This window comes from Brienomyrus brachyistius, chromosome 1, assembly GCF_023856365.1.
Source record: "Brienomyrus brachyistius isolate T26 chromosome 1, BBRACH_0.4, whole genome shotgun sequence".
Classification (NCBI taxonomy): domain Eukaryota; kingdom Metazoa; phylum Chordata; class Actinopteri; order Osteoglossiformes; family Mormyridae; genus Brienomyrus; species Brienomyrus brachyistius.
This window is the reverse complement of record NC_064533.1, coordinates 9810708-9871994: the sequence shown is the minus strand read 5'-3', so window position 1 is coordinate 9871994 and position 61287 is coordinate 9810708. Positions and strand designations below refer to the sequence as shown.

Here is a 61287-nt window from a genome sequence, read left to right as displayed (position 1 = left end):
TCTGACACCCCCAGTCAGAAAAATTTACCAACCCCCCCCCACCCCCCACGTCAACAAAAACAAACCTCCACTACCTCCACCCTCCCCATCCCCACCCCCTTTGTAGTACCTGTCCCTCAAAAAAAAATCTCTGCACAACACAGCTAGCAGGGGTGGGTTTGTGATTTCTGGGGTCCCACTCAAAAAGTAATTTCAGCCCACCTCTGATATTTCAAGAAATAAATAAATAGCTAGCGAGTACAGTCAGAAGCTCATAGCTAGCTAGCTGGTTAGCGGAACATCTCCTGAATAAGTAACGTGTTCACGCATGCATGGTTTCAGTGGCGGCAAACACTGCCCATTGGCAGAAGTCACTAGGTCTTCATGCAGCAGAAGGGGCTCATGGGAATTTTAATACACAGAAGACTGGCGTCACTCCACCGCGGACAGGCTCTGTCTGCGAGGTGATGGAGCAGATTGCTGATGCGGCCGGGCCAACAGACACTCCGTCAGCACAAAGCCAGCCACCACTGGACAGCCTGCTTCTGAGGTCGGGGTTCGATCCGAAATGATCAAACCTCCCTGAGGAGCCTCATTGGATTGACGCTATTGCTCTCTGTCTGACACAGCAGTACTGCACACAGATTCCCCCAAAAGTGTGTCTGCAGCCCTGCGTTTGCCCCCATAAAAAGTAAGCCTTCTCAATCTACAGTCAATCTTCAGGTGCATAACAATGACTCAATTCCCAGGATAGCCCCACACAAAAACCCACTACTGTCAGAAATGTTTAAGAGGGAACCAATCATAGCACAGATATTTTCATATATCCAGAGAGCCAAGACACACCTGACAACCAGGTGTTCTGGCAGAGTCTACTTAGCGGTCATCAAACGCAGATTGTAACTAGCAAGTAAGACATTCTGAAACACACTGGGAATGACTCCAAGCCAGTCCACAACTGGTTCCATGCATGAATTTAGCAGGTCATATGAAGAATAATTAACATAGTGAAACATCTAAAGTCCCTTTGAACTAAGATCAAAATCACAGTGGACATTATTAGACTGCAGACTCTTGATCAGTGCAGGACCACAACCAAAATAATGTTATCCAAGATTACTCCATGAGAAATCATGGTGGTGCTTATAAAAGGAGTATTACTGTAAGCTTGGAATGTGGCCGGCAGGCAGTACGCATGCCTTGGTGTTACAAGGTTTGTGTTGGTCCAGTTTCAAGAGGGAGCGGGGCCGTCCTGCTCAGCCTGAACCGCCGAGAGGCATGAGTGAACCTGTCTGCGGCACAGAAGCTCGGCCGTAAATCTGCCGCCGATCAGGCGGAGTCTGTGTGTTTATCGCATCTGGTGGGGAGCCCTCAAGGCTGTTCCATCCAGTCCGTCAGGCGTCATGATAGATCAGCGATGTTCAGAACGGCATGTCTCGGGGCGGTGCTACTGGGTGTGGAGAAAAAGGCTCCAGCTGAAGAAGGTGGAAGGACCACTAGAACCACCACCCCCCCCCCCCCCCCCCCCCAGGATCACGAGGGTGGATATCGGGGTGACATTTACTCAGGCCTTTAATCCGTACTCAGAGTTCTCCAGGGTGACCTTCTGGCAGGAACCGCGCTGAATTCCTTCCATACCACGCTCGTGACACGTGGCTAAACGCTAAGCGGCCTCGTCCTCGTGCGTGACAGCCTGCCGCCGCGGCGTCTAGCGGGAACGTCTCTGCCAGGGTGTTTGGAGAGAAATGCTATGTCGCCGCTCCAAATGGCAATTTATAATGTCAGTCATAATATTTTGTTTCTGAAATTCAACTCTGGTGAGTGTTGGTAAAGTTTTCAAAGACATCCTTTGTCTCTCTTCCACAGCACTATCACCATGATTAACTTTATCTATATAACCCATCTGCTCCAACTCAAAACCTGAGCCATTACATCAAACCCAAAAACACCTGGGAATGAAAAGGGCCTCTTAAGCTAGTACAAAAAAAGAGCACTTTTGGACAACACATGAAACTGAATGAAGCAGAATGTGGCTAATTTTCATAGACGCTAAATTGATCCTCTACTTGGCCCTGCATCGATAGTCCAGTCATGTTGATGCCAACACTGATAACAGCATTAATGATGAAACGAAATGCCGGACCATTTTAACAAAAATCGCAGTAACTGAAAGCGCACAGACTTTGAAAGAGAATCGATTTTGAAAGTGTCGCGTCTGCACATACTTTTAAACATATATGCAGCTAGATAAGGGCCGCAAGGTTGTTTGATCTCGTGTATTACACAACGGTGTCCTTTACTGCTCTGACCAGCCATAGAAAGGAAATCAAGATAAACCAACACTTTGCTACGGAAGCCGAGGTCACAGGACACACCGGGCGGTAAACAGCGGCTGCTGCGGGAGAACATGCAAATGAAGTATTAAACACAGAATTACCTAAATGTGGCCTAAATGGAAGAAGCCATAGATAAGAATGGGAGGATTAAAGACAAACTCATAACTAATTAATAATAATAATAATACATTTTATTTAAAGGCGCCTTTCCAGCACTCAAGGACACTGTACACCGTAATTAAGTGGTAATTAGCGCTGACTATTTCCTTTCGCATTAAAACTGCTTCATATGTTGCATGTTATTTTGCTCAGGGAGACTTTTAGCACAGTCTGGTTTGACTTTTCACTTGGCTGGGGGGCAGGAATCACCCAATCACCCAGAGCCCATTTATATCCCCCCCCCAAAATCCCTCAGGTGGCGGGTGGCTCACAAAGCTTCAGGGCACGCTTTGCAGTGGCACTCTTTCAGAAAGGCTATGGTATGCACTGGATTCATAAAGCTGCCAGTGAAAGGTTACCTTGCACTTACTGGTCAGAGAAATGTAAAAAAATAAAAATAAAATTTGGGACTTATGCAACCATAACATTGTATATACGTTGTACTTAAAAGCTGGCAAATATTTACTTTACTTTGATAATGGGAACATACAAAAAGGCACAGTGTAACACTTCTTTCTGTCGTTTCTTAAGGGCTTTTTGTATATATTAATTGCTATGTCTGCATTGTGAAGGATAATCTCAGTAATGTACTTTGTCCACGTAGCCCCCTCTATGGGTTACCCTTGGTATTCCGCTCTATACGCAGAGACATTTCGCTGCATTTATAAGCACTGCGGTAGCCTCTGCCTTAAGTGGTATTAAGTCGTTGGAAAGACGTGTCTTTCAAAAATATAAATGATACAACAACACGTGTCCTTATGCAGAGATGTTTTTAAACGTGTACAAGAGCCCACTCGCCAGACCACCGCTGCCAGACTCCCTGCATAGTGCCAGGCCATGTGGTAGACATCCGCAGAGAGCCGCGACGCGGGGGAGGGAATCCCGCCACATGCGCTCGTGTCCTCTCCCATTATGTTAAACGGCGCATCACGATTGGGCGAGAAAGACAAGGCTGTATTTATAAAGCGCAATCCGATTGGCCCGCGCCACACTACCGATGCAAATGAAACGCAACGCGAAGCCTTCAGACAAGAAATCCTTGGGCGTCTCGTACTATCTGATTAACTAGTGCGTATATTTACATATCCACCATCTATAAAAAATGATTTTTGAAAGATATTGAAACATTCATATATTTAATACGGACCCATTTTTCGAATATAAGAACACTTTTGTAAAATTTCAAGGAAACGTCGGCGCATTCTCGATTGTTGTTAAGGATAATTACCATGGCGGAGGGATATGTACCTTTTTCGGACGTTAAATGAGTAGAGCCGAATTCGCGGTCAGTCAGATTGGAGCTGATCAGTGTATGCCGGTATATTGCCTTTAAGTCGTATACTATTTATTTGTATTTATATTTATTTTATTCGGGGCGTTTTTTGTCGTCCGTACGGTCTGAGTACAAGCTGCCCTGGAAGCCTTGCACGCCGTGCCCGTGTTTCTTTCTGAATTCTTTTTGTGCGGAGGGCTCGCTTTAGCTCCGTGTGACGGAGCTGGACTGCGGCGGAGCCGATAGCCGGACGCCGCCGCCCCCCACCGCTGCTGCTGCTTCACTTATTTATAGCTTTTCTATATTATTTTCCGTCGGTGTGTAAACGCGGAGGCGCCTCGACGCGCAGCTCTAACATGCTGCTTTCCAAGCTGGGCTCCCTGTCGCACATGTGCAGCCCCGGCGCGATGGAGCACCTGCCGGTGAAGATCCAGCTGCAGCCAGGTGCGCCGGCGCCGCCTCGCGCTCAGGGTCTTGCTCTCCCTCATCATGGATACTCCGGAGTGTCACGCCGGATTTGTGCTTCTGCTTTAATGTCTCGTTTGTGGAGTATAAGTCCAACCTTTCCGTGCTTTTTTGATCCGCAGTGAAGGTCGAGAAGGAGCCGTTTGACAAGGTCTACCAAGTGGGCTCGGTGCTGGGGAGCGGCGGCTTCGGCACTGTGTACGCCGGGAACCGGGTCTCGGACGGGCTGCCGGTACGCGCCGCCTATTTTTGTTGTTTTTGTTATCGTTATAGTTTTTGCTGATTATCTCTATCGGTTCAGCTTTAAACATCCGAATATCGGTGTTTTAAGATCGTATTAATTGTCATTATGATGAAGTATTAGGGGAACTCCCCGGGACTGTTGCCCTTCCATGAAGATCCCTTTAGATTCCTTCGGGATGTCGCTGTCTAGTTGGTGACCCTGTTCTCTCTCCCTCTCCAGGTCGCTGTCAAGCATGTGGCGAGGGACCGTGTCACAGAGTGGGGCACCATTGTACGTATTTGGTGGCTCCCCTCCCTGCCTGATTGTGCAGCTTTTTGGGTGAGGTGCCTGGTGAGGGACTCTGCTGAACGTGGCTTTTTGTTCGGTTTCCCCCAGAATGGCTCGGTTGTGCCCCTGGAGATTGTCCTGCTGAAGAAGGTGGGCCCCTCCTTCCGGGGGGTTATCAAGCTGCTGGACTGGTACGAGCGACCCGACGGGTGGCTCATCATCATGGAGCGGCCTGAGCACGTCAAGGACCTCTTCGACTTCATCACCGAGAAGGGCGCCCTGGACGAGGCCACGGCCCGTGGCTTCTTTCGGCAGGTTCTTGAGGCAGTTCGCCACTGCTACAGCTGCGGCGTGGTTCACCGGGACATCAAGGATGAGAACCTGCTGGTGGATCTCAGCAGTGGAGACCTCAAGCTCATCGACTTCGGCTCGGGGGCGATCCTCAAGGACACGGTCTACACTGACTTTGACGGTACGGCACTGCCCAGGGCTGCCTCCCCCCTCCCCGAGCAGTATAGCATGAGCTGAGGACGTTGGCGGTCGTGAAACACAAGCGCCCCCTCCCCCCCGGGTGGTGCTGTGGAGGGGCCATTTGGGGACGTGTCCTAGAGTAGCCTTTGAGAGAGCTCTGGCGCCCCGTCTGGCTCTGGTAGCTCAGTGCAGCTGCGATCTGCCGCCACGTCACGTCTGTTTGTTGTGAAACTCGAGCCTACTGGCCATGTGACGGCCACGTCACGGATTCCTGTTTTTGTTTGGTGTCCAGGATACGTGTGCTCTGGGGGGGGCGGGCAGGGGCGGGGCAGGGGGTGTTTGAAGCCTTTCTTTGGCGAGCGCAGTGAGTGGGATTTGTTTTGGTGTAATTTTAGATGACTGCCGTCCTGCCGCAGTGTAGTTGCTCCTAAAATTCCTGTCAGGCTGTATTTCTGGGCTGCAGTCAGCTGCCTGTGTGTGTGTGGTGGGGGGTAGGGGGTGCTGGTCCTTAGAACGACAGTGCAGCTTGCCTCCATATACATGCTCCTAATCTCCCAAGCTGACGCTATGCCTTTTTATTTCTCATATCTCGTGGTTGAAGTTGAAAGAGTCTCTGTTTAAGTGTCGCGTGTGATCCGAGATGATGTCTGTTTTCAGGCACCAGAGTCTACAGTCCACCGGAGTGGATCAGGTACCATAGATACCATGGGCGTTCGGCAACGGTGTGGTCGCTGGGCGTGCTGCTCTATGACATGGTGTGCGGAGACATCCCGTTTGAGCAGGATGAGGAGATATTACGTGGACGTCTCTACTTCAGGAGGAGGTTGTCTGCTGGTGCGTATTTGCCTCTCTCTCTCTCTCTCTCTCTCTCTCTCTCTCTCTCTGTCCCTCCGGATGCTGACTCCGCTTGCCCCCCCCCCCCGCAGAATGCCAGCAGCTAATCCGGTGGTGCCTGTGCCTGCGGCCTTCGGACCGGCCCACACTGGAGCAGATCTTCGATCACCCGTGGATGCGTGTGCCGGAAGAGCTGGAGGCGGCGGGGCGTGGCATCCGGCTGGAGGCCATCAGCAGCGACGGCTCCAGCGACGGCTCTGGCACTAGTTCCGGCGAGGAGGGCCTGTAGAGCCCAAAGTGGACTGTGTGGGCCCCGCCCTGCCCTTTCCTTCTGGGAACTGTAATTTATTATGGTTTGTTCTTCCTTTAGTATTATTATTTTTTTATATAATTTCTGAATGGTTTCCCCATGGGGAACGCTTGCGGGTGGTCTAACCAGCACTTTTAATTTATTAGTTTTTTTAATTTTGTTCCGAGGCTGGTTTATATTTTCTGCAACTTACGGACGCGCTGGCTGCTCTCATAGAGCTCAGCCGACGTTCATCAGACCGTCTCCTTTTGAGTTTTCAGTGCCTTTTTGAAAGCTGCTTTGTGGGGCTTTCGTTGTCAGAGTGTTTGTAAGCTGTACAGACGGGACACCCTCCCCCTACCCGCAACCCCACCCCCCCCCCCAGGCGTGCGTGTTACCGGCCGGCGCTGAGTCGCATGATTAGGGGTGGAACCCTTGCTCACAGCAGAATACTTGAAGCTCACACTCCCAATGCAAACCCGTGGTACCTGCTGCTCACTCACACTTCTACCTGCATCCGGCCAGCCCCCCTTCTCTCGATTTTGTTTATCGACAACACCACCCCCAGCCCTGCTCTCTGACTGCTGACGCTACATGCCTCTGCCCTGCCCCACCCCTATCTGCCAGGCACAACCAATGCAATATTCATTGACTCAGTTAAATACACTGCAATATTGTATCTATGTACATTTTTCCCATATATTTATTTGTAAACATTCCACCCTGGATATTTATTTATTGCCTTTCTTATTAAAATGGACTTTGCCCACAGTCTCACTGCAGCCTTGACCCGCTTCTGCCCCCTTACCCCCCCAAAATGTAATGTTGACCTGCTGTCTCAAAGCAGAACCTGTGCTTTAATTTGAGGAGCAATGGTGGGTGCTTGTGGGGGGGGGGGAGGGACTTCTGTAGTCTGTCCAATAGGTGGCACCTGTTTAACTTAATGGGGCAGGAGGGAACTGTGCTTGCTGTTGTTGAATTGAAGCCCACTGTTGGATTTATTTAATTTTTGTCTTTAAGTTGGTGTGAAATTCAGTGATGGAGCCTATTTTTATACAAAAAAGTTCAATTAAATTTTTTTTGTACTTAACAGTCGTGTGGCCTTTCATTGGTTTCAGACAGTTTAAAAACAGCACAAGAGTTAGTATTGAGAGACACACACATGAACATTTCTGCCGAGATATTGGATAAGGGTTCATTAAGGAGGAGTGCATGGTGAGTCTGACCCCATAGCTGTGCAGGAGGCACAGACCATGGTTCGTGGTGGCATTCCAGCCGACAGGATGATGATCCGCGAGTCGCACGCTGCGGCTGACACCTCAGGAGTGGTCTGGGGCACTGTTGGGTTAGTGCCGTACCCTATGGGGTGCAGGTACTCTCCATGTGCACTATTAAGTCGCACGTGTACGTTTGTAGCGACATCTATTTACGCCTTTGCAGGTTAAAAGTCACAATTTTTATTTCTGAACAGTTGACTAGCTACATGCTGGTGCCAGACTCTAAGTCTGTAGCGGGGTCCCCGCACCCTCCAGGTTGGTGTGGCAAAAAAACATGCTTTTCAGGCAGTCTAATTCCTGCCCCGTCCCCCACTGGCTTTGTTACCATACCGACAGGCTGAGATCGACGCCTCACTTTGGGAAGTGACTTATGACCCTGGCAGCGGCCGCCGGTGTGACTCGGGCTGGTCGAGACGCCGGGGATGTGGCCGGACCCTGCGATCTGAGTCATCATCGCTCAGCGCGGGCTTGACGCTGTCAGCGCGTCATTCATCTTCTGCCTCTGTGCTCGGTGTGATAAATGCTGCTTTGTAGAAGCTGCACTCCATTCATCTAACCTCATTAAACCTGCTACTAATAATCAGTAAATTAAGAGGTGAAAAACAGCAGTCATTTTCCGCAGTAGTATCATTCACTTCTTCTTGCTGCACCCCCTTCCCAGACCTGATTCATCACTCCCTTTGCATTTCTCCTTTGACTTACCAGCCAGCTAGTTTTTTTTTTCTCTTTCAGTTATGCAGTGCTACGCAGTTACAGAAATCTTTCAGGATCACATGCGACCCCATTGCCGCCCTGTTTAAGCTGCAGCTGACATGGTCTGTGCTTGTGCTTGTTGATCACGTCTCTTACAAGAGCAATGAAAGGACAGGATTGCTGAAGCAACCTGAGGCAATTCCAAAGCGTGTCAATTTAACACTCAGAAATGATGTTCAAATTTTCTTCAGGAAATTTTCTAAGCAACCTCAAATGAATTGTTCTGTGGTTGCAGGTAAATATCACTTTCCCGTTCCAAGGAATACTGGTCATGTGTCAGGTGATGAAAAATGCCTATTTTCAAAAACACGCCACTTCCAAAGATTTTTCTGGGGTGGATTTCAGCCTTGCCAAATATCGAGAACAGCATTTTTGGTTGGATCTCCATGTAACCTTGTCTGACTCTCGCCAGGTTACTGAAACGTGGCTGAGAGGTGCAGTGTAGCAGTCAGGAAACTGAACCGAGTCGGATTTATATGCATGCATTTCCAAGTTCTGAATATGTGAAAAGCAGTCTTGGCCTGCTAGCACCGATAACGTCGGTCAAACCATCAACATGCAGAGACTGAATTAACAGGGATCAGATGCTGATAGGTGTATGGCATTTAACAGGGCTTCCCCACCCCCCCACAAAAATGTCTGGGACAGCCCGCTAAGTGCTCTGGGTAATAGACACCATCTCTGTCCCCCAAGGCGATTTGCATGTAAATGGATAACTTAGTTCAATTAAAAGGCCTTCTGCTCTCGGTTGTTAGGATCAGGAATGGACTCTGCATAGTGAAGAGCATCCCAGGCTGAATGGGACCTCAGGGGATGTAGGAAGTCCCCTGTGATGGCAGAAGCTCGGACGGCTGCAGTTAAGCAGGTTTTAATGCTCAAGGTCTCCAGCTCTGCAAGACGCTAAATCTGCGGGCGCTAATGCTGCAAATTGTAATGCTGTGAGACGTTAACTCTGCGGGTGCTAACGCTGCAAATGCTAATATTGTGATATGCTAATTCCATGGGTCGCTAATGCTGCGAGATGCTAACTCTGTGGTGTTGTGCTATGAAGACAGCTCTGGTGTGTATACAGTCTTGTCGTTTCATTATGAAAAGTTAAGCCTTTTATTGTTTTTCTCTGTCTCCCAGGTGAAGGGTAGAGATCCACCAGATAAAAATCCATAAAGTTAATCATTTCAGGTTATTATAATACAAGGAGTAGGACCTGATCTCCAGAGATCTGGCCATTCTCTTTCTGTACTCTGACTGTTCTCTTTCTGTACTCAGACTGTTCTCTTTCTGTACTCTGTTCTCTTTCTGTTTTCTGGCTGTTCTCTGGTCGCTCTTTGGTCATTCTCTGACTGCTTTCTGGCTGCTCCCTAGCAATTCTCTGGCTGCTCCCTGGCAATTCTCCGGCTGCTCCCTCGCAATTCTCTGGCTGCTCCCTGGTCATTTTCTGGCTGCTCCCTGGCCATTCTCCGGCTGCTCCCTGGCTATTCTCTGGCTGCTCTCTGGCTGTTCTCCGGCTGCTCCCTGGCTGTTCTCTGGCTGTTCTCTGGCTGCTCCCTGGCCATTCCCCGGCTGCTCCCTGGCCATTCTCCGGCTGCTCCCTGGCTATTCTCTGGCTGTTCTCCGGCTGCTCCCTGGCTGTTCTCTGATTGCTCTGTGGTCATTCTCTAGCTGTTCTATGGTCACTACCTGGTCATTCTCTGTCTGCTCCCTGGCTGTTCGGTGGCAATTCTCTTGCAGCTCTTTGTTAGAATTTCAAAGTAGACACACAGACTGAGCCTCTGCTATTAGCCATCAGCTCCCTCTGTTCTACCAGGAAACCTCAAACAGTACAGTCTAGTTTAGGGTTAACCCTAACTGACAGGGAGAGAGTTGGGGGTTGGTTAGGAAAACTAGCCAGATAAGGGTTAATTGTTTTGTATGAGGCTATATCTGGTATTTTCATTGAATTTATTGTATCTTTGTGTCTTTGCTGCACCGGTCATAGCATATCCATAGTGAAAGTTAATTTTTTAACAATTACTTTATCTTCAGGGTGGTGCAGCGGTTACCACCGTTGCCTCACACCTCTGGGACCCGGGTTCGAGTCTCCACCTGGGTCACATGTGTGCGGAGTTTGCATGTTCTCCCCATGTCGTCATGGGGTTTCCTCCGGGTACTCCGGTTTCCCCCCACAGTCCAAAGACATGCTGAGGCTAATTGGAGTTGCTAAATTGCCCGTAGGAATGCGTGTGTGAGTGACTGGTGTGTGAGTGTGCCCTGCGATGGGCTGGCCCCCCATCCTCGGTTGTTCCCTGGCTCGTGCCCATTGCTTGCGGGATAGGCTCCGGACCCCCCGCGACCCAGTAGGATAAGTGGTTTGGAAAATGAATGGATGGATGGATTTTATCTCCATAAGCTTTAAATCACAGCTTTGTGGTCAGAGGCCTTCTTGCTCACATATTGACTGTGGGTAGAGGAATCCCAAAAGAGGTGGAAACAACCACTAAGGGGTTAATGGTGTGATTGGCCATCACTGGTAAAAGTGAAAAGCTTACATATAATTCCGTTCAGGCTGTTATGTTCTGTGAACAGACTGACTCTCACTCAGGGCAGCTTGTGTTTAATGAGGGAACAGCTTGATCCCAAAATGTAAATGACTCGCGCACAGAGTCGTTTCTGAATGTTCTGGAAAGTGCCGCGACATTGTGGCTGCGTAGTCGCTCAGAAACTCGAGAATGCTCACATCAAGCCGAGCTGCCAGCTGCCCCTTTGTGCCAGGAAAGGACTGGTTACTTTGTAGGCTGCGTTTACGAGGCTGTGCTAGCTTTAGCATGAGGCCTGGTACGGGATGTTTGCATCTTATAAGAATGTATCAATCTGACTAAATTACAGAAAACACTTTGATCATTCACGGCAGCTATCTAGCTATCTGGCTAACAATTCATCACAAAATCAATTGGGTTAATGCATTAACTTTAACACTGGATACATTCTAAATGAAATGAATCCGTATAAGGCTTAATGGATTGCCAGTTTTAATGTGTTTTCCTGATGGCCTGCTCTGATGACCTGTCTGAGGGTTCAACAGCAAGACCTCGTTATGAAGGCAAAGTTGACAGCCTGACAGACAAGGTAGAAAAAGGCAGATGGGTGAGGGGACCCCCTGCAGATAGAGCTGTAGGGGGGCGAGGAGCCAGATTTAGCCCAGAGGAGAAGAAGGAGTCAGGGTGGGGGGGAGGGGTACTGTTTATGTTGGCTTGACTTTTCACCTGTTTCATGCCAGCAGTCAGAAGGTCGAGACCTTCATTGTCCACATGAGCTCTTATAATACCCCATCTGAACCAAACAGACGTGGGGAAGTCGTGCGTGTCACACAGGAGGTCTGTGTTGGTCACTCTGCACTCTGTGTCCATTCCTGTCATCTTGCTGTCAGCCACGCATCATTTACACCAAGGGCAGGGAACCTGTTCCATGGAGGGCCGGGGTGGGTGCGGGTTTTTGGGATGACCTCTCAGTCAGTAAAGCAGTGGTCCTCAACTCCAGTCCTGGGGACCCACTGTTATTGGCTGATCCAGAGGCCATCCCAAAAAACCCGCACCCACACCAGCCCTCCATGGAACAGGTTCCCCAACCCTGATTTACACAACAGCCAATGAAATCAAGCTGATGTCACCGGACCCTCTGCAGATAAGGCTGAGATCATTGGCGTCCTGGTGTTTGTCAGCAGTGAGGCATGTGGCCGGGGTCAAAGATCGTGAGTGTCACTGCTCAAGGTGTGCATATCGGACGCAATCCCTTAAAACCAGCATAATCAAATCCACCCCGTAATTGTTCAGGTATGAGCTCCTGTGTTCATCCTGATACAGGGTCTTTCAATGGCAACTGAAGCGATTACTTGATCGAAACAAACAGATAAATGAAGTGTCTGTAAGTGAGGTGCAGCGCAGCCGTCCAGCGATGCCAGGAGAGGAATCACGCACACCTGGGCGTAGAACCACCACACTGCATGTGATGCTATGTCACTGTGCTGTGGAAGGACACGCTGGCCCACTCACTGCCCCTGCTGAAAGGGGTCCTTTTAGAGCTGCTCATCTGCAGGAGGAAGGGGCCTCTGAACCAGGCACTATTTACTCGTTAATTAGTGCGATGTTCTACTTCGTTGTGCTACAGGAGTCTCATATAATTCCGTGGAAAAAAGCAAAGAAACATCAGCACAATTTCTTGTTTCACTTATTTCTCAATTTATGGGTGTTCGTCTGTGAATAATGTATATTTTGTAAACACAGCCTGCTCTGTGTTTGTCATTAATGAAGGGCTTCTTCCTTGCTTTATGGGACTACAGTCCTGCTTCTAGGAGCCTGTTACTGCAGTGCACTTCATACCGGCACTTACTGTGATGCTTTCCCATTCTTTTTGAAGGTCACTGTGCGTCATCCTCCGATTCATCTAGATAAGTTGACGGTCATCTCTGGCATTGGGCTGGTTTATGGTCATTACCAGTGTCTCCTGCTTTATCTTGTTCTTGTGTACTGCTCTCTTAGAGATTTTTTAACCTGGAAGCAGCCTGCTGCTCAGCGTAGCCTTCAGTCAGCAGAACCACGGTTAAACCAGGATGTAAAAATGCATAATTGCTTAAAAATATACAGTGGTCTCTTAATTTTTTCCAAGGCTGTATATGTATCTGTGCATGTGTTTTAAATATCAGATATCCCACATGTCCTAGAAGTACTGGGAGTCTCTCTTAAATTGACAGTAGCTCCTGGGCATCTGTGAATGATGCACAATGTCCCGGAAATCTGTCCTTCCGGAATTCAGCGACGGTAAAATTAGCCAGCAGCAAGTTTTACCACCAAAACCCCTCCCCATCATGGTTGTAATTGGATATCACCAGTTTGGGTGCCGCCAGGAAATCATCACATCAGGCTGAATTATGCTCCTCTCCACTATGTCGGAAAACATGATTCTGATTCCGTTACACATTTTGTCCTGCCTCCTGTTCCTGCCCTTGTGTGATTGACTCCAGCCGCCTCTCATTTTGCTCCCTCGTTACTCCTTATATAAAAGCGCTCCCTAGTCCTGGCATTAGCGTTGATTCTGCTTGTGGCTTCTTTGTAGGGTTCCATGCTCTACAAATGGGATCCCTCTACCCCGTAATCCAGAGTTGCCAACTCTCATACATTCGCCGTGACACTCAGGTTGGTGACTGTGATTCTGTTCCTTTCTGTTTTAGTCTATCAGTTGAATAAAACCCATTTCGTTTGTTCCAGCTCCTGTGTCCTTTGTCCCTTTTTGCATGCCAGCGTGATACTTGATAGCGTTTTTGAGAGAGGACACTTGAGTTTTTATCTATCTATCGATCTATCTATCAATCTATCTGTCTATTTTATAATATGAATGAAGATTTGTTAATATAAGCAAGTATTTTGTTTGAGACTAAAATTTGGTTTTATTTACATTATATATAATGATAAATAAAGTTCATATAAAACCATTTAAGAATTGAAATGGTCCACATTGCAGTAGTTAAATCTATGTACTTAAAGGCTATGCTCAAACCTAATGGCCTGCTATGATAGCTTTAGACATGTATCCAGAGAGGATAGAGGCAGACCAATCTGCGGGGTGCCTGTGTACATGTATGTGTTACTACTTCGAGTAAACCTGTTAGTTTCATTGACTGCATGCACTGTAGATATAGTCAACTAAATATCCTGTAATTTTCTAAAGTTGGACTATAAAACAATCAGGTGTCTAAAATATAAATAAATCTAATTGCATTTTCATCAAAGCACTAAAACTAAATCAAAATATGCTGTCAAAATTAACACTGGTTTCACAGTAGTTAAAAAACAATGCTATTTCGGTATAGAATATTAGGTATTGAATGTTCATTATCGCGAATGTTTGTTACATCTGTGCAGTATCTAGTGCACATATGCAATTTGTATAATTGTGTACATGAATTTTTATCATTTTCATTATTATTTCTATAGTTGTAAGTTTTTGTTTTTTATTGTTATTTAATTCTATTGGCTGTTGTAACAAGTAAATTTCACCGGTATGGGATTAATAAATGATTTTCCTATCCTACTTCCCAAAATAATTTCCCAGTATGGGGGTGGGGGGTAGTTTTAACATAGTACCCGCCCAAGCCAAGCAAGCACCCCTCCCCAACCCGCCGGCTGTCTCTCATCTGCCTCGCTGAAATCGGTATGCCTATGGTGGGTCTGATATGTTCAGTTTTATATATAGAATCTTTATAATATCGTTTCAAACACATGTATGTGTTGTTGTCACATTCAGTTCTTGAGCACTTTCCTGTTTATCTCACAGTTGGTCCTCTTTACACGGCTCACATACTGCAGACCAGTGTGAATCAGGACCCACACGAAGCATGACACTGAGCTCCTGCGGGAATCCTCCGCCAGATGTGTTCAGTGGGCCTGAGGCTGCTATTGTCCTCGCATGAGCTGGATTGCAGATGTGACGTGTTCGGGGCCTCTTCCTCCTTGCTGGAACGACGCATGCCGTCATCCACTGATGAAGGGGCTCGCTGTTCTCACACACATCGCATGGGCGTCCGAGCCGTCGATACATGCGGAGACAGCCTCACCCGCGGGAGCCACGGGGGCAGGACGTACAGGAATAAACAGACAGATAGACGTGACCTTTGCAGTCTCTTCCCTCTCATGGACGTCTCTCTCTGTTATCGCAAGAGTCTGTCTGTCAGTCTGGGTTATTACAGCACTGAGAAGCTTTTTATCTTAAAACGGCCGGCAGACTTCTCAGGAAGTCAGTCTTTCCTCTTAATCACCAATTTTATCACTCCTACTTTGTACCATCCGTACTTTTCCAGGGAAACACTTAATTTGATTCGCACTATCCATGCTTTTATGAAACTTTCAGTTTAATACATACCATTCACAATTTCCCAGTGAAACTCTTAATTCAATGCACACCCTCTATTCTTTTGCAGTGTAACTCTTAATTTGATATGTGATTTCTGCTCTGCTCCAGTGACCTTCACTCACCCTGTCTGTTAGAGGCCTGTGTGTTGCTTGCTAAAGAGTAAATGCAGTTGTGAGGATATGTGCTTCTTCATTGCTGACATGCGTTTTCTCTTGCTTAGCATGCATCGACATGCTACAGGGTATAAACGGTCATTATCAAATTGTGAGGTACAAACATGATCTCAGAAGCTGAATATTCACCTCGACACATTCGGTCGATAGGATGATCACACGTAGCATCCATTTCAGTCAGATGAGACAAACAAACAAGTCATGTTCCCATGTTACCGTTTCCAAAATAACGCGATAAGCTAAACTTGAGCTAACTTTTATCAGTCAAAATGGACTTCGATAAGGTCACCTGTGGGTTTGAATGAGTATGTAGGGAGGAATCTGGAGAGAATGTGGAAATCAATTTCAGTAAGTCACTTACGAGTCACAGCAGGATTGAGTCACACCTGAACTTTGACACAAGAGACTGACAAGCAGACTTTCTGGAAATGGTGAGCACCGTGAAGCCAGTGTGAGTCTTTGCAGTGCTTTCTGACCTCATATGCTTAGAAAATGTTTCGAATGTGCTTCCCTGAGAGTCAGTTCAGAGCCGAGGTCTGTCTGAGCAAAGAGAGCGTCTGTATATCTGCTGTCCTTCTGTGGCATCCTGATCCAAATCCCACACATTAATGAATGAAATCGACAAGGATGGGACAGGGTAGGCGTTGTAGACATTAATATAGAGATATGAGTATGAGCCCTTGCCTGTGTACAGAGTGTTTCATGTGTAGGAGGTTAGCCCAGCCCCGGAACATTCTCCAGCAGCTTTTGGCCTCTCGTGCAGTACGTTGTGTGTTGCCATTACAAGGTGCTGCCTGAGGAACTGTTTATATAACAATCCGCACAACTCCTTGATTATCTTCCGCCATACAGCACAGACCACACAATGGCCAGTCTCTCTGCAGCCTGCTCCAGGTTCTCTCCTTCACCCTAAAGCCTCGCTGTAAATATTTTCAATCTTGCCCATTAATTCTGCGAGAGTTCACGATACGCTGAAAGAATGAGTCACTTGGACTCCATTTAACACCGAAAGGTAAACACCGTGCCGCTTTTACCCCGCTAAGCTTATCCTGCGAGCTTTCTAGCGAAGTCACCAGACGTCGGGTACATTTTGATCACAGCTCCGCCAGCTCGAGCTGTTCCCGTAGTATAATTAATCTGAAGAATAAATTCTTCTTGGTGTGAAAGATCCTCCCATTCCGCCACTTACTGGGAGCAGACGCCAGCTGGGTCCACAGCAATCTCTGAAACGATGTGAGCATTAATGTACACTGGGAGACATTCTCTTAGGAGATGGCTTTACGTATTAGCAGTATGAGTACGGGCTGCTGTGGTAAGGAGCACTAATATGTTTGCCATATTATTCATGCATTTCAGCATGAATTATTAGCTGAGTTTGTTCATACAATGAAGCTGCCCGATCAGGAGGATCGCCTGTTGCACTCGGGTCAAACATCTTTGCGGGTGGCCGGCGTTACCTTTGGCACAAAGAGGGGGCCCTCGCGTTTTGTGTACTCGTGATATTGACTCATCTTTGTGCAGGGCACTCAGGAAAGAGGGGAAAGGAGATGGAGGGAGACAGAGAGGGGAAGCAGAGTGCAGCAAGGACACACCGAGGCCGCGATCCTCCGCCGTCACACTGCTGAAGCGACCTGCCGTGTCATCACACTCGATGTGGAGGCCCGCGCCCTCCGATCTGCAGAATCACATTGGCCTCATGACTAGTTTTCTGCCGAATATTACATCCGTTCAGCTTTGGGGACTGAAAACAGAGACAGAAATAGAGCAGTGTCCTTATTTAAAATAACAGCGAAAGGAGCGCTGGGTTTGCGTGAAGCTTGGATGAAGGGATCGCACTGGCGTGCCACTGCGGTCTGTGAACAGAAAGCCCCAGGTCCCATACCGCTGAGCTGTCTGGTCGGGTGTGTTTTTGCGGTACGTGGAATGATCCCTGTCGATCATGTAAAGGCATAGGGATGCTGCGAGACAGTCAACAACGTCACAGCTTTGTGACAGTGCCTCACACAGTCCGGTTCACCAGGAACTCAGCTTGGACCTCCGTTAAGGTTGATGTCAAAACTGGAAGATTCCTCTTCTAGAAAGCCATTGTTTTAGCCCCCTGGGCGTGCCACTGTTTTTACAACCGATCCACAGCGATCGCTCCAAAATGCTCGTTCTGATACCAGTGTTTCAAATCCTCTATTTCTAACAACAGGAGTCATATTCCAATGGGTGGAAAACAGGCCTGAATGGGAGGGATTACAGTCTGTCTGCCTGAGGATGACTTCATACCGTCCAGGGGGCTTCCCAGCAATGCCTGTCCTCCACGATTACTCAACACTGCCTCATGTGAGCTTTGTTCCAGAAGCTGCTGGATAAGCTGCTGCTCTAACCCTTCCATTTAAGGGGGCAATCACTGTGGAAAAAAGGCTGAAAATGGAATATTCGTCTGTTTTTCCATGTTGCCATTGTTTCTGGTGTGACCCAGATGCCTCCGGTACAATGATCCAAACGGCGCATAAACAAGCCCCTTTAATTAAAAGCGTGGGTGGGGAATCAATATGACGTTGATTAATCCCTTGGCAAAAATATCCTATTTAGTTATAAAACAAATAACAAAGTCCCTGGGCTCTTGACTGCACTAATTCACAAGGTCGCATCTCGTTAATGCGCCGCACGTGTGGTCATGTGACCGCGTCCTACATGCTTTCTCATTCCACACTGTGGAGAAAAACAGCATGTCCTGCTTGGACGGCTCCTGGCCAGCAGAGGTGCCGTGTTGTCATCCCACGGGGCATCAACATCCCACTCGAAACCTCGCTCCCCTCCGTCGCCATGGCGGCAGCTATACCAGCCAGGTGTTTACCGCACACGGCTCATTTAAAATGACTTCATCGCTCGCCCTCCCGGTTACACGTTCATATGGTTACCAGCACTTTATGATGATGTCACTGAGCTGTGGTTCGGACAGCAGAGATAAACATTCTGGCAGGAGTGATTGTCACAGGATGGAGTGGCCGTGGGTGAAGGGGTGCCTTGTTTTCATTACCGTGTCGCTCCCATTGCGCTTGGACTGCTACGTCATGACCCGGCTGAAGCTGCTGTCTGCTAGGGCTCTCCTGCAGAACCCCGTTTGCAGTGACAATGCTGCATGGCTACAGATCATCTGCAGGTCACAGCTGGATAAGCTTCTGTAGGTAGTCCATGCTAAAGAAGGAGTTTTTGAATGTTCACGTGTTTGTAAATACCAGTTGATTTGTGGATAGAAAGGCATTGTAGACGATAATTATAAACAAAGAGATTGTAAACCCAAATTATGGATAGTGAGATTTTGAACCCTGATTATGGATCAGGAGATTATGAACACTGATTACGGATGAAGAGATTATGAACCCTGATTATGAATCAGGAGATTATGAACCCTGATTATGAATCAGGAGATTATGAACCCTGATTATGAATCAGGAGATTATGAACCCTTATTACGGATGAGGAGACTACGAACCCTCATTACAGGTGAAGAGATTATGAACCTTGATTACCGATTACGGATGACGGATGACAAGATTATGAATCCTGATTGTAGATGAGGAAATTATAAACCCTGAATAAGGACATTATGAGCCTTAATTATTATTATGTTGTTGTCAGCCATATAACATACGATATATTTTATATACACTGATCAGTCATGACAGTAAAACTGCCACCAAAACTGCTCTGTCCTGAAGTATCTGGCATTAAGACGTTAGCAGCAGATCCTTTAAGTTCTGTTAGTCGTGAGATGGGGCCTTCATCGATCAGACTTATTTGTCCAGCACATCCCTTAGATGTCCAATCAGATTGAGACCTGGGGAATTTGAAGGCCAAGTCAACACCTATTTTTCACGTTCATCAAAGTATTCCTGAACAATTTTTGCAGTGTGGCAGGACATATTATCCCGCTGAAAACAACCACTGCCATCAGGGAATGCCATTGCTACAAAGGGGTGTACTTAGTCCATAACAATGTTTAGGTAGGTTATGCGCGTCAAAAGGACATCTCAAGGCTTCTCAGCAGAACATTGCCCATCTTGCCTTCTTCTCATAGTGCGTTCTGTTGCCATCTCTTCCTCAGGTAAACAACTCACAGACACCCAGCCTTCTGTATGATGTAAGAGAAAACATGACAGACCAGACCCGGCTACCTTCTTCCATTGCTCCATGGTCCAGTTCTGACGTGCAGGTGCCCAGTGTAGGTGCTTTTGGTGGTGGACAGGGATCAGCATGGACACTCTCATCTGACCAGATGGGCTAGTCTTTGCTACCCACGTGCATCAATGAGCTTTGGGTGCCCTGGACCCCATCGATGGACTACTTTTGGTAGTTACTGACCACTGAATACCGGGAACACCCCACAAGATGCTCAGATCCAGTCATCTAGCTGTCACAAATTGGCCCTTATCAGAATTGCTCACATCCTAACGCTTCCCCGTTATTCCTGCATCCAGCACACCCGCTTCAAGCATTGTCACCAGATAACCAGTGATTTTCACTTCACCTGTCAGTGGTTTTAATGTTTTGGCTGATCGGTGTATCAGGTACATATGATGGCACAAATAGGACTGGCTGGGAATTGGAGCCTGGAGAAGGCTATCATCATCCCTGCTGCCTGGGCCTGGGCATTAGTCATCGCCATGGTGCGCTCTCCGCCGTAACTCTGTAAGCGTGAGTCATTAGCATGCGCTGTTCCCTCTGATCTAAATAAAACTGTGTGTCTATTCGCCTGCTGGACTGCTCGGAAATGCTTAATTATTTAATGCAGGAGAGGAAGCGAAGGCTGCGGGGAGCGAGCGAGCGGGAACGGCCTGCGTGGGGCGCAAGCATGCGCATGGCAAGCCTGCGACCGTCATCCGGGCCACCTTGGGGGATATGGGGCATCTAGGGAGAGTTGGGGGGGAGGGGCTGGTACAAGCAAGCAGTGGCTCCAGAGAGAAAGAGAGACTTAAGATTGGGTCATTAGGGGTATATAGCTTTCTAGTGCACCCCATAACCCCCACCCCTTGGCCTTTAACCAATGAGGAGCAAATCAGGGCCCTGGTGCAAGTGCATGTCAGACCTGCAGGTGTCACTCACATGTGACAGATTAAGTGAACGCAGATCGAGCTGGAGACAGCAGGCTGACATGCTCACGTATGCCGATACAGCAGACTCTACGACAGGAAGGGCCATCAGCAACCCTTGCCCCCACCCCCCGAAAGATGCATCACTGAAAGCTCTGTCCTACACTGGGGGTCTCTGAGCTGCTTATTCAGTCATGTGACCATGGAGGCTGCAGGTGGTCTGTAGGTCGGGGGCCCTCACAGCGAGTGGGGCCGCCTCACTCTTGGGCTCTGGCTCTTTTTGTGGGAACAGGCAGCAGGGGTCCTGCATGGTGCTACCGTGCCTCCTGGCCGTGGGGGGGGGGGGGGGGGACGTCACTCTGCCCAGTCTTCCGCTGCATCTTTCCTACTCCCTCTCTCCTCATCCCCTCATGCTCCCATCATCTCCCAGATCCCATCATCAGCTCCCTCTGTCTTCTGGTAAAACTCCAGTTCAGAGCATTATTCTTCTGGTTGTGTGTGATCTGTGCTCCTGTTTCTGCTCCTGCAGGTTCCCTCCATCCCTGTCCTGACAGGCAGCAGTCCCATCCCGAGCCCCTGTCCCACACACTCCGCCCCCTCACCCTCCCAGCTCCATCTCCTGCCGCCACCCCGTACACCACCCCCTCCTCACCCGTCCCACTCCATCCCCCCCACTCTCCTCATCTGTCCCCCATGACACCAGCCTGACGCAGCGCATACCCCATGAAATATGCATGAGCTTCCTGAACTCACGGCCCGAAAGAACCGCTCTCTGCAGCATGGAGACGCTGACAGCAGCTGCCCACCCCCCCCCCCCCCCACCCCGCTGAAACTCCTGCTGAAAATTCTGAAATGAATTTATAATGCAACCTTCTAAGGCGGAGCAAGAACGACACCTAGACTTGTCACCGTCTCCACATAGCACATCTGAAAGCCGTCGTGTCCAGAGAGAGCAGTCAGGTGTGCAAGTGGGACTGGGGGGTTAAGGGTTAGGGGCTGGCGGGCTGGGAGGGGAGGCAATGCCCAGCACTGGGGATCGGGGACTGAGTGACGAAGGGTTAATGTACAGAGAACGACAGGGTGACATGTGACAGTGATGTGACAGGAGACACCTGGCTGACTGGCTACTGCTGGATGCTGCAGTTATTTATAAAAGCCTCTGTGTTATTAATGTGACTCGGCCGCCAGATGTGTGTGGTCTGTTCAGCCACTGTCCTTGTACAGAATGTTTCCAGAAAACAAATCAATGCCACACAGCATCACCAGCCAGTCACCACCACCTGGGAAGACGGGGAACGCCACTCTATACCGCTGGTCATATGTTGATTTTCTCTCTAGCCATCCTGCATTTGTTCACCAACCAGGTAAAGGAAATCCAGAGTATATTGTTTTTATGAGAGTTCTGCAATACTGAGATGGTGTAGTCACGTCAACAGGAACATCATGGCAGATTAGTCTTCAAGCTGACCTGACAAGATGAGGACCTGACCTTCTACTCTCACTGCACCATGGGGACCTGATGTTCTGCTCTCACTGCACCCTGAGCACTTGACCCAGCTCACACTGCACCATCAGGACCTGACCCTCTACTCTCACTGCACCATGGGGACCTGATGTTCTGCTTTCACTTCATCACGAGGACTTGACCTTCTGCTCTCACTGCGCCATGAGGACCTGACCCAGCTCACACTGTAGCATTAGGACCTGACCTTCTACTCTCATTGCACCTTGGAAACCTGTCGTTCTGCTCTCACTGTACTATGATGACTTGACCGTCTGCTCTTGCTGCATCGTGAAGACTTGACCTTCTGCACTCACTGCACCATGAAGACCTGACCTTCTGCCTGTCCTCACTGCACCATGGAGTCATGACCTTCTGCTCTCACTGCACCATGAAGACCTGACCTTCTGCTCACACTGCACCATGAGCACCTGATCTTCTTCTAACTTCTAATACTCCTTCAGTTGCAGTATGAGCTCCTGACCTTCTGCCCTTTGTTCAAGGATCCAGCATCAGGGCAAAGAGCCTTCGAACACAATCACTTCAACTACCAACTGATGGTGAACCTGGTCAGTAATTACACACACCGCAAAATTCAGCTCCAGCAACAGCAAGCCGGGATGTAAACCCACCAACACAGCTGGGGCTTTTCTGAGAAGGACAGTGTCCCTGTTTGACCGGCCCAGGTGGGGGGGAGGGGAGCTATACCACACAAAGCATAAAAGGTCGTCCCACAAAACGTACACTGTGCTCATTCTCTAGATGGCAGGACCAACCGGCCGTGTTTCCTACTGCGAGTGACCTGGTAGCCATGGAAACAGGCGAGCTGGCCACTACGGGATGTAACTTGTGTTTTTGTTTCCCTGGGAGCAGGTCTGGAGTAACGTGTGGAAACTGGGTACCCCCCCCCCCCCCCACACAACTCCCCGGGCCCCCATCACAATGTCCCAGTGTGTGCCGGCGAGCGCGGTGACGCCAGCCGCCACAGAGAGGTGCTTGTTTGGGCAGCGGGCACTGACCGTGCTCTGTGTGTGGCACAAACCCTCATCTGCTCCCAGTTAGGCTCTCCAAGGGCCGTGTTCCCTTTCAAAACAAACCGCCTCAGCCTTTCTCTCACACCCTCCCCCTTTTCCCTCCTTCTCTCTCTCATCCCTCTCTCTCCTTCCTCCATCTCTCTCCATCCTCTATCCCTCTCTCCATCCCTCCCTTCCCGCTCCCCCCCCCCCTCCATTCGGAGATTGCTAGCTGTCTATTTGAGGGCATGCTGGCCATCCAGGATGATGTAAAAGCATGTCAGCTTGGTGGGAATGTGCAATAGACAGAAGGAGCCCCCCCTTGCCCCCCCCTGCTGTTTTCTATCATTTCAGCTGAACTGAATACAAATAAAAAACCCTGCGCTACGTCTGCTGGATCTGTCACTATGGTTCTCATTATGAACTCCTGGGCTCATTACTGTCACAACCCATCCCTTTGGCCCTGGGTTCGAGCCGGCCTGATCTGATTGGCTATCATTTGTTGCATAGCAGTGGCTTTTAATAGGAGCTTACTCTGCTTCCTCGGCCTTGAGCCGCACGTGTGTGGGTGCGAGCAGGCGGACCGCGTGGCATCCAGACGCAGAGCCCCGCGCCGCCCACACCGCCCGCGCCGCCTGCTCCGCCACAGGATGAGCGTGGGCTGGGGAACTGGCAGCACTGAAAAGCCTCGATCTGCGCCTTGCTCCGGAGCCGCTTTCAGCAAGAGGTTGAATGGCTGGGAGCTTCATTCATGCTGCTCTCAAAGCAGGTGGAGAGGAAGACACTGCCACTCGTGGAGGCGGGGTGAGTTCTCTCCCTGCAGGGCCCCACCGTGGAGGCGGGGTGAGTTCTCTCCCTGCAGGGCCCCACCGTGGAGGCGGGGTGAGTTCTCTCCCTGCAGGGCCCCACCGTGGAGGCAGCGGCCTGAAGGTGGCGCCTAGGAAAGCAAAATATTTGACATTCCAATTATTCCTTTCATAAGAGGCCAATTAGCAAGTTATTTTGAAGCTTCCATCAAAAGGTCACCCCCTCCTTGCTTGTTTTTCTGCCCCTATACATGCAGCATTTTGGCGCATCCCCATACTGGCAGTGAGTTGGCCCCGCCTCCATACACACAAAATGCAGGCTCCGCCCCATAAATGTACTGTCTTGGCCCCGCCTCCATACACACAAAATGCAGGCTCCGCCCCATAAATGTACTGTCTTGGCCCCACCCCCATACACACACCATGCATGATCCGCCTCATAAATGTAGTGTCTTGGCCCCACCCTCATACACACACCATGCAGGCTCCGCCTCATAAATGTAGTGTCTTGGCCCCACCCCCATACACACACCATGCAGGATCCGCCTCATAAATGTAGTGTCTTGGCCCCACCCTCATACACACACCATGCAGGCTCCGCCTCATAAATGTAGTGTCTTGGCCCCACCCTCATACACACACCATGCAGGCTCCGCCTCATAAATGTAGTGTCTTGGCCCCACCTTCATACACACACCATGCAGGCTCCGCCCCATAAATGTAGCGTTGGCCCCATCCCCATACACACACCATGTAGGCTCCGCCCCATAAATGTAGTGTTGGCCCCACCCCCATACACACACCATGTAGGCTCCGCCCCATAAATGTAGCGTTGGCCCCACTCCCATACACACACCATGCAGGCTCCGCCCCATAAATGTAGTGTGTTAGATCCACTCCCATACACACACCATGCAGGCTCCGCCCCATAAATGTAGTGTGTTAGATCCACTCCCATACACATCGGAATTTGGTCCCCCCACCCTCTTCCAAGCAATATGTTGTCCTCACCAACATGTACAGTGTATTGGTCCGACCTCCATGCATGCAGCTTGTTGGTCCCGCCCCACATGCCAGGCTGGGGATGGCTGCAGATACTTTCCTGGATCTGGGTACCCACTTGTGTACCACTGGACACATACCCTGGTGGGCCAGCGATGCCCATCCAGCTTCCTTATAGACGGCACAGGCGTGGGGTACAACAGGCTTTACCATTAGGGATTAAACATGCTTTATATGTCCATGTATGGTAATCACATACACTCCTAATCAGACAAGGGTGCTGTCTGCAGCTCTGTTCAGGGTAGGCTGTGGATTTTTCCCATCTGGTGTCTGCATTTTCTTGTTGCGACTGCGCCACCTGGTGGAAAGTGAGAACAAAGCTGTGAGCGCTGTCACAGTGAGCCTGTGTCCCAAATTCATCACCCTGGTGAAAGGATCCCGGACCAAAGAGCAGCCCAGGTGTGTTTCCCGGTGTGTTTTGTGGTGTTCTGACCCATTTCTCAGTCTTCGTGATCCGAGAGCAGAGGGTCCAGGCCAGCAGTGGGGGCTGCGGCCGGCGATTCACTGCCAAACTAAAGCTTCTGCCAAAGCTGAGAAGTGCGTGAATGGGAATCCGTGACAGATTCTCGGCCCGCCGCTCGTGAATGAGGCCCACAGGAGGCAGCGTCGGCTGTCAACAGCCTGGACAACTGATGTACAGCCCAAACTGCTGACCTGTCAGAACCTGCCAGGAAGCATCGCTGACCCAGCATGGCCTGATCCGGGTGGGACTCAGCTGTGTAGTCATCAGAATCTGCACAGGCTTCTGCTTCATACACACACAGACACACACATGCACAGAGCATTGTAATTATATCTTTTTGGGGACTATCCATTCATTTATATTCATTTCTGCATTGTAATCCCAGCATGATGACCTTAACCCTAACCCTAACCCTAACCCTAACCCTAACCTTAACCTTAACCATAATTAAAGACTACATTACATTGGTCCCCACAATATAATTCCACACGCACACACACACACACACACACACACACACACACACACACACACACACGTAGGGTATACCTATCCTTATGGGGCCCACTCATTCACTTCTATGGGAAAAATGCTAATGCTAACTATGACAACCTTAACCCCCACCCTGCCCTAAGCATAACCATAAGTAACAAAGCAAAATACAAGAGTTTTAGCATTTTTAGTTTTTTCATAGCAGTCACCGATTTTTATAAAATTGAGTTTTCCCTTATGGGGACCTGAAACCGACCCCCATAAGGGAAAAAAACGGATATGTATTACATTATGGGGACATTGTGTCCCCATAAGGATAGGTATACCCACTCACACACACACACACACACACACACACACACTCACACACACACACACACACACACACACACATATATATATATATATATTACTGTTACATGGTGGATGAACACCTCAGCTTTAGCTGGAAATTAGAGACAAAGCCAGGCTGCCTTCTGTGTGATCTTTACCAAACATAAAGTCATTTCAAAGTGCAATGGAAAGATGTCCTCTGCTCCAGGTAGGAGCGCTTCTGGGGGAAGAGGGGCCAGCAACCCCTAACATGCATGCCCCCCTCCCCATGGCCCCCCTAAATATGTATGCTACTTGTGTCCGATATAAATGTATTATTATCACTGTTACTTACATATATATTTGTGGGCACATTATCATGGGAGCGCTGGGTGGTCGAGCTGCTTCAGCTGGTGAAAAATATTCAAGCTTGTGGAAGAAAGACAGACCAAGCAAGAAATCAGACTCAGTTACATGTTTGTAAAAACTGTGACTGCCAAGCATTGCATAACATCGATTTCCAAAACTGTCTTTTGCTTCTTAATGCTGCCAATCTAGTGTAAGTAATACTTGGAGGACATTAAGGTCAAATGCATCTGCCCCCCCCCCCAACAGAACAACTGGCCCCAGTTTGCCCCCCCCCCCCCCTAGTTAAAATGGTCTAGAAATGCCACTGGCTCCAGGTGCTCAGGACGCCATGAATCTGCAGCGCTTCCCTGATCTTTCAATAGGAACAGATTTACCTTTGATCCTCACAAGGTTTCTGCTCCAGATAAACCGAACTGCAGGAATTAATATCGCCCTGGAAATGAAATGACACTGATTGCAGAGGAGATGCTTGATTCAGATTTGTCATTTTGGAATGAGTCTCATGAAAAGCAGCTTATTTCTGGTGACGGCCCTGCTGGACGTTCGACTCCTTGTGGTTGCTGACAGGCATCCTGACAGTAGCTCACAGTAAGATCATGTCACAGATTTTCTACATTTTCAGGCTTCACCTTCAGATCAATTTTTCGTTCCCATCTCGATTCGTCATTGGTGTTGACACACCTGTGGGAGATTATCGGTGGAATCCACGACCGCTGTGCGGGGTGAGTGTGATCGTGTATGTCACTGGTGACGGCGGGGGGGGGGAGACAGGGTGGGGCTTGGGGGGCAGATCAGTATGTTGCTACACAGAGGAAGTAGACAGAGGTGTCTTATAAGTAGAGGTTAGCTGAGCTGAATCTGTTTAGTCTCGAGACTAAGGGGGACATGATCCAGGTGTATAAGATTCTAACAGGTCGGGATGCTGTTCAGCCAAATATCTATTTCAATATAAGTTTAAATACTAGAACTTGTGGCCATAGGTGGAAATTAGAAGGAGAACATTTTAAAATGAATTTGAGGAAGTACTTCTTTACACAGCGTGTAGTTAGAGTATGGAATAGTCTTCCTGCTAGTGTAGCACAAGCTAAAACTCTGAGCTATTAGTTAAGTTCTCCCCAAATGAGCTTGATAGGCCGAATGACCTCCTCTCGTTTGTAAACTTCTTATGTTCTTATGTGTGCGGAACATTCAGCTCAATTCAATTTATTTTCATATAGCGCCTTTCAAAATGGAGTCACCCCAAGGTGCTTTACATGAGTGTGTGATACATTACAACATCATTAAGACAGAATAATACAGAAATGGGGAAAATGGAAGACAAAGAAATGAAAGAAAGAAAGTTAGATGACAAGGGAGGAGAGGAACCAAAAACTCCCAAGTAGGGAGAAAAAAAACCTCTGGGGGGTGGGGGTCCTGGATCAACTGGTTGCCCTGCCCACCCACACAGCATGTTAGCATTATTGAAAAAAAAAGTGTGTGCTTGCTTGCTAAAAGCCAGGTGTAAGCTGTGATTAAGGTCAAAGCCAAAGTCCATCAATGAGTCTGTTCTCCACGCTGGCCTGTGCAGGGTGGCAGATTGAAGGCTGCACCCACGACGTTACAGTTCGAAAGTCACATCCACATCAAAGACGTGCTCATTTATGCATGAAATGAGGGCGAGTCCAGAACAGACAAGTCTCTTGGAGATCAAAGGGGCACCAAAGCAACATCTGCACCATTTTCAATGCCTGCTGGAGCCACACAAAGCTGCCCATGCTTCTGGCACTTTCCGGAAGAAAAACATGTTTTGAGACCCATGGGGAGTCCCTGCTTTGCCGCACAGACTGCCCCCCTCCCCCAACGGGATCATCTTGGAGCAACACAGTGAATGTCACTGAGGATGAATGTTCGTAGAAGCGGTCTGCAAGCCTAGATGCTTGATTTTATACACCTTTATGCCCATGGGAGTGATTGGATCACCTGAACTCAATGATTTGGAAGGATGTCGCAATACTTTTGGCAATATAGAATTTTTTATTTTAGAATATAGTGATTAATTGTCATTGTTGACACACCACAGGACACGACAATGAAATGTGTTCTCTGCATTTAACCCATATGTGACATAGCAGGGGGCAGCTAATTCAGCGCCCGGGGAGCAGTGCTTGGGGCGGTACATTACTCAGGGTACCTCAGTGGTGCCCTGCTGGTCGGGGATTCGAACCTTTCAATTACGAGTGTGCTTCCCTAACCATTAAGCCACCACTGCCCATTAAGTATGTTAATCATGAAAAACTCTAGATTTATGCAGATTGTGTGCATTGTGCTTTGGAGCTGTGCATCCAGGATTTAAGTGAAGGCTGTGATTGTCATCCTACAGGAATCCACCTGAATATATTCTGTCCCTATAGATTTACCGACTTGGATGCTTATATGGCCTGGATGGGAGGGGATGATAAGCGCAAGAGCTCCAAGATTCTGATGTTTACTGGGCTGGCATTTTTGTGTCTGTGAAAACTACATGTGCAAATAAATCCAGATGTGGACTGTTGGAAACGGTGTGGCTGTGATTTCCCCTTCACTTTTCCAGGGATCATTGTACTGGGAAATCTGAAAGCTTCTGAAGCCATGGTGACCCCGGGCCAGGGTGTGGTGACCCCGGGAGAGCCGCCCACACAGCTCATGGAGACACGCCATCAGCACTTTGGCTCGTATTTCACTCCTATCCAGTTCTCTAGTACAACTACTCCTTTTACAAGTAATGAACATGGACTGTATCTCACTGTCACACTTACGGTGTTTTGGCGCCATCGTGTGGCCATAATAATTGTTTTCATTAGACAAGCCTTTAAACACCAGTATATTGGAACTTGGGGGCAGCATGGTGGTGCAGTGGTTAGCACTGTTGCCTCACGCCTCTGGGACCCGGGTTCGAGTCTCCGCCTGGGTCACATGTGTGTGGAGTTTGCATGTTCTCCCCATGTCATCGCGCTGGGTCTGGTTTCCCCCTACAGTCCAAAAACATACTGAGGCTAATTGGACTTGCTTAATTGACTGTAGGAATGCATGTGAGAGTGAATGGTGTGCGAGTGTGCCCTGCGATGGGCTGGCCCCCCCATCCTGGGTTGTTCCCTGCCTCATGCCCATTGCTTCCGGGATAGGCTCCGGACCCCCCGTGATCCAGTAGGATAAGCAAATGGATGGATGGATATTGGAACTCATTATGCTGCCCAGTTTGACCAATCATAAGAGCTTTCATGAAGACATGGAACTCAGGGAACATCTGTTGAGTGTAGGGACATCCATCAACTGTAAAATATCTTTCAATAATAAAACAAAGTCAGACTTTTCTCAGTTCCACTTTAATTACATCAACTTTTACAAAAATAAGTGCACCCCAGAGTTAAGTCCGCCACCTCATATCCAGAAGCCGGTACTTGGGGTACAGCACATGGGACATCCAAGTGCCAAGATGTGTGGGACTGGTGGAGTGCTCTGCGGTGACGTCTGGGAGGGCTGGGCCCTCCCCGGGTCCTTGGCAGCTCCACATGCCAGGCTCACAGGTCCTCCCGCTCCTCTGGAAGCTTCGACTCTCGAGGAGGTTCGGTGGATTCAGAAATGTCAGAGGGTCCAGAATCGGACTCATCCTGGCTGCCCTCTGCTGGGGCAAAAACAAACAAAAAAAAAACAACCCAACAGCAAATGATGTCATCGTAGACACACAAGGTTGGCCGATTTACGGCATCACATGGCACGGTCACTCACCCAAGGACGCCGCCTCGACACACGCGCCACCCTGGTCCTGGAAGCCGCTGGTGCAGATGCACCTGAAACTGCCTGCCATGTTGACACACTCGCGATGCTCCCCAGGACACGCTGACTCGGGCAACTCGCACTCGTTGATATCTGACCGGGGAACAGAATCAGGCTGCTAGCACTAAAATAACCAGCAGCTTCTTTTCAAATAACACCTGGGTTCGGGCCACTCACCTGCACATACTCCTTCTTCGTCCCTGTACCCATCTGCACAGGCCAGGCAGTACTCAGGCCCCGCCCCTCTGCAGCCCAAGCACGGCTTGTCACAGGCTTGGTCACATGGGTAAGGGTTTCAGGTAGGCGGAGCCAAAAGAGTTAGGAGGGTGGAGGAAGGGCATGATTTGTTTTAGGACTCAGAAACAGCCAGACACTGATTCTGCTCCCAGCAAAGTATCTCAGCAATTAACTTTCACAAGGGGCTGAATTGATTTCATCGCAAACGTAATGTAATTCTACCTAATCCTGTGCTTCTGTGGGCACTTTAAGCAGTCAAATATTCCCCAGCTGTTTCAATGAGTCTGTGGTGAAAGACTTGTAGGATTTTCCAGATGCATCTGGCCAATTAAAATATTTAGATTCATATTAAAATGACCTACAATGAAAAAGCATTATACTTTCTACATCTAAAGTAAAAAAATGTTGGCTCCTGGGGGTGTCAGACAAAATGCTGAGGGCAGAAGGAAAAATGATTGGTTCAAAAAGAGAACCAATCACATTGTAGAGGAGGTGGGTCCAAGCAACTAAAGGAGGCGGGACCAAGACACCCGATTGCTTGTTCCTGCCTCCTCTAGCTACTTCTGCGCTCAGAACATTTTTGTTTAAGTAAAAGTATACGTAATCTGTATTTGAAAATTTACTCTGAATGATATGGACTGCAGAACATGCATTTGGTTACACAATCGACATGTCTCCAGGGGCCTGGCCTATCAGAGCTGCTGAAGGTAGCTCTGAAAGAGGAAAAGCCGGACCAGCTTGATAAGATGCTACTTTATATATCTAAATGAGGCAGTAGTCATACTGTGCTTTTATACCTGAGATTTTAACCTTTATTACTTGAGAAAGGTTAAGTCACTAGCAAGGTACCTGCTAGCCTGATAACCAGAAGTCTGGTCCAGGAAAACCATGATAAGACTCTTGATGGAGAAATCATACCTTTACAGGAAAATGAGCCCTCTGTGTTCAGGCAGTACTGGTCCTCTTTGCAAGGTGGAGATTCCCCTGAACACTCATCCATATCTGTACCAAAGCCAAGAGCCCTAGGTCATCAGCTGAAAAGGCTTGGCTCTCCGAGATGATGGAACCTCCAAGAAACTTCTAATTACATTCCATGGCCTTCTCACCGTTACAGGTGCCCTCCTGGTCCTTCTCCCAGCCAGGCTTACAGTCGTCGCACTCCCGATTGGTGGAGCCAGTGCACGTCTTGCAGGAAACGTGACACTCTTCAGGACAGGAAAAGGCCCCGTTAACCAAGCCAGTGCTTCTTCACAGCCTTTCGTGGCCTGTCAGAAGGCGTTTACCTGTGCAGATGGAATGAGTGTCGTTGCGTTCCTCATTAAAGAACCCAGCGATGCAGTCCAGGCAAAACTCTCCCTCATATCCATGGCTACAGCTGCACTGGCCGTGACCAGCCCTGGTTCCGTCTCCGCTGCAGGCCCCGTTGCCATGGCATGGTCTCTCAGAACCTCCCACACAGGCTGTCGGAGAAACGGGTGGGTGCCCACGGGTGAAACGGTAACGGCACATGTGGCTGCCATCGACCACGGCGACGGCGGAGATCCTGGACAGGCCTTACCATTGCAGTCTGGACCAAAGGTTCCTTTTGGACAGCAAACTTTGATGGTATCGATGCAGAACCATTTAAAAAGATCCGGGTGCTTTGTTTTTCTGCAATCCAAAGATGAAGAAGTTAACCAGGTACCACATTTTACCAGCCATAAAAATATCCTTTATACCTTAAAATCAATAAGGAAGTCATGAGGAGATCAAGTCAAAAGGGAAAAAGGAAACTTCAGAGGCACGTTACAGAACAGGGTGAAGCACTACTGCGTACAGTATGAGATGGGCTCTCCTCTCCTCACCTCTTGAACCACCAGGTCTCAAATTGCTCCTCGTGCTCCTCCACCATCTGGTTGCACTCGAAGCTGCTGCTGTCGCAGACGTTCTCCAGGATTTCCACAAGGCGGATCTCGCTGCGGAGAGACAACACGAAGCACACGAAGTGGATGGGCTTGCAGATGTGGGCAGTGTAGGGGAATGTGGGCAGTGTGTGAGGCAGGAATCTGTAACCCTGATCAGATGGTCACCAGGTTAAATCCCAGAGTTGGCAGAATGATTTCACAGATGGGCCCCTGAACGAGGCCCTTAAGCCCCAATTGCTCCAGAGATTGTCTAACCCTGCTTTCTCAAAAACATATATTGCTTTATATAAAAGTACCTGCTAAATAAATGTATATGTGATGTATATGAAAAAACAAGGTCAACAATCCTTTAGGGTTAGTCTGAGGCCAGCTGACAGAACAAGACAGTTTCTAGAGTAGGGTTCCCCAGTTCTGGTCCAGTCTGTAGCACTGTACGCAGATTTTCCTGCTCAAAAGACCTTAATCAGCCAATTGCCGGGTTTAGTAAGAGTAATTGAATTCTGTGAACTGTGTGGCAAACTGGCCCAACCGGCACTTTAATTGGGGAAACCTGCTCTAGACAAGTGGTGGGAAGGTTGGAAAAAGTCCTACTACTCACACCCGAAATCACTCAACAGAAACATCTAGAAAGATGAAACACGTCACCTTCCTCAGCTGTGTAGAACTGAATTATCTTTATGGTACATTTGTTCCTGCTAAAATCTCAGCATCTGAATAGATACAGAAATGTCTGAGGGTCATAAGGTGTAGTTCTACATTTTAGTCTGAAAGTTTAGCTTGTTCACAATCACCAAATCACAAATGACTCGTGTACAAAATTCTCTGCCTCACCTGGTCTCATATTTTGACAGTTTTCTCTCTTCCCAGGCTGTGTTCCCTCCACCAAAGTTCTTCTTCGCTGTTCTGTCAAACTCCTGACAATGACACACACATACAGCACACCACACCACACACACGGACAATAAGATGTGTTAGTAGAGGGTGTTGTATGTGGTTCAGGTTAGGATGCTGTACCTATCACAGGAAATTGGCTCTTACGTCTCCTAGATGAAACGGGAGGAAAGACTCCCACGGCCAAAAATAACGAATTCTGAACCATTTATATGGATGGAAACTGAATTTATCAGACACAAACATAAGAACGGGCACCGCAGTGCAACCTTACCTTACTGAAGTTGTCAGTGATCTGTCTGCAAGTTGAGCAGGAATCTTTCAGTTTGGCTGCGTCAGTGCATCCAATGTGCAGAGCAAACATGACCGCAGTGAGCAGAGCCACAAATGATGCTATGGATTGCATCTTCCCTTAAAAATGCACAACGCAACCCAGCAAATGATGAGTTAATAATCATATCAAACAGTCGGCCCGTGCCCCTGACCCTTGGTCAGCACATCACAGCTGTCACCAGATGTAGAGTCTTAACGAGCGGCACGCTACTTTTCAAATTCATATTTACACCCGGCTTCACAGGGAAAAAACACTCATTCAGAGATTCCGGTTACACTTGTGGCTTTAACTGATTGGCTATCAACGCCCGTCCGTCAAGATAGCAGCCAATGAGATGGCGACACGCGCGAGCTAAACGACCACAGCCAGGCGTGACGGTGTGAGACGCGCCGGTTTCGACGCAGTGAGTTTTGTGTCTGAAGTCCATTTCTACTAAGGAGTCCCCAAAATAAACTAGAGAGAGCGCAGCACTGTGCGGATCTATTGAAACGACCCTATGTGATGAGCACATGGTTCCTGTAGATTTTTAAATAAAGTAAAGAAATAATGTGGAATAGTAAAAGCACACAGGCAGTTTAACAGGCAGCCTTGCTGCTCCTGCGACCAGTTCCTTCAAACAGAATCATAAGAGCCGGTGGATGTTTATTTTTTGTTTTGTTATAGCTCGCTACTGTTGGAAATAAACAAATGCAATGTATGGTATATACAACAGACTAGATACTGCACATTTTAGTACATAAGAAACACGTAGTGTCTGTGGTAGTGTAAATCCTGCTCCCTCAATATGATTTTTTATAGAATCACCAATTTGTACATTTGAAAGTTAACTGAACCCCGTCTCTGTTTTCGTTGCAGGTGGTAGCCTGCGAGCTAAGAGTGTCGCGGCTTAGTGACGTTGTGATCCCCACAACATGGCAGAGAGGGCTCGGGAAGGCGCTGGGCGCTATGGCGCTCTGTTGCTGCTGATTTTCGTGGGGTCTGTTCATTTGTGCGTATGCCCGTTCACGAAGGTGGAGGAGAGCTTTAACCTGCAGGCAATGCACGACCTTCTGTACCACAGACTGGACTTGGACAAGGTGATGCCCGCCGGTGAATTTCACTGCAGTGTAATAATAAGTCTACATGTTAATTTTGTTAATTTTAACTTAAATTCACTAAACAGTCGGTTTTAGCTGTCAGTTCATACCAAAGTAATCCATGGGCAGCGTAGTTCCTAGCTACATTAATTTTTCTCTGTTCGGTTAATAATGTTACATGTGACAAGGTGCTTATTTGAAGGAGACGTTTTTTTTTTTGCAGTATGACCACCTAGAATTCTCCGGTGTGGTCCCGCGGACGTTTCTTGGACCCCTTTTTGTATCTGCGCTTAGTTCTCCGCTGGTTTACGTGCTATCGCTCCTGGACGCCCCCAAATTCTACACCCAGATATTAGGTAAAGTGGGAGGTTGAGGCTGGGATCAGGGTTGGGAATGGCGCTGGGATGATTCATGCACCTAAGTGGAACCTTCTGCATTTTACAGTGCGTGCCTGCCTGGGGATATGTGTGATCCGTGCACTTTGGAGCCTACGGTGTGAAGTTCTGACCCGGTTCGGATCTCGGGTGGCGTCACTCTTCTGCATCATTAGTGCTTCGCAGTTCCACCTCATGTTTTACTGCACGAGGCCCCTGCCCAATGTGTTTGCCCTGCCCATAGGTATCAGACATAGCGTGCTGCTGCGTGTGTGATGATTTGAGTATGGTTTATATATAAGTATATATTAATACATCACATCTTTGTCATGCTCTGATTCCTGCCTGTTTCCTGCCAGTCCTACAGGCCTTCACATCCTGGATGCAGGAGAAATATGGCACCTTCGTCTGTCTGTCCGCCATAGCCATCATCGTTTTCCGCTCAGAGCTCTGCCTCTTCTTGGGTCTCATGCTGCTGATGACACTGATGAGCAGGAGATTCACGGTCCTTCAGCTCTTTAGCTACGCCATTCCGGCTGGCATAGTGTCTTTAGGTAGGAGCCGCCATCCCGCACCCCTTGTACAATGTGTGAAAGCATCTTCCTTGGGAAAGTCAGGGTTGGGTCTGATTTCTCAAAGTTCTTGTGACTGTCCTTCAGGTCTCACCGTCTCTGTTGACTCTTTGTTCTGGAGGCAGCTGATGTGGCCTGAAGGCCAGGTGCTGTGGTACAACACCATCCTCAACAAGAGCTCCAGCTGGGGAATATCCTTCACGTCAATCTTTCGGATGACGGAATGTGTCATGTCGATGTTTGCCACCATCTTCCCCAACTTGGCGTTCCATCCTTGACTGTTTCTTCTCAGTAGACTGCCCCCTTCCTGTGGTACTTCTACTCCGCGCTGCCGCGTGCGCTGGGTGGCACCATCCTGCTCGTGCCGCTTGGCCTGCTGGACAGACGGACACGAGTCCTGCTGCTCCCGGCACTGGGCTTCATCCTTCTCTACTCCTTCCTGCCGCATAAGGAGCTGCGCTTCATTCTGTACACCTTCCCTGTCTTCAACATCCTGGCGGCCTGCGGCAGCTCTCATGTGTATGCAGCCTGCTACGCACTGACCCTCTGTTACAGTGCTGTTTAAGGACTCCATTGTCTGCATCTAATATCGAAAGTTTTTGCTACTAGTCTTGCATGTTTGGAAAGGGTTCTACTTATTAATTTAGAAAAGTATCCCATGCTTTATAGGCTGAACAACTTCCATAAATCCTGGATGTATAAGATTGGGTCTTTGATGGTGTTCGGCCATCTCTTCTTCAACTCCATGTACACGGGGTTGTCTCTGTACGCCTCCCATCACAACTACCCAGGAGGACGAGCCATGCTAGATCTGCACAGCATGGTTCCGGCATCTTCAGGTTGGTCACGCTCATTCCGAGTCGCATTTACTGGGCTGTTGTTCATACCAGGTAAATATCTTCTCACTTTGTCGTCTTTTTCCTTTTCAGATGTGTCTGTTCATATTGACGTATTTGCTGCTCAGACTGGAGTATCTCGATTCTTAGAACTAAATGGTGATTGGAGGTGAGTTCCATCCCATTAGTTTGGCATAGATCTGTGGGACCCCTGTTAAGACCCAAACCTCTCTGCCCATCTGTCAGGTATGACAAAAGGGAGGACCTGGAGCCTGGAGACCTCAGAATGAGGAACTACTCTCATGTTCTCATGGAGGCGGACAAGACACGTGTAGTGATGCTAAGGGACTCTCACCGTCCCCTTGCCTTTGTCCAAGGCTTCAGTAAACTGGTCTTCCATGTGTTCCAGTTTCCCCCATTCAGTGTTAATCTGAAGGATAAAGTGGTTCTTTTGGAGAGAATTCCTCAATTAACTAGAACTATGGATTATTAAATATGAGTGAAGAATGGTTTCATACTGAGATGATTTTGTAAATGACATTGACAAAACTCTTGCTGTCAGAAGCTGGTTCCTTGCTTTGCTATAAAACTTAGTTTGACCATTGGCATATACAGATTTTGTATTTGTTACACTACCCACAAATTAATGTATTTCTTTGTAGCTGAATTGGTTTTGAGGTTTCTGAAGTTTAAAAAAAATTGGTTATTATATTTCAGTGCTACTTTGCATCGTATGGGAAATTAAGGATTATCATGACACAACAGTCATTGCTTGTTGAAATGAATGTAACAAGAGGTTAATTCCAGGGTTCATGCTGGAATATTAATTCACTGCCTGTCTGGGCAGTGTCTGACCTGGGTGAGACTAGGAACTATAACACAAATGTTAATATTAACGCATGTAGTCGCTAAATTACTGTTGAGCAGAATTTAAAAAGAGCCAATAAATGCATTGTCACTATCACAGTTGTCCCTTGCTTCCCGCGCAGAAGGAATGTGGGCGAGCTGCTCTCGGCTGGTAGGCGAAGACACACAGGGGTTGTGAAACTGGATCTCTGAGCTCTTCCTGTCTGAACATGGCAGAAAGATCCGCTTTTGCCCTCAAATGACCTCAATGATTTTGTTTTATTTACTAAGAGTGGCAGACTGCTCTAATAGTCTGTACCTGACTGGTGAATGACACAGTTTGGGAGGATGCATCTAACGCAGTCTGGATGGTTCACTTAAGTGAACTGTATTGAATGGGAACACCACTGAGAAACATTGGTTCCCCGTAGTGTGGCGTGACAGACCTGGCACCAAGACACTATGTCGTTTTATCTGCTACACTCAGAGGAAACGAGGGCCTGCTAACCTCATGTGTCACTTCCTTGACAACAGGAAGAAAAACTATTTATACCCCTTCGACACGCAAAATGGGTTTTGAATCACAAATGACAGAGAACCCTTCTTTCTCTGGGCAAGGTTTTATTTAAAAAATTACCAGAAAACGTGTTTAAATCCAATCTAAATGCTTATACAGTTATCAAAATCCTTATGGAAATTAATATTTAAAGATGTACAGTAATTTATTCAACAGTGAACCCATAATTCCCTCAACTAATTGTGCTTAAAGTATTTGAAACAGATTGCTTATTGTGAATACAGAACTATTTTATAATGTTCATGTAGAAAAAGTGAGTTTAAAAAAAGCTAATTCTAATAGACTGTACCCTCAGCCACAATTTCACAAAGAAAATTAAATATGAATATTTTTAAATATTCTCCATTCACAGTATTTTTGGGCCTGGTTTTTAGAGTAAAATGTCATTCAGCATCTAGTCTATAATACATAATCACCTAAATTCAAAGACTACAAATTGGTATAACACCACTTAAATATTTACAGCATCTTTGACCTGAAGTAGTTTGCATAAGGCACAAGCAGAGAAGAAAAAAGAACAAGAAGTTATACATAACAATATCACAACAAAATATTTAATCCTGCAACTGACAGTCAAAGCCTTTTGCTCTGCCAGTTTTCACTAGGCTACAGACTTGCTGCAGTTGTCAAATGTTAACAGTAGTTCACACAAATAATTGTTTTCAATTAATAGCTGTGATTGGTCCAAATGTTCCATATACCATTTTCTGAGCCAGAATGGAAAAGCATTCTTAGTAGTGAAAAATAAATAAGTAAAATAATGTATTGTCTATTTTCACAGATCCTGTGTCTAGTAAGAGTGTGATTTAGACCCACAAGGTTAAAACCTTATCAGTACTGAAAATATATTAAAGGGAGATTGACCTTTAAAAAGACAAGGCCCTCAAGATTTTCCAACAATGGCCTGGACTGGTTCATGGCATAGCTGGAACTTGCTGTGCTGAACAATGTCTCTGCTGGGACAATGCTAGGAGGGCAACTAACATAACGAACAGCCACTTTGGCAAGGTCTGGCCACAGAAACTTTTTCAGGTTCCAGTAGTCCAGGGGATCACAGCTTTGATCAAGTATATCCTCTTCTAAATACTCCAGCACTATTAGCTCTGAGGACTTAGGTTGCTCTTCCTGCTTGATCTTTTTCTTGATGTCATCCATTAGGGCCCAGAGGTTGTCCTCATCAGACTGAGTACTATTGGATGAAACTGGGAAAACGCTGCATCCATTGGACGGTAAAAGCTTGGTATCAGTTGAGGTAGATAATGATGCCTCAAGTTCTCTGATGAGGTCTTGCTTGCACTGTTCAGCCACTTCCTCTGTGAACAGAGAAGTCTTGTATCGAGGATCCAGCATCGTTGCCCAAATGTATTTTGGGTCACGAAGTGTGGAGGACAATTGACTTACCATTGCGTCCTTCAGAGACTTCAGCATGTTATCGATGCCCATAGTCTCATCAAAGAGCATATCTATCTTTCGGTTGAGGATATGAATTAGCGGTATGACTTGGCCTAGTGTGGCAGTCCGGTCGCTCATTTCCCTGCATGTTACTTCAAAAGGCTTTAAAGCGTTACACACAGACTGCATTACCTCCCATTGGTCACAGCTTATCAGTTCCCTAAAATTGCACTCTATTGACATTTCATCAATTGCTTTCTTTTGCTCCACTAAACGTTCAAGCATGTAAAATGATGTTTTCCACTTGGAAGGAACATCTTGAACGAGCTGGTTTTCAGGCAAGTGGTATGTCTTTTGAAGCTCAGCTAACTTCTCCTTTGCTTTAGCAGAACGGTGAACACGCTCGCAGATTTTCCTGCCTGTACTTAGCAGGTTTTGAACCATCCTTTGGCTCTTTATGGCTTCAGTAACAATGAGGTCAATTGTGTGTCTGAAACATTTTAAGGTAGCGTGATCATTACTGTCCAGTGTATTTACAATGCTCAGGTTATCAGTCACAGTAAACCCAATTTTCAGACCTGCTGAATTAATCCAAGTATCCCAGAGATACTCCAGCTGCTTCTGGATACTGAGCATATTGTAATCACAGTCAATCTGAGTAACGCTGAGAAGGGCGGAGCAGTGAAAGTCCTGGCCCTGAGGTCTCACGCACGACTCGTAGGTTACCCAGTGGGCTGTCAGAGTCAAGTACTCTTTACTTTGGCTGCTGACCCAAATGCTTGTTGTGAAATGAATGATTCCACTCTCAGCCTCTTTCAGGTGTGTAACAATGACTTCTTTCACCCTTTCATACATTTCTGGAATGGCAGTGCTTGTGAAGTAAGAAGGCGAAGGTAATGAGTACTGTGGCTGCAGGTATTCCAGTAATCGGCTGAGACCGACGTTCTCTACAAGTGCTGAGGGTTGCAGATCCAGCGCAAGCATTTCAGCGACAAGCCTGGTGACCTTTTTGGATACAGGGTGATACTGGGTAATTTCTTTGCCATTTTCTTCATATAAGGAAGTGGCCATGGGTTCTTCTTTTACTTGAACGCCAGCAGAAGACACAATACCTGAGACACTGCTGTTATTTTCAAGAACATGTCCATGAAATCTCTGCATGTGTCTAAATAAGCAACTGGTGCCGAGGTTTGTCGTCTTTTTACCTCGGCTCATCGTGCGGTTACAGTGCAAACAAACAACCTTTGTGGGGTCAGTGGCACTAATAGAAAAGTGATTCCATAACTTAGACGTCTTCTTGCTGACAGTGCGCAATTTCTTTTCAGTGCCATTTGGATCTTCTGAGGATAAAGCTTGAGCTGCTGCTGAGGTGGTGTGGGCTGAACCAGGCAAGGACACTGTATCACACGTGGTTTTCTGGTTGTGAAGGACATCAGGGTGACGTCTCATGAGATGCCTCATTAGACAGCTTGTTCCAAAGTCCCCACGTTTCCCTCGGCTGATGGCACAAGGACAGTATCTGCACAACGCCTTGAGTTGGTCACCTGGGGACACAAGGAAATGATGCCAGACCTCTGACTTTACTCTCTTCATGATCTTTTTGTTTTCTTGGAATATCGAAGTAAGATTTTGGTGTAGGTATAAGCCCTCAGACAGCTCATCTATCAGGGGTGGATCTGGATCTTTGTCTCCTTTATGTTCTAATGAAATATCAGCTGAAGACTCTTGCCCTGAATTATACAACTCATCATTTGAGTCCTCTTTAACATCCATATTCTCACTAAAACTTTGCAGTGCTTCGTCAGACACCGTTTCAGGGGAGGATGGGACATGAGAAGATTCCTTTTTAATCTCGCTTGTCTCTTGAAGCTGAAACCGTGACAAAAGGGTAGGCGGGCTTGTATAAGGCGGCGGAATAGTACAACCCTGTCCGTTTTCCTCTACAACTATGTCTCTGTGGGCTCGCCACATGTGACGAATCAAGCAGCTTGTCCCCAAGTCTTTACCATTCTTTCCTCGGCTGAACTCATTCATGCAGTGTATACACACTGCCTTGGAGTTATCTACTGGGGACAGGTAAAAATGCTTCCACACTGCCGACCGTCTCCGAGAGTTTGCATTTTTATGAGTTGTTAGGATGGGTTCAGACGTGCTGTCTGTAGCTTCTTCGGTGTGGTGGTTGGTGGAATGTGGAGAGGAAGCCTTGCCGGTTTCCTTTTTGGCACACTGCTCTGATTTTTGCGTAACAGGGAACGCTTCTTTGGGCAAAGCCTCACCCTCATCTGCCGACAGCCCCAACATCCAGCTGCTTTTCTGAGAAGCAGATGTGTTAGCTGGCAAGTCCCCATTATTCGGTGAATTTTTAGGATGTATTAAGGAAGACGAGACAGGGGTACTCGGGTGAAACTCACTTTCTTGCAGCAGCGCAGTGGGATGAGCCCTTCTCACATGCCTCATCAGACAGCTGGTACTGAGGTCCTTCTCATTCTTTCCTCGACTGAATTCTTTCATACAGTACATACAGATTGCTTTGGTGTTATTACGGGGTGATATGAAGAAGTGGTTCCAAGCAGGTGATTTCTTTCGTGGGCTTACAGGGTTTCTTATTGACGACAGAAGACTTTGTGTGACAGCATCCATAGCCACATCATAAAGAGTACTATTATAATTGAGTAAGTCATCATCTCTGCTAACAAAAGGCTCTACCGAACTATCAAAGGTAAAATTTTCATCCTCCTGGTCATCCTTCTTCATAGCATTTGGTTCTTCCTGTTTGATATGTATGTGTGTTTCATCTTCTGACTGCTCGAGAGTCCTTTCATTTTTACATGAGGTTGCAGCATTTGGGCACTGATTAGAAATGGCTGCCTCTTCAAGAAAAGCCTTTTCATCTGATAACTGAGGTTCTGACAGTTGTGCACCAACCTGAGAAGACTGGTCCTCTGACATCCTTTCAGAAGAGACCGAGAGGGCTTCACTAGCCAGTGTCTCTGAGGACAAGGAAGAAATTTCTCCATTCTTAGACTTATGGGCAATTCTGTACGACTTGAACACATAACCATCTTCACCCTCTATTTTAAGACAGGTCCCTTTTGCCTCTCTTTTTTTGTCACTGTGGATTAAGTCGGTATGTGTTGAGCCTCCATCATCGCTACTATGAGAGAGGTCGTCCTCACTGTCCATGTTGGCAGATTAAAATTCTGCCTTGATTCCAATGTCGAGAGGGAAAAAATGGAGGGGAAAAAGTATGTCAAGTGGTGAGAATCATAGGAGTGGGCTTTGATTTCTTCTTATTATCCCCTGTATTCCAGTCACATGCAACTTCTGAATGAACTCATTTCCATGTTATCGCCATTTAAATGCATGATTTAAGAATTACGAAGTCCATTTCTTTCCTGGGCATCCTGGAAAAATGGAAGGAGAAAGTAAACATGATTAGTCATTCACATGAGCGATATATTGGTTTCATAAGCCCTCAAACACCCCCAAACACATGGTCTGCTGCAGCTGCTTGGGAATGTAATGAGCCATCTAAACCCCCACACAGAATTTAGCCAGGATGTAAACTTGGTGAAACATGCTTTCTCAAACTTCCAACATAGAAAACTGTCAGCGTTCACTTCCTTAACACATGTTTGCTACATGACAATGTATTTTACACATTTTCTATTATGGGAGCTCTGTCACATCATACTCGGGAAGAAAGTTTCAGTTTTTACCTGCAATATCTTTATTAATAAATACATCTACCTTCCATAACCACATACCCAGCAAGGGATATCTCACTCAGGATGAACCTCCATCACAGGGCACATAGTAACATTCTATAAGCAATTTAGACATGCCAATTCACCTGCACATGTTTTTAGTCCTTGGGAGGAAATCCAGGTATACACAAGGAAAACTTCCAAATTCCCCATACAAAGTTGTGGGTGGGATTTGAACCCACATCCGAGGAGGTGTGATGCTGCAGGTCTACCTACTGAGCTGCTGTGGCATACTGATAATTAATGATCCATTTATTTCCACTCTGATGTTGGGGGTTTGGCCAAAAGATTCACATCAAGGAATGAACATTAAATCAGCATTACCATACTGTATTTTTTTACAGTAATTAGGAAGTTGAAATAGGGAGGATTATTTACATTTAAATTATTAAACTGTCACATGATTATACATATATTCTCTTGTAATACTAGTTGCCACACTAGTTTCAAATATGTTAAACCACATTACCTAAAACTGAATTAGCACTCAATACTATAACAACCAAATTCTTACTAATATTGTCATGTTGGAGTTCTACATCGACTTTCACTGGTGTTTATTATGAACATAGTTCAACAGAACTTTAAAGGAAAACATTTACAGTAAGCAGCACTGTAACTGAAAGCAAGCATTACAATAATAGAGAGAAGGGTATAACTACCCCCCCCCCCCCACACACACACACACACACACACACACACACAATGACACACTACACTGTGTAAGTGTATGGGGGCCAATCAGTGCAGCCTGCTGTGTGCCCGCATCACAACCACGTAGAAGAGAAAGAAAATCATATCTGTTCTGGACCAGAACCAGCACACCTCCCTCCAGAACCACCATACAATTAGGGATCTTAAAACCACTTCCCTTTAAAAACGAATACTCACTTCTCAGCACACTGCAACACCCAGAACCCATAGCACCTCTATTAACCTTACTTAACAAACTAGATGGGCAGCATTTACGGCCTGCCACAACACCCCCCCCCCTGCTACATCCGTAGGCACAAACAGCAAATGTCCTAAAAATGAACTAAAAAGGTAAATTGACTATAGAGATCTTAGGCACGGCTTGTTCAATGGGGAAAATGACAACGTTAGACAGTGGACAGGCACAGCTCAAGGACCGTGTGACAGGGGATGGGGACAGCAGTGCCCAGTCACTTCAGAGCAGGTAGGGCCTACGGATGTCACGCTGGTGCCTCTTACCCCTGCGACGCTTCAGTCCCCGAAGAAAAACGCGGACAAACCTCGTTTTCCAAGCCTTCATACAATGACAGCGGTTAATGGCGCTGTGTTTAATGTCCGTGTTTGGAAACCCGGGGCGTCGGGTGAGCTGGCCCGGGCCAGGCCGCCCCGGTAAGAGCGGCGGTGAAGCGGAGTCGGATCCCAGCAGGGGACCGTGGGAGTCCCGGATCAGACCGACACCTGCCAGACTCACGTCGATGCGGAACTGCGCATTATAGGTACGTACCTGAAAACCCCGGGGAGTCCGCCTCAGTCAATTTTGGTACTTAAACGGTTAAATAAAAGCACACTGAGTTGATCCACCGGGGCATTATTCCGCCGCTTTGTCTTCTTGGTGGTTAACGTTCAGCGGGGGGGTTACGCAAGGAGCGCGCAGCGTAGCCGCTCTGACGTCACCTGGATTTGGTGGCCCCAAGATGGCGGTCTAAAAACAAACCGCCGCCGGAAATCTGCCGCGCTCCAGGTTGCCGTAGCAACGCGCCAGTCCTTTGACGGGCGTTTCGCTAAAGGATATGGCTGCAAGACACGAATTTGCCAATGTAACTCTAAAATGGTTTATTCCTAATTAGATATGCTTGTTTCATCTTTGTAATGTGCACTCAAAGAAAATAGCCTATAATTGTAATAAACTGGTTGTCGATGTACATCGTTTGGACTAAGCGCATGTGTCGCGTCCCCACTGCTGTAATTTAAAGATAATAGTTCCTGTACTTTGACACATTATCCATGCGTTCTTTTTTACTATAATTGGAATCATTAGAAAACATCATAAACAAGAAGATAACATGTGTCGCAGATTTTGTAAATAAACACAAAATCAACAAACAAAACCCACAGTTTAAGATAAGCAAACCAAATGGGTCTCTTATAAGCAATGTTGATCTGGGGTGCAATTAAAATAACAATGTCTTTGCATGGAGGAATACAAAAAAATACGTGTAGACTGATTAATAAAAGAAAACAAGTATCCTCTTTGTCTCACGCACGCCCGCGTGACGTCGACAGGGTTAGGGGTCACCAAAATGGCCAGGAAAAGGGAAAACAAACACTTATAGTGCCAGATAACTGTATTTCTTTTTCAGAAGAGCGTTTTCACTGGACTTATATTAACAGCATACTGGATTCTTGGGACCACTAGGATCCATTACAATAGCCCACGGTGGTGCGTCCGTTTATTGCGGTAACACGTGGTTCCTCGGCTTTGGGGGGAGGGGATTCTCACAGGGGCGCCATTATAAGTGGAGTACAACAATGAATTCATACTGTTTAAATTGAAAGGGACATAAGGAGAGATATAATAAAGAACAAGTCACTATTGTGTAAATTTGGATGTTCGTCTCAAACGTGTAGTGGTTATTCATTTAATAGCTACATCATTTTAAATTGAAGGGGTTCCGTGTTCAGAAACACGGCATTTTCCCTTAATTTAATACACTATCACATCGTTTAAAAGGTGTTTAGGTTTCTTAGAGTACATAAATGATTAGCCGATAATAATCCACGAGGACGTTACACATTGCCATTGTTTGCCAGTGGGCAATTTAACGAATGCTGGCTTTTCTACATTGTTTTTGTTTTATTGAACAAGCATTAGAAAGTACAAAAAATAAGCTTGAAACAGGCCCGCAGTGCTGTGCTGCAATAAAAGAAGTAAATACAGAAACACCGACTAAAAGGTTTACCTAGTTTACAGTGGTCGAATATTGAACGGTCCCGTGTCGCCCACTGCTACACTGTGCCTACACTTCAGCCACATCACTCCGTGTTAATACAACAAAAATAAAATGCAACATAAAGATTTAGGGGACAAGCTATTAAAAATAAATCATTTGTGTACTGGTAACATATAATGAGCAGGATGACAGGCTCACACAGTAAAGCGGTAAGGAAGGGGTCCCGGCCTCTCCCTCGGCTACGCAAAGGCGTTGCGCGTAGCGGGCGGGACCTGCGCGGCGGTCGCATTGTTGCTGCGTGACATAGGAGCGTGGAGCTGCCGTGGGTTTGTTGCCGGAGGTCGAGCGCGTCGCGAGGCCAATGCTTGGTTTCTGCGCGCGGTCGTAGGAGCGGGGGGTCACACCGGGCTCCGGAAGCCGCGCGCTCATCCTGGATACCGCCTCCTGAGCCTCGCGCGCCGCCGTCGGGTGAGAAGCGCGAGAGAAGCCGCCGCCAGTCCGTGGGCCTCAACGCAATCGGCTGGACCCTCTCTGTCAACACGGCCGCGGTTAGCGGCGTAGCAGTTCGGCGTCGTCAGGTAAGGCCTCCGTCTACCCTTCCTCCGGTTCGCACGGACGCTTCCGTTGCAGCAGAGGGCGTGCAGGCTCTGGAAAGCGGAGTGTGGGCGTCGGGACGCGGCCCAGTCCGCCGCGGTTTCGGCCTCTTGTGTCGGCGGCCATGTTTGCTAAATCTGGTTTTGTTGTAGCCAACTAGCCACCCGGTTGTCTCAGCGCTCTGGTTCGGTGCTGCGCTTTTACCTCCCCCGTTTCTAAATAAGCCATGTTAAACCTAGAGCGGTTCTGTATAGTGACATGGTAACTAACGTTGTATATGCGGTTAGTTTCATTTTGAAAAGGAGTTTGAATGTGTACTGCGTACGGAACTGTCTTATGTCTCGATTGATAATCGTGTTGCCTTTGTGGACCTATATGTGACCGGGAAAGCTAGTCTTGGGTTTTTCAATGTGTTGTATATGAGGGCTGATCGATGCATTCGTGCTTAATTGTGTAACTAGCGTATGCTAGCCTGAGTGCCTCTCGGGAAGGTTATTCCGGGCCTTAAATACCCAGGCCCCTGTGCCCTGCACCCCCGCAATGTCCGTCCGTTTATGTCTGTGGCTGAATGGTAATATGTAGCTGAATGGTAGCAGGGCTGTATTAACCCACGCGCATTAATTAGATAACACATACCCCGCAGCTCTATACAATCCGGCTCATGTTTGTGCCTCACTTTAGTCTATCCTGACAGCTCTCCATGACTGTTTAGCATTCCCAGTACATGAGTCCCGTTCTTCATTGTGTGGTATTCAGTTATTTAAAGTCCTGGGTCTCCTCGTTTCAGCCCACACGCGGCACATGTGGATGAGATTTGCAACATGATTGAAATTGATATGACTTGATTGCGCTTTACGTGACGGCAGATTGAAGAAATGTCTATGCTGCAGGAATGTTTCTGTTAATGAGGGAATCGGGGCACTTTGCAATAACCTGAATACCGTGCCAATGAAGGTTGCCAGGTAGAGGGAGGTTTATGTGTCACATGATTAAACAGCATGGAGGTTTCACTTGTCTTGTTTCTCATCATTTGCAAGGTTATTCCTTATTTTGTATCTGAAGTTATGCACATTCATTGAAAATTGCAGTATAAGAATGTATGTATGGGGGGTGTCTGTGAAATATTCTTTCGCTAATCTCACTGTTTTACTATGGGCCTCCCAGTTGCTTCACCTTTGGACGATCAGACGACACATGCTTGCTTTTCGCACAGGTTTTACCACTGTTCGAGATGAAGAGGAAAGGGCGGCAGCAGCGAGGGCCGACGCAGCCGCCACGGCCCGCCTCGCCCATCCGGCCCTCGCCCAATCGCGAGACCCTGACGTATGCGCAGGCGCAGCGCATGGTGGAGCTGGAGATGGAGGGCCGCGTGCACCGCATCAGCATCTACGACAAGCTGGAGGTCATCTCGGAGGATGACCCCACGGCTCAGGAGATCATCGAGTGCAACAGTAATAAGGAGAACAGTGAGAAGCCGCAGCAGGCGGTGGTGCGCTCCGCGCGGCTTAAGAGCAACCAGCAGAAGAGGAATACGGCACTGGCCAGTGTGCCGGCTCCACAGGCCCCAGGGGGCACGCTACCCGAGCCTAAGATCCGTACGGTGGAGTACAACCTGCCTGTAGTGCCTCGCCGGCCAGCTGGCTACTACACCTATGTAGAGAAGACCCCGGAGGAGCTGGATGAGGAGGTGGAGTATGACATGGACGAGGAGGACTATGCCTGGTTGGATCTGATCAATGAGAAGAGACGCTGTGAGGGTTTCAGTCCGGTGTCGCACAACGTCTTTGAGTTCCTCATGGACCGCCTAGAGAAGGAGTCGTTCCTGGAGAACCAGGGCCATGGGGAGCCACAGTCACTGATAGACGAGGACGCCGTGTGCTGTATCTGCATGGACGGCGAGTGCCAGAACAGCAACGTCATCCTCTTCTGTGACATGTGCAACATGGCCGTGCACCAGGAGTGCTACGGCGTGCCCTACGTACCCGAGGGCCAGTGGCTGTGCCGCCTCTGCCTGCAGTCGCCCTCGCAGCCCGTCGACTGCATCCTGTGCCCCAACAAGGGCGGCGCGCTCAAAAAGACGGAGGACGACCGCTGGGGTCATGTGGTCTGTGCCCTGTGGGTGCCCGAAGTGGGCTTCGCCAACACGGTCTTCATCGAGCCCATCGATGGCGTGAAGAACATCCCTCCCGCACGCTGGAAGCTCACCTGCTACCTCTGCAAGGAGAAGGGGGTGGGGGCCTGTATACAGTGCCACAGGGCAAACTGCTACACCGCCTTCCATGTCAGCTGTGCGCAGAAGGCTGGCCTCTATATGAAGATGGAGCCCATCAAAGAAATGACAGATTCAGGCACGCCGACATTCTCAGTGAAGAAGACGGCCTACTGTGGTTCCCATACGCCCCCCGGCTGCGTCCGGAGGCCCCTCACCATTTACGAAGATGCCAAAGACCGGAGCCAAAGAGGGGACCGGGCCAGTGGGAGGTCGCGGTCGAAAGGCAGCCACAAGAAGAAGAACAAGAAGGAGGAGTGTGAGCCCCTGGCAGCAGTCCCAGCAATTTCTGTGCCTAGCATCCCCCCCCAGAGGTGCGTTTCCACACCGTCACCTGTATGCAGAGGTGCCAGAGAAACAAGAAAATTCAGTACATTAAATTTTTAGCTGCTTTTTTTCCAATTCCAGAATACAGGTTATTGGAACCCAGTGGAATCGCATGCTTGGAATGGCATGCGGAACATGTCCAGTCTGATGGTCTTTGTTTTCCCTCTGTCTCTCCAGGTTGAACACAATCCTTAATCAGGTCTCTGTCCAAAAGAAGAAGGCGGTCATGGAGCTAGTTCTGAACTACTGGGTGCTGAAGAGGCAGTCCAGGAACGGCCTGCCTCTGCTCAGGCGGCTCCAGTCCGGCATGCAGTCCCAGAGGACCGTGCAGCCGGTCAGTTTGAGCGGGTTCAGCCATGGCAGATTTCATTGGTTGTATTTTGAATTATGTCATTTATAAAGCCTGCTTTTTGTAAATCAGTAACAGTCGGCCAGCTTTGGGCTCTGCAGGGACAAGCATCAACTATATAATGGGCCAGTGTTTGAGAAGCTGAGCTAGGAATATGCTCCCTTGCTTTGCATTGGACATTAAGTTCAGGTGGCTTCTCCTTCCAGAAGGAGAGCGAGGAGGAGAGCCGGGCGCTGAAGGAGCAGTTGAAGGAGTGGCACCGCCTGCGCCATGACCTGGAGCGGGCTCGACTGCTGCTAGAACTGATCCGGAAGCGGGAGAAGCTCAAGCGAGAAGAGGCACGCCAGTCACACTCGTCACATGGCAATCATGTGCCATGCAGTCCCTGAGAGAGCAACACTTTTAATTGGCTCTTGCTTCTTCTCCCCCCAGGTGAAGCTGCAGCAGTCCATTTTGGAGGTCCAGCTCACTCCATTTACCATTTTGCTACGTTCCATATTGGACCAACTTCAGCAGAAGGACCAAGCCAAGATCTTTGCCCATCCTGTTAACCTAAAAGAGGTGAGTGGTCAACCCTGAGTGTCTATTGCAAAGCAGAGATTTTACTGAGTCTCAAAGGATGCGTGACTTTGTGCCTGACGCTGTGTGTGCCATTGAGGATTTTTTCTCTTTGTGTGGTGGCCTGTAAGAAGAATGTCATGCATTTCACATATCAGCGTTTAGATTATTTCTGAACTGTAACATTAGGGGAGGTGATGACACATGTCGATGACGTTAATGGGGAGAATGGCGAGTCCAAGTGACTCTGTGTTGGCTTGCTGTCAGGTACCGGACTACTTGGACCACATCAAGCACCCGATGGACTTCTCCACCATGAGGAAGAGGGTTGAGGCTCAGGGCTATCGGAATCTGGATGAGTTTGAGGATGACTTCAACCTCATTGTGTCCAACTGCATGAAATACAATTCCAAGGACACCATCTTCTACCGGGCAGCTCTGCGTCTCCGGGACCAAGGCGGGGTCGTGCTTAGGAAGGCACTACGGCATGCAGAAAACATCGGGTTTGACTATGGTAGCGGGATGCATCTTCCAGAACCTCCCAAGCTGGAGCCGTCGCTGCCTTTCTCCTGGGAAGATGGTTAGTGAGATGTTTGGCACACGTGCTTTCAGGTGTAACGGGGGGGGGGGATGTGTTGTCTTATGTCACTCTAATTATATTTCCGGATTTGGATGCCGCCTCTTGTTGGATACCCAGACTTTGGCGTTCCGTGTCAGGCTGTGAGCTCTCTGCCTGCTTCCTCCCGCCCCACAGTAGACCGGCTGCTGAACCCGGGCAGTCGGCAGCACATGTGCCTGGAGCTGCAGCTGAAGGAGCTGCTGGAGAAGCTGGACCTCACATGTGCCATGAAGTCAAGCCCTTCACGCAGCAAGCGGCTAAAGCTACTGAAGAAGGTCATCGCCGACGTGCGGCACGAGATGAGCCTTCGGGCCGATGTCCTCCCGTGCATCCCAGAACCGGCGTCCGGGGGCCAGGGAGTGGAGGAGGACGGTACGTGTCCCCTGTGCCTGCACCTCAGGGCGTTCCTACCTTAAAGGTGGCTGCCCTTCACGGACAGCTTACTCTACATAGAGCAAGTTGAGGGAGGCATAAAAAAGAATTTCCATATGGGGATCAATAAAAGTATCAATTATTATTAATTATTAGTCTGCTGCCCAGGGGATTTGAACCCATGACTTACTGAACAGGAACACAGATCACCAAGTCATTTCTGTCACTTTGTTTTATCTGAATTATAAATTTGCAGGTGTTTTTCTTTACCGCCAAGCAGGGCTTCTCCCACAGAGCCTCAGCGCTGGTGTTTCTGGTCCAATCTTTTTCTTCACCATATACATACATCTGGATTCTCTTCTAGGGGACAAGTCTTTACCACCTAAGCTGGAGCCGTCCGACCTGCTGCCACCCCAGAACTTGGATGGGGACTCGGAGCCGCCTACTCTTAAGCCTGTTCACCCCAACCCCGAGGGCCGGTGCAGTCGGCGCGTGAAGTTCGACAGCCAACAGGACTGCGTGCCTGGGGGCAGGGAGGTGTCCAACGGGCCGACCCTAGACCCCCCGGCGCTCTCTCCTGATGGCGACGTGTCCGCTGCCTCCATGCCAGCCGAGCCCTCCGGCAACGTCAACCGCCGCACCTCGGTTCTCTTCCGCAAGTCGAAGAGCATGAGCCCCCAGAAGCTGGTGAAAGCGGGTGAGAGCCCCACCAGCGGCCCCCAGTTGGGCACCAAAACATTCCTCTCCGTGGTCCTTCCCCGACTGGAGACACTGCTGCACCCCAGGAAGAGGTCTCGCAGCGCCAGTGGGGAGAGCGAGCCCGAGGAGGAGTCCCCGGTCAAGCGCTTGGATACTGGTACGACTGGGAGTCAGCAGGAGGTTCTGGGACATGATCTTCTAAACCTAACCCTGACCCTCTCTGTTAATTTGGGATGTGATTGATGGCAGTAATGAATTTGACCGGGATATTGTGAAGTTTACTTCGCTGCCACCTTAAGGAGGCTCAGTCTGACTGCACCTCCCTATTTCCAGGATTGTCCAATGGCTTTGTCGTGGAGCAGGACGAGGAGTCCAGTCCCAGCGGGCAGGCGGAGCCGCGACAGAGGTGTGCCTCCGAGTCCAGCATCTCTTCCAGCGGCAGCCTCCTGTGCAACACCAGGTACCGCCCCTCATCCTCCGAGTCCTCCAAGGTCACACCGCTCACGTGACGTGGGATCCGTCCTGTCGGCGACTGCGTCACTGAAGGCCCGCTGGTTTCTTTGCGTCAGTTTCAGCCTCCCGAAGTGTGGCAAAGGCAAGCCAGCACTTGTGCGGAGGAACCCCATTGACGACAAGAGCGAGCTCATCGCCTGCATCGAGACGGGCAACTTCGCCAAGGCCGCCCGGCTCGCTGCTGGTGGGTGGCCCGATATCCTCCCTCCTCCGCTGCCTCCTGCCCTGGGAGACAGACTTGTCAGCTGCGTAGGCTGTGGGGTGGGTGGGCCTTCACCATGGACGCAGTCAGTAATATGCCGTGATTTTAGGCGCGTGTGCTGTGTGGCCCCTTGGTGGAAGCTGCCTTCTGATCTCCCCGGCTGCTCGTCCCCCCTAACCTGACCTAGTCCTCATCCCTGCTTTTGTAGAAGTGGGTAACAGCAGCATCTGGATGCCGGCTAACGCCTCCACTGTAATGCTGGAGCCGCTAAAACTCGTCTGGGCGAAGTGCAGCGGCTATCCCTCCTACCCAGCCCTGGTGAGTGCGCGTGTGTGTATGCGTGTACGCCTGTGCCCCCCCCCCGGGGGCCTGGCCTGCATCGCTTCATGTTTGGCCAGCTTCAGACTGTCTGGCTGCCTTTGTGCTGTAAAGGTTGCGTATTTTGACTGAAGAGGGACACAGTCTGGTCCGTAAGTGATTCTGGGAAGGATGGCGGGACACCTGCATGTGAGTGTGGGCATGTCAGTGCCATGTGATCATTTCTCGCTGACCCCTGGCTCCATCGCTCCCACCTACAGATAATAGACCCCAAGATGCCGAGGGTGGGCTGTCACCATAATGGCGTCTCCATCCCCATGCCCCCCATGGACGTACTCAGGATCGGCGAGCAGATGCAGTACAAATCGGGCGAGAAGCTCTTCCTAGTGCTCTTCTTCGACAACAAGCGTAGCTGGTGAGTCGTCCTGTGAGACGCGCTTCCGGCGTGCCGGTATTCTGCGTGCACATGTGACTTAAGGGGTCCGGTTTTTCCCTTTAGCTGTCGCTTACCTGTCAGGAGGTCCTGCTTTTCTTACTTGGTCACTGTCGGCGCGTGTGGATGATAAGCGAAGGCTGTCTCACCCGGGGTTCGAAGCTGAAACCGGGGGCCGGGGCGAGCGAGTCTGACTCGCGCTTATTCCCGTAATGTCCCCATAAAACCCTCAGTCTCCCAGATAACGGGTCGATCGGCGTCGGGACCCGAGCCACCAGTTTAACTTGAGGTTTTCATTTCGCCAGGCAATGGCTTCCTAAATCAAAGATGGTTCCCCTGGGAATCGACAAAACCATCGACAAGATAAAGATGATGGAGGGCCGCACTTCCAGCATCCGCAAGGCCGTGCAGACAGCATTCAAGCGAGCCATGAATCACCTGAGCCGTGTGCAGGACGAGCCGGTCAGTGATCTCAGCGACATCGACTGAGCCCTCCCGCCCCCCCCCCAATCCCCAACCCCCAACCCCCAACCCTGGATGTACCCAGTGTTACCCCCAGCAGAGGCCTGACCTGTCACTCTCCCCTATGGTCTGCGCCCGGTGGTCTGCGCCCGCTGCTCCCTCACCCTGCCTTTTCTGGACTGAGGTTGTCACTCCGCAAACACGTCCGATTTTCCTTCTCCATTCACGGTCTGCCTCCTTCCTCACTGTCGCTGTACAATTGGCCCTTTTTTTTGGTCATTCACTCCAACTGGTAAATAAGTTTGTATTTAATAAACTTTGTAAATATTTGTACATTTTCCCGACACTAACTTATTCTGTAGATTTTAAACTGGTACTGTACATTATTTTTTATTAATATTTATACTGATTTATGTTAGCACAATGGTGTGTCTCTTAATGGTGCTATAAACTAAAGTAAAAATGAGATTCATATAGGGCTAAGATGCTGTTCCTGAAGGGTTTCAACTCATTTTTCAGTTCATTCTCAGTTAAGTTATTGAAGCTACATGAACTTCTTGGCATAAAAGTTTTATTTTTTTTAAGCAGAATGTTTTTGGAAAATGTCAGTATGTTTCGCTTGTATATATTTATATAAATATATATCTGTATACTTCAGATGATTCATGGGAAATCGGTGGTATCTATGGAAACCGCAAGTGCGTCATTCTCACGAAACCAAAAATGCTGCCCGGCCTTGCCTCTTTCCCTCCGTTTTCCCCCTCGTGTTTTTTCGTTACCGTGTTGTGTAACAGGCATCGCTCTGAAATGTACCTTTTATGTTCCTGTGCCTGGTGGTTCGGGCTGCCGCGGAGACCGGCGGTGACAGCGTATCGGGCGTGCCCCTGTGCTTTAACCCCCGCCGCGCGTCACGCCTTCGATGGGAGGGAAGCGGATGCTGAAACGGCAGCACGTGTGGAGAGATCCTGCTTTGTTCATTTCATACTGTCAGTGGACTGTGTGTGGTCCTGTCCCTTTAACGGTTGAGCTGTGATTACTTGTGTTTGTTCATTCAGTAGGGTCCTGGGTAGCAGTGGGGGATGTTTTGGAGAGTTCTCCTATGGTATGTTACGTACATAGACTTGGTACTTTTTTTATTTTATTTTTTGTTTTTGTTGGAAAACCACGTTAGATACTGGAGTCGGCCCTGGAATGGCCAAAAGATTCATTTTTTTATGAATATGCTGATAATAAAAAAAAGATGTGGATTTGAATCACTAACAATATCTTCTTGCCATATCAATTTTTAGTTATTTTTTTGGTTAAAATGTCTGTTATACTATAATTAAGCCACTATACATTGATTTAACAGTTGATACAAATGTCAAAAGTGCACATTACATTTTATTATCGAGAAGTAAATATAGGTGTTGGTATGCAGAACAAATTATCTTGGACGTTTTCGCTTCTGAACGCATGCCGTTTTCGGCCACACGGGGGCACTGTGACCCTGACCAAAAGACTTGAAGCTTCCCGCGGTGGATCCTGCGAGTCCCGCTGGATTTCCTCCTCGAGATGGTTTCCTCATTCCTGTTCACTTTGCTCTCTGAGCTGCTGGGCCATGGTGTCTTGGTTTCAGCTTCAGTTGACCTATCTATCCCCCTTACACACACACCGTGGTGTCCAAGAAAATCCCAAAGCAGCGAAGGAAAAAGATGCACGTCTTTGATACTGTGCCAAGGATGCGGACAAGACCATTCCAGGACGTGGTCATCGTTATCAGTCACAATATACTGTTAATGTCACTACGGTTTTCTTTCTAAAGGTGGGATACCTTTTTGAGAGTGTAGTGAATAAATCCACAGGTTGGTTACTTTGGTCAGCTGGCTGGCGTGAGATTTTCGATTCGAGACAAGTCTGCGCGCGCCTCAACCTACGTAACGGTTTTAATACCTTGTAAATAGTCTGTAGAGTTTACAAACCACCCCAACGCCTTTGATATCGCTTATTTTAGGTTTATAATATATATTTGCTATAAAATGTCTTGCGTGAGTGTCACGTTAGATGCGTGTGAGTTTGCAACCCAAAATCCAGAATTGTTGTATTTTATCTTGCAACATTGGGTCCTTGTGTGTGTGTCCGTCAAGCTGTTTCTCCAGTCCGCAGTTTTCAGGCTACGGCGGTTCCCCAGTCCTCTGTCTCCTCAATCAGATGCTAATTGCTGGGGGAGGTAAACACTACGCACAGCCGGGGACCGAGTCAAGCGTGAAGATCAATCTCCCGCATCAGCGTCGGGGAGACGCGCCCTAATTAGGCGGCTGTTCGCTGCCGGCCTCCCATGTGCCAGGCGGCTGATAGGTGGCAGCAGGTAAGTCCCGACGGCGGTCGGGGGGTAAATGCACTATTTCTGCGAAGCAAAGCGCCCTGTTTTGCGGGGAAATACGTCCGTTGAAGGGCACCGCAATGACAGGCTTAGGAGTGCGCGCGCCCGCACAAACGCGCGCACACTTCATTCATATGGATTATGTGTCATGTCACTTAAGCGCCATTTGACTTTGTCCGACGTTTTCGTGTTAGACTGTGCAGCTCAGCAAATAGGCTGCTGCAGATGAATGTGCGCCTACGGTTATTACCGTCACCAAACATTCATTTCTTTAGTAAATATTAAATTTAAAGCGCGTGTCGAATGAAACACAAGAGGCTCGCCGGCTTCCGCACCATTCTCTGAATCACCCCAATCGCCAGACTTCTGCCCCTCGGCTTAATGGCTTTAATTTGATTTCTTTGTATGCTTATTTTAATAATGTGACGATTTCACTGTGTACGTGCGCGCATATATATAACTGACCCAGTGCATTCTGATTCAAATGGTTTTATTTTTATAAGCATTACAATGTGAATCATGTCATTCCTTGATAGAAATGTGCTTTTCTATTGTTTTATTTCCTCGGCCAACATCTCCAGGACATACAAACTGCTTTTCATACAGTCACGGCAAATAATTAACACAAACATGTACAGATGGGGGTGTTTAGTAATGTAAAGCAATGCGTTATGTAAACACGTACAGATGGGGCGCGTAGTAACATGAACTAACAAGTAATATAAACAAATACAGACGGGGCATGCAGTGATATAAACCAATAAGTTATACACGCAGTTACACCTGGGGTATGTAGTGATACCAGCAAATTATACAAACAAAAATGTGTAGTAATATAAACCAATACGTCATGTAGCCAACATGGGCTGTATGAACATACAGAAGAAACTGGATCAGAGACATAAAAAGTGGGCCAGTCATGGAAAAAAAGAGAAAGGTATGTGTTCTGTGGTATTAAATATCTGTTCAATGCGTGGTGATCGCAGTTATACCCCCCCCCTGTCCCGTTCGAGCTCGGCAGGCCGACTGATGCAGAGCCACATTGTGATAATTGCGCTTTGCGGTCCCATGCGGGATAATCTGCGGGCCGGAGACGGGCCTCGGCTGTACGAACGGGGCGGATAACCGAGGTAGCCTCGCTACCCCCATCGGCGAATCACGACATGTCAATATGTCCCGTCCCGAGGCGAGCAGATGGAACAAAGGCTTTTATCTCCTGGTTGAAAGGACTGTATGTGGGCCAGCACCCAGCGCCCTCACGGCACTGCACGCCGCAAGTATGCAGTTACCCGCAACTACCACGGAGGGGCGCAATTTCACCACGGAGCCTGACTGGAGGGCGCGTTTATTTGATTAAATCTGTGTAATCTACCTGCACTTTTTTGTTTTGTTTGTTTTGAATGAATAAAAATTGTCCAAATTATGCAAAATCGTAACTAAGTAAAGCAGAGTCTATGACAATTTTCTGCACACGTTAGATCTGCTCAGGGACTTTAAGGAGAGTGGGCCTTGGCTAAATGCATATTTATGTGGTGGGATCTCCTAATGTACTGTACTAAGGGGAGAACAAAGTTTTGAGTTTCCAAGGTAAAGCAAACAAATAACTTCAAAGGATTTTACAGGAAACTTACAGTTTTTGCATTAATTCTGTCACTGTAACATACATTTGCAACGGAAATGGGAGCCGTGCCCCGTGAATATTTATGAAGCACTTTACTGCTGGTTTTCATCTTGTCTTCCTCGTCCTGAATGTCAGTGTTAGCTGATTTTTACGTACTGTCCAATTTCTCCCAAAGGTTACCTTACTGTACACATTAATATACATTTGTAAGAAGGTTGTTCATCGCCCATGTAAGAGTGTGTCTGATGGCACTCGTTGGAGATCATGGTTTGTCCGCATAGTTTGACCCTCACCTTTCATACATTTTGTTATCACTGATGCCCCCCACCTCCCCACCCCCAATTGGCAGCCTCTGCTGGGATTCCCAGTCGCGTCTATCTGCAGGTTGGCTGACCTGGACTTATGTTCAGCTTACCTCTGAAACTCCTTTCTTGATGTGCTCTTGATGTGTCTCCTGCCAGTGAGGACCTCTCTTCCTCCAGTATCCAGGGACCCTCCCTTCCAAAAAACCTTATTATTATTATTTCCTAATTAGACGTAGGGTATTTGCAGGCTTGGATCGCTCTGCCGGAGAGACTGCTGGACGTGTTTTTACCCTTTGAAGTGATTAATTCATTAGTTATGTAATAGAGATAATTAGTGAGTTTCGGCTGTGACAGGCTTATGTGTCGCTTTCTGAATGTGATTGTGAGTCCAACCCGCTGCGAGTCTATAGTCAGTCCACGCTCGCAGGTCTGGTCGAGTCCTCAGCTCATTTTGCCATAACAGCTTGGCTGAGATGTCCAGGCTGTTCGAGAGGCTGCTGTATGACGGGGCTGGTTTCCCAGCTTCTCAGGTGGGTAGGGCGCACACCATCTCTGCCAGCGCCCTCTAGTGGTGCAAATGTTGTTCTTCGCTCAGCCAATTGTTTGGGCTTGAAGCTGAGCGGTGCTGTACCCCGTGAAGCCGGAGGGAGCCTCGCAGCCATGTCCATGTGGTGATCGCAGTGTTTGCTGTGTGGTGGTAGGGGGTGGGTAAGGAAGGTGGGGTTCTGAATGGGAAAAATGCTTCATCTGCGCTCCTCTGAGACTGACGGCCTCATCAGCATTCCTGCCTTCAAGGGCAGAGCAGCAGCACGAATGACAAGGCTTAATGTGCCTCTCGCCAGGATTGGATTTTATCCTCACAGCTCTGCTGAGGGGGTGGGGTGGGGGGGGGTGCTCCATAAGATCTGTTAGATTTACACTTTCTTTCTCTAGCAAACAGTATTAGTCCAGAAGACAGCAGGTTCCCCTGCCACGTGGTGTGGAAGGGCATGTGCATGAGCTTTCAGAGGTGTGCTGAGGTGGGGGTATGATTGATCGGGGGTCTGTCTGTGGGCAGGTGTGTGTGGAGGGGATTAACACTGTAATTCAGCTGCTGCCTCGGAGACATCCTCTTCTATAACAGCTTTTAATAATAGTCACTGTAGTCCCTTAACACTCAGCTTTGGGGACTCGCCGTGGGTCACAATGAGCCCAGGCGGAGTCACAGTGAGCCTTGGCAACACATAGTAAGCCTTCGGAGAGTCACAGTGAGCCATGGGGAGCCATGGAAAGTCATAGCAGGCCACAATGAATCACTGAGAGTCACAGTGGGCCACTGCAATTCATAGCAAGCTATGGGGAGTTGAAGCAAGCCTTTGTGAGCCATGGGGTCACAGGAAGCCTGGACAAAGCACAGTGGGCCACGATGAGTCATAGTGAGCTTTGGGAAGTCAAAGCAGTTCACAGAAAAATCACAATGGGCCATGGGCAGTCACAGCAGGATATGTAAAGTCATAGCAAGCCATGGGGAGTCACAGTGAGACATGAGAGTCAAGGGCAGACTGTGGCAGGTCACAGTGAACTATGGTGAGGTACACTGGGCCACGGTGAGTCGCCGTGAGCCATAAGAAGTCACAGTACGCCATAGTAAGTCACTGTGAGCCATGGAGAGTCACAGCAGGGCACAAAGAGTCACGGTACACTGTGGGTAGTTACAACAGGCCACAAAATCTCAATGGGCCATGAGGAGTCACAGCAGGCCATTTGATACTGTAGCAAGCTATAGAGAGTTGTAAAAAGCCATAGTAAGCTATGGTGAGGCAGAATGGGCCACAAAGAGTCACCAAGGTGCAATTCACCAAGAGAGAACCAAGGCGAGTCAAAGCAGGCCATAGCTGTTAATGTGGGCATTATGGGTAACATCACTGATATACACGTTTCATTGGGCTTGATGCATCATTGTATATTTGGATCAAACGGTTAGGAATTTGTGGGGGGGGGTATTTTTGCTGCAGCTGTGACTGTGTGTCCATTTAGGTTAAACAGGAAGTTTTTGGCTGTATGGCAGTCCCCCCCCCCCCCCCCTCCCGGAGTAACGTACCTGAAAACTGCCCCAAGAAGCCAGTCAAACGAGAACAGAAGAGGCAGAGATAAGCAGAGAGAGCTGCTGGCCGCGCTTAGCGGCGGGCTCGGCGACGCGACCCGCTCAGATCGCTGTCGGCTCTGAGGCGGCCGTGGGGCTGGGAAGCGATAGGCCTTATCTGCACAGGGGCCTGAGCAGTGGCAGTGCAGGTGAATGCAGGTGATATCAGACCCGCCTCTAATCGCCCCACTCCATTGGTGATGATGCTCCACAGCGACGGCGTGCCGCCCTGTCACGCTCCAGCAGCTGTGTTTATCTGCCATAAGGAGGTGCCTTTGTATATTCCCATAATGCTGCTAATGTTGACCACTCAGAGTCATGCATACCAAAGCCTGGAGTCCAGCACGTGACCCAAAACCTGGACACTCAGGAATGTGAAGGACAGCAAAGCCGTGGATTTGGGGTTCTGACCTTTGACCTCTGAGCTGGCCCTGTCGAGATCCTCAATAACCCATTCTTGATTTTGAAGGAGATTTCAATCTGCAGATGCTGGCTTTAGTCCCAGGAGAGGTCGGCTGTTGTACCTTAGAGTCAGGTACCAAACCAGCCAGCTTGGTTTACTGTGTACATAATAAATGGTGTGACAGTGCAGTTGAAAAGACACCCCCCCATAAAATACCATTTTAATTTAAATGTGGTCCTTCAAGTAGGACGTACCAAACATTTGCTCCTGTGAAAGACCCAAATGTGTAAACATACTAAGCAGTTTTGGATTAAAGTGTATAATGTAAATGATTTTGTCTTCTGAGACAGATCAGATAACACGACTTCTATCGGATTAAGCTCCTCCCCTGCTATCGGATAATGCTGCTCTCCTGCTATTGTATAAAGCTCCTCCCCTGCTATCGGATAATGCTGCTCTCCTGCTATTGTATAATGCTGCTCTCCTGCTATCGGATAATGCTGCTCTCCTGCTATCGGATAAAGCTCCTCCCCTGCTATCGGATAATGCTGCTCTCCTGCTATCGGATAACGCTCCTCTCCTGCTATTGAATAATGTCCCTCTCCTGCTTTCAGATAACACGCCTCTCGTGCTATCGGATAATGCCCATCTTTTACTATTGGATAAAGCCCCTCTCCCACTATCGGATAACTCCTCTTAACTGCTATCAATTGGCATCCCTCTCCCACTTTTAGATAAC

The 61287-nt window shown here is 48.3% G+C and overlaps 5 protein-coding genes across 5 annotated transcripts; 3 read left to right on the top strand and 2 right to left on the bottom strand.

The window, feature by feature from the left end:
* The first annotated feature begins 3477 nt into the window (after positions 1-3477).
* Positions 3478-7398, top strand: LOC125749391 (serine/threonine-protein kinase pim-3-like). Its single transcript, XM_049026611.1, has 6 exons — positions 3478-4191; positions 4335-4444; positions 4676-4726; positions 4832-5195; positions 5852-6028; positions 6121-7398. Exons 1-6 carry the CDS (start codon positions 4104-4106, stop codon positions 6315-6317), a joined length of 987 nt encoding a protein of 328 aa, XP_048882568.1. The 5' UTR covers positions 3478-4103; the 3' UTR covers positions 6318-7398.
* Positions 7399-29823: 22425 nt separating this feature from the next.
* On the bottom strand, positions 29824-33944 carry creld2 (cysteine-rich with EGF-like domains 2). The gene is made up of 10 exons (XM_049005985.1): positions 33597-33944; positions 33263-33345; positions 32372-32482; positions 32086-32177; positions 31811-31987; positions 31634-31732; positions 31446-31529; positions 30468-30563; positions 30243-30383; positions 29824-30138 (listed from the first exon to the last, which is right to left on the bottom strand). Exons 1-10 carry the CDS (start codon positions 33726-33728, stop codon positions 30035-30037), a joined length of 1119 nt encoding a protein of 372 aa, XP_048861942.1. The 5' UTR covers positions 33729-33944; the 3' UTR covers positions 29824-30034.
* Positions 33945-34129: 185 nt separating this feature from the next.
* On the top strand, positions 34130-37475 carry alg12 (ALG12 alpha-1,6-mannosyltransferase). The gene is made up of 10 exons (XM_049005984.1): positions 34130-34290; positions 34512-34732; positions 34956-35088; positions 35177-35350; positions 35466-35660; positions 35766-35870; positions 35975-36197; positions 36348-36517; positions 36608-36683; positions 36761-37475. Exons 2-10 carry the CDS (start codon positions 34568-34570, stop codon positions 37005-37007), a joined length of 1488 nt encoding a protein of 495 aa, XP_048861941.1. The 5' UTR covers positions 34130-34290; positions 34512-34567; the 3' UTR covers positions 37008-37475.
* Positions 37476-37961: 486 nt separating this feature from the next.
* Positions 37962-44742, bottom strand: LOC125732692 (zinc finger BED domain-containing protein 4-like). Its single transcript, XM_049005981.1, has 2 exons — positions 44574-44742; positions 37962-42733 (listed from the first exon to the last, which is right to left on the bottom strand). Exon 2 carries the CDS (start codon positions 42510-42512, stop codon positions 38769-38771), a length of 3744 nt encoding a protein of 1247 aa, XP_048861938.1. The 5' UTR covers positions 42513-42733; positions 44574-44742; the 3' UTR covers positions 37962-38768.
* Positions 44743-46328: 1586 nt separating this feature from the next.
* LOC125732708 (bromodomain-containing protein 1-like) lies at positions 46329-54988 on the top strand. Its single transcript, XM_049005983.1, has 13 exons — positions 46329-46598; positions 47828-49197; positions 49388-49544; positions 49766-49897; positions 49992-50120; positions 50385-50697; positions 50872-51108; positions 51473-51964; positions 52141-52267; positions 52377-52504; positions 52731-52840; positions 53101-53255; positions 53579-54988. Exons 2-13 carry the CDS (start codon positions 47846-47848, stop codon positions 53760-53762), a joined length of 3516 nt encoding a protein of 1171 aa, XP_048861940.1. The 5' UTR covers positions 46329-46598; positions 47828-47845; the 3' UTR covers positions 53763-54988.
* Positions 54989-61287: the final 6299 nt, after the last annotated feature.

Bases quoted from the DNA above. Each gene is read 5' to 3' on its own strand.
- creld2 (XM_049005985.1), bottom strand. From the start codon at position 33,728: ATGCAATCCATAGCATCATTTGTGGCTCTGCTCACTGCGGTCATGTTT. The intron at 32,483-33,262 runs GTGAGGCAGAGA...GTCTCTCCGCAG, and splicing joins CTGTCAAAATATGAGACCAG to CGAGATCCGCCTTGTGGAAA. The intron at 30,384-30,467 runs GTGAGTGGCCCG...TTCCCCGGTCAG, and splicing joins CGAAGAAGGAGTATGTGCAG to ATATCAACGAGTGCGAGTTG.
- LOC125732708 (XM_049005983.1), top strand. From the start codon at position 47,846: ATGAAGAGGAAAGGGCGGCAGCAGCGAGGGCCGACGCAGCCGCCACGG. The intron at 50,698-50,871 runs GTTAGTGAGATG...CCCGCCCCACAG, and splicing joins GCCTTTCTCCTGGGAAGATG to TAGACCGGCTGCTGAACCCG. The intron at 52,841-53,100 runs GTGAGTGCGCGT...TCCCACCTACAG, and splicing joins ATCCCTCCTACCCAGCCCTG to ATAATAGACCCCAAGATGCC.
- LOC125732692 (XM_049005981.1), bottom strand. From the start codon at position 42,512: ATGGACAGTGAGGACGACCTCTCTCATAGTAGCGATGATGGAGGCTCA.
- LOC125749391 (XM_049026611.1), top strand. From the start codon at position 4,104: ATGCTGCTTTCCAAGCTGGGCTCCCTGTCGCACATGTGCAGCCCCGGC. The intron at 4,727-4,831 runs GTACGTATTTGG...GGTTTCCCCCAG, and splicing joins TCACAGAGTGGGGCACCATT to AATGGCTCGGTTGTGCCCCT. The intron at 5,196-5,851 runs GTACGGCACTGC...GTCTGTTTTCAG, and splicing joins GGTCTACACTGACTTTGACG to GCACCAGAGTCTACAGTCCA.
- alg12 (XM_049005984.1), top strand. From the start codon at position 34,568: ATGGCAGAGAGGGCTCGGGAAGGCGCTGGGCGCTATGGCGCTCTGTTG. The intron at 35,089-35,176 runs GTAAAGTGGGAG...TGCATTTTACAG, and splicing joins ATTCTACACCCAGATATTAG to TGCGTGCCTGCCTGGGGATA. The intron at 35,871-35,974 runs TATCCTTCACGT...CTTCTCAGTAGA, and splicing joins CAAGAGCTCCAGCTGGGGAA to CTGCCCCCTTCCTGTGGTAC.